Raw genomic sequence first — 72,089 nt, 5'->3', positions numbered from 1 at the left:
CCTGCAGTCATTTTCCAGGGTTACTGTGCTTTGGGGAAAAGGAGATAATCAGAATTTGGGGAGAATACTACAGTGACTCTGAACTGACATGAATTCCTACAAACCCAAACACCACAATGGTACACTAGTCAGTGTAGAAGCTTATGGTGAACAAAAATCAAAGAAGTGTTATCCCAGGTTTACCTCACAGTATGCCCAGTAAGTCCCCAAACACCTAAGCCTACTCTGTAACTATTTCCCTAGTCTGGGAACACATAATGGGAATACACACACTCAGCAACTGGCAGAATCCTACACTGACCCATGGAACGAGGGCTATTATGGCAGGGAAAGACAAATAAAAGTCACCACAACTGCTTCTATCTACAAAAAACAATATTAAACCTAAGGCAATACCAATTTCTAGAAGGACTGAAGAGATTAATAACACAACTAAGACCTTGAAAATTGTATGGGTGGTAATTTCTACCACATCCTCTTTCAGCTCACCTATTTAAGCTGTGCATTAGAAAGATTGATCTTGAGGGGTGCCTGGATGGCTCAGTTGGTTAAGCGTCTGACTTTGGCTCAGGTCACGATCTTGTGCTTCATGAGTTCGAGCCCCATGCCAGGCTCTCCACTGACAGATCAGAGCCTGGAGCCTACTTAGGATTCTGTGTCTCCTTCTCTTTCTGTCCCTCCCCTGCTCACACTCTGTTTCTGTCTCTTAAAAATAAATAAACACTAAAAAAAAAAAAAAAAAGAAAGAAAGAAAAAGAAGAAAAGAAGGAAAGAAAGATGGATCTTGAGAAAAGACAGCAAATTACCATAAACTTAATCAGATAGTGACTCCAATTACAGGTGCTGTTGTTGATATTTTTTAGGTGATGGGGAAAATCAATACATCCCACAGAATCTGTATGTAGGTGTTGACCCAGTAAATGCTTTCTTCTATGTATGTTAGTTTCCTAGGTCTGCCATAATAGAGTACCACAGAACAGCAGAAACTCATTCTCTCACAGTTCTGGAGGCTAGCTAACCAAAATCAAGATGCTCCTTCTGAAGCCTCTCAGGGAGGATCCTTCCCTGACTCTTCTAGCTTCCTGTCATTCCAGGTACTCCAGTCTCTATAGCATGACTCCAATCTCTACCTCCAGCATCACATCGCTATCTTCCTTCTGTGTTCATGTCTTCACAAGGTGTTCTCCTCTTTGTGTGTGTCTTGAGTCCAAATATTCCTTTCCTTATAAGGACACCAATCATGTGAGATCAGAGCCTATCATAATGACTTCATTGTAATTTAAAGACATCTGAAACAACCCTATTTCCAAATTAAGTCACATTCACAGGGACTGGTGGTTATTCAACATATATATTTTTAAGGGGCACAATTCGATCAATAACAAAGTACATTTAGGACTCCCATGCCCTATGATTAAATTACTGTAATTAATGTTAATGGAATTAGAACTAATTAATGGAAAACTACAGACAGTACGGCAAATGGCCCAGATTTGTCAGGAATGAAGGTTTGGGTCACCCCATGAGGTAGGGAACTATGACAAGCTAACATGCTTGTTAAGAACAAAAGGAATAAACAAACTTGGAGAAAAGCAAGAAGATACGTATCATAGCTGTGACCATGTGCACAATTACAGTATAGGAATGATAATGTTATGAATATTTTTATTTTGATAAACATATACTTATGTACATATTGGCCAATTCTTTTCTTTCGCACTGTCTTCCAATTCCTACCATCTGAGTTGTGTTAATAATAGTTAACTTTGTATCTCAGTATTTAAATTAGAGTATATTAATAGGGGGATGTCACCCAGCTAGAAGTAGAATAAAACTCATCCACAGGTAGAAAAAGGGACTTTATCTTTTAGGGAAAGGGTTAGCCTGTTTTTAGTTGTATAAAGGATAGTTGTATTATATTAGGTGAAAGCATAATTTTCATATTGCCTTGTTAGGAAATTAAATATGTTAAAAGTGATACATGTGGATAAGAAATGTAAGGGTCAATTGTCATAAATTTGTATCAAGTCAACTCAGCTAAATTGGATCGATGTTTCCCAGAAGTTCTGGGTTAGCACTGGCCACAGGACACATTTTGTGTGAGATCTGAAAGGCAAAAGTAAAGCTGAAGCCATATTCTTCTTACACTCAGAAAGTTGGTGCAGGGTACCAGGAACTACTGCAGCTCACACACACTGCCACCCATCTGCTGGCTCACCTTGATAGCGCAGGAACTCCAACCCCTGTCGGATCTCTCCCTTCAGCTTATCAATTCCTGGGCCAGATGTGCTGAGCTCTGTGACAGTACATGCCAGTTTCCCCTGCCCATCACCACCCATCATCAAAGTTGGAGGCTTAGAAGTGGCAAAAAAGGGTCAATAAGGGTTCTTGTCCATTCTCATGGCTTCTTGGTCATCTGTGTCAGTTTCTCCTTGCTTTTCCCATTTCATGAACACCTTTCCTTCCCAATTGCCTGCTTGTTGACGTCAGGCTCCAGCACCAGACAAAGAAGATACAATCTCTCATTAGTCTTCTAGCCAATTCCCACAATCGTAGGGAGTCAAATCCCCATAAAAGTATCTTATTATATATCCTAGTGGTTTCCATTCTCTGACTGAACCCTGGCTGATACAATGCTGCCATAGACCTTAAAAGGCACTGACATGTTGAATCAGCCATAGGTCCAGCTAGAAGCTGTCAACTGTGTCAAACCAGTAAGATGTCATAGGCTGTTTAGTACCTAGTGTTGAGATGGTTATGGTTCACAACTGTATAGGACCCACTTATTAATGTTTTTCCCTGTATCTTTTTTTAATTATGTTCCCAGTTCAAAACTGTGTTTGTTAAATACCAAATAATTTGTTTCCATTTTTATGACTGAGAAATAATCAAAGCTGCTCATCAGCCTGAGAAAGCCAACATTCCTACCCTGTACTGATATCACTCCAGCCAGAGGCAGTGAAACTTGACATGTTGATGAGCTCTCCAAAGGAAGGAAAGTTGTCACATCTTCAAGTTTCCCTCAGAAATGTCTATGGAAGAGAGGAAGTGAAAATAGGTGAAGCATGAAAACCTTCTCAGAGATCCTCATCAGTGGGGGCGTAACAGTCAGTTAGCAGACCCAAGGGTGCAAGGAAAAGGAGGAAAGAATGGGTAGAAGTGGAGGCGGAGGTGGGTAACAGATGAACTTGCCTCCATGGGGAGAATGGGACATTTCAGTAACATTCTGCCTGAGTCTGTACCAGAAGAAAAGGCTGTCCCTTCTGAAATATCATGAAAATACAACTGTACACAGGTCAACAGAGAAGAAGGTCTTCAAAGTCCTGTCAACCCCAATTTATCACATTATGTCAGCAAAGCTTGGATGATGTTACAGAAAACCCAGCGAAGACAGTCACCCCAGCTTTGCTGTTGACAGGCCTCTACAATGGGAAGTGAACAAAAAAGAGTTTATCCCATGAGTTACCTCCTAATAATAGTAACAAATATGACAATAACAATGGAAGCGCTTGGTGTGAGTCAGAAGACCTATGCTCCTGAGTGAATGTCATCACCATTCTTGGCTTATTTTGCGTCCTTGACAGAGATGCTCAATGTCCACCAAAGCCCAGTGTAGACCTGCCTCTGGAAAGCAGCTACCTAGCCAGGGACTGCATTTTCCAGACCCCTTTGTGATTAGTTCTCAAAGTGATGAATGGATCTAACTGGATCACTTTGAATCTAAAATGAACAAGGAAAAATGAGCCTTTTCCAAGCTGTCTTCTCCTATATCCTGGCAGGGAGTTGGCCCCCAAGGCAACATTGGAAATCACAAGTCCAGAGGTTCCATCAGCCCATATCCCTGAATGCCCATTTAGGGCAGAGCCCAGTCCCCACCAATAGGACTCTACATGAATGAAAAGTAACATTTTATTATGTTTGAGCAGTGAGATAATGAGGTTTCTCTGTCAAGGCAGCTAGAACAAACTGATACAGCCTCTAAGCTATGGGTTTATGATCAGTTACCAGTTTACAAATACTTCCTTAAAAGAGATTTTTGTACTTAGTTTGTCCTGAAGAATAACTACCCTGTGAAATAGATCAGTTAGATATTTCTTACACTTTGCATATGAAAACCTGGAACTCAGAATACTGAAGTGATTCCCCAAAGTCACTGATGAGCAGGAGGGCCAGGATGTAGAAGCAGGAGACCTGGATTGGATTTGAGCTCCAGAAGCAGTGTACAGGGGAGAAGAGGGCACAATCATGCACATCAGCGAACTCTGAGTGAGATCGTGACTCTACCTGGGACCGCCCTTGTGACTTTGAGCAATTCTTTGAGAATCTACTTCCTTAATAATAAAGAAGGAATAAAAGGTAATATGAATCTTGCAAAACTGTTATAAAGTGAGATATTCACATGGGTAACATAGTAACCAACTAACAGGCAATAGTAATAGTTCATACTCACAGACCACTTATCATGTGCCAAGCACTGCTCTATCACTTTACATCCACTGACTCATTTATTCATTCAACACCCCTCCAAGTGATATACCATTACATCATCCTTACTTTAAAGATGACGACATTCACAAAAGTTAAGTAAAAAATCTCCACAGGATTACATATTTTTGCCTAGATTCCCCCAGAAAGGAAAACCAGAGGGAAAGGAAGTGAGGAGAGAAAAACAGAGGGTGTAATTATCACCAAGCTGGTTATGACTAAATGCAGCTGACTGCTTGACCCCATCAGACAGTCCCACAAGAAGCTTTATAAGATGCGACTCATGACCATGCATCTGGCGGCAGGAGGATACATATGCATAACTGTTGGGTAGAGTCCAGGGAAGCCCCAGGGCTAAAGACAAGGAGAATCCAAAGTGAATATAAGGTGAGGCATTGTCAGTGTTGACTGGATGAGGTCAATGGCATCTGTGCACAGTGGACGTTGGAATAAGAGGTAGATGAATTTAGAAAAGCCTGAAGTGGTGCATGGTTGGCTATACTACAGATCTAGGAAGTGGTGGGGCTAGTTGAAATCCACTCTGTGTGAAAGACATGGTTACCACTCCTCATTCGCCATGGGGTAGGAGTGGGAGGGGCATGAATTATAACTTAGTTGTTTTTTCAGTGGAATAGGTTGACACAGATTGATACACATGTTCTCTTCCAGCCCATTATTAATTCCTGTGTTTAAGGACTGGCTCACCCAAGTCAGAGATACAGGTGTTAACCATACACAGCGAAACCAAAACCTTCTGCTCAGGACAGCCATCATGTGGAACCTCCAGGTCCAGTGTCAGTGTGAGGCTTCCTTGAGGAACCATAGCTGGCTCAATGACTGGAGATGTCAATGCGCCCAATTGCACCACCATGGAAGAATAATTCTGCTGCCCCACACTGGCCCATGGCCTTAGAGGAGCTTCAGGCCACACTTGTGTCTCCAAATCTGGCAAGGAAAAAAACAAAAAAAAACCCTACATACTTTTGTTCTTTAATTATAAAGGCAAAAGTAATAACTTGTCCATTAAAAACAAATAAGTGAAAGAGTAACTTATGCTTATTGTGGAAAATTTGGAGGGATGAATACACTGAGAAGTTTAAGAGGAAAACAATTGTCACCTAAGGTCTTTTTTTTTATTATTTTTTAAATGCTTATTTCTTTTTGAGAGAGAGAGAGGGACAGAGCATGAGCAGGGAAGGGGCAGAGAGAGAGGGAGATACAGAATCCGAAGCAGGCTCCAGGCTCTGAGCTGTCAGCACAAAGCCTGACGCGGGGCTTGAATTCATGAACCATGAGATCATGACCTGAGCCAAAGTCGGACACTCAACCGACTGAGCCACCCAGGTACCCCACCTAAGTTCTTTTTTTTTTCCTCCTCAAGACAACCATCGTTTACATTTTGGTGTATTCCTTTTGGTGTATTCCTTTTGGTGGTCATATAAATATAAACTGTATTTTTAAATAAAATTGAATCAGATGTTATAAGTGTTTTATTACTCTGCTTTGTTCTCTTAACATTTTATGGTAAATATTTTATTGCCATTAAATACTCTTTAAAAACACCATGTTTATAGCTGAATAATATTTTAGACATTCAGGGTGTTTATAATTTTTAACTATTATATATAGAACTATGATGAACGTCCTTGCACACAAGTCTTTGATCACATTTCTGGTTATTTTCCTTAGGAGATACTTAAAAGTGGGATTGTTGTGATGAAGGACATAAATATATTTACAAAAAGTCTCACTGCCAAATTGTTTCCAAAAATTTTGTACCAATTTATAGTCCTATCAGCAACATGTTAACACAAAAGCACAGCATAAACAAGTCAGTATTTTTTCATGTTTTTTTTTCCAGATTAATAGGAGGAAATGGTATCTCATTATTTTGATTCATATTTCTTTGATTAATGGTTCTATTGACCAATTCTTAGGTTTGTTGACCATTTGGATTTCTTCTACAAATTGCTTGTTCATTTTCTTTGGTCATTTTTCGGTTGGGTATTTGCATCTTTTTATTGACTTGATAAAGCTGTTTATTCTTTGCCATATTCATTGCAAATACTTCTGTCATTTTCTTCATTTCACTTTTAATTTTTATTATAGAGGGATTTTTTTGAATATGGACAGTTTTGGGTTTTTATTTGTCTTATGTAGTTAAATCTAACAACCATTTTCTTTGTGATTTATCCCATGCATATAAAGCTCTGCCATTCCAACACCAGTTGCGATGTTTTCCTTTATTTTCTTTTAGGTAATTAAGAAGATTCATAAAATATATAAAATCACAACATATAAGAATTGGAAACACTGTCAGTGTCCTTCATTTTATAAATGAGAAAATTTGAGCCTAGGAGGTAAAGTAACTCAAATACCAGAGCACACAATAGGTGGCAAAGACTTTATTTTTGATTAAAGTGTAATTAACATGCAACTAAATCCATAAATTTAAAGTATTCAATTTGATAAGTTTTGACAGTTGTATGTACTCTTGTAACCACCCAAATCAAGATACAGAATCTTTCTACCTCCATCAGCAACCACGATCTGATTATCTTTTACTACAGATCATACTTGCCTATATTTGGATTTTATTAAAATGGAATCATAGAGTAAGTACTTTTTAGTAGCTCTCTTTGTTCACTCAGCATAAATTATTTGAGATTCAACCATAATGTTGAGTCTATAAGTAGTTCATTCTTTTTTATTGCTGAGTATGAATATAATACAGTATGTTAATCCATTCTCCTGTTTGTGGGCATTTGGTCTGTTTCCAGTTTGGGACTATTATGAAAAAGGCTGATATGAATATTCTTGTAGAAGGACTTGTTTAGACATATGATTTCATTTCACTTGGGAATAGAATTGCTGGGTCATTAGAGGGATGCATGTTTAAAGCTAGGGTTTGCAATCTGACTCTGAAATGCCCTGAGCCATTGGACCACATGGTCCATTGCAGATCCAAGCATTAGGAGGTCAAGTTCAACTTCTAGCTCTTTCATTTCCTCGCTGTGAAAACTTGGGCAAGTTACTTCACCTCTCAGGGTTTGTTTCCTCATCTGCACAAAACCCTCAGGGTGCTGTGAAAATTAAATGAGTTAAAACAAATTAAGTACTTAGGATAGGGGCGCGGCACATGGTTAGTTTTTATTACTGTTATCTTAAAGAATGTGTCTACATTTAGTCTGTCAGATACTAGCTTAGAAAATGGTTCTCTTGAAACCAGCTTGGAAAGTCCTCCCTGTGAAGGTGGGGCCACACTGTAAAGATTATTTATAGAAGAAGACAGTCCCTTCCTACAAATTCAGCTGGAGCTGCCACCAAAATGCCTATGTCCAGACCAGCTAGCTTTGAGCATCCCTGCTGGGTGTGAGGCTCCCACCCTCCATTTCTTGCACCTGCCCTTGTTGGGTTCAGTAAACACAGTTCTCCTGCTCAATGTCCAGCCCCAACCAGGCCCTGAGGACTCACAGCTCTTAAATCCTCTTTAACATCTGAGCAGGATCCCACACCCAGCTCTACCTCTCCTTCTTGGGCTCCAACCATATTGCCCAAGACTCCATTAGCTTTGGCTCATTACTGATGTCCCAGCCTATTGCCAGTATGGTGGTAAGTCTTCAGGAGCAACACATTAGTGGTCTGAGGTAGTAGTGTTGGAAATGAACTGAGGAACACCTTTCCTATCTTGAGTACTTCCTAATTCCTTCTAGAACATCTTCTAATTCTGCCTTTCCTCCATGCCAGTACCTCCCACCGAATGGTAAGCTCCTAAGGGCAGAATCTAGACTATTTCATGCACAATGGCATATTGAGTGCCCAGCAGAGATCCTGGCACATAGTTAGCAAGGCACCCAATAAATATGTTGATGTATTGGGGAAAAACATATTTTTCACACAAGTATTCAATGCCTCTCTTCTCCTCTTACCTGCTGAGAAGATTTCTACCTTCCCTCATAGTTCAACTTCTGGGCTTTTATTGTAAAGATCAGAAAAGAGTCGAACAGGAAAGCAGAGCCCAGAGAGGTTTCTTAGAGTTTTTCAAAAAATAGAAGCAAATTATTTATCCATCAATAAGAGCATTTATCAATAAATTATGGCCACACATATAATACATAGTTTAAATGCACAGTCTAATGTATACTAATCCATAGACTTCATTCATGTACTTATCAACATGGATAATAGTAAAAAGTTCAGTTTCTAAAATTTGGAGAATGATATATACATACATGATATGTTTGAGGCCATTTAAATAAAACTTTAAAATACAAAATTATGCTATTATTGTTATGATGGATGGCTATGGATATGTACTATGTAGAAATAGTCCAAAAACATATATAGAGAAGAGTATTAGAGTGGTATACACCCAACTAGCTTAAGGTCACCTAATTTGGAACCAAACTATATGGTATAGAAAAATGCAATTTATCTGTAAAGAATAACTGAAAGTTTTGGAGCTGCAACTGCCATGATCAGAGCTGCAGTTTAAGACGTGACTCTTAACAAGGGAAGGAGGGAAAGATTTAATCACTCAGCATCCATCAAGACACTGTTACAGGCACTTGGAATATATATTAGTGAAATTCCCGCTGTCACTTGCATCCTTGTTGTTTTCTAGGCCTGAGGTACAAAAGCCTATCTCATGGCCATCCACATGACAGCTAATGAGGGACTGGAGGTGGAGGGAGACAATGAAAGGGCAAGATGGGAAGTGAGAAGTCACCGGGAAGAATGCATAGCCAGGTTCAGTGTGCAAGGTCCTGGGAGAAGATGGGTGTGTCAAGCATGGAAGGGTGACACGAAGGATGGGGTGTCCCTGAGAGAAGCAGGGAACACAGGACAAGAAAGAATGGGCTCCTGCTCTAGGCCTATCCCTGAGGCAGAGTCAGGTTCTGCAGAGATGGATGGCATGTTGCCTGCTCCCAGGGAACTCAGAGATTAGTTGTGACAACCATTCATTCAGCAAATACTCTCTGATCAAGTGTGCTGAAATCTACCCTACGTAACTTGTCATCCTAGTAACCTGGCAAGAACTTGATCTACAGCCCCTGAAGGCTACAGTTCTGGGGGCTTTGTGCAGAGATAAGAGAAACCTGGCTCTGGCCAGGAGTGAACATGAGAGAGTTACAACGTGCACTTGCCTCTCAACCAACTCAAGTACCTGCACCTCACCTCCCTAAACACTGTTAATTCCCAACATCCCAGTCTCTGGCTGGCTCAGCCCCCAGAAGCAGTGGGCCGTGACCATAAACTTTCCAAACTCAAAACATCCACTCAGGGAAGATAATTTCTGGTTCCAGGAAGACTGTCCAGAAAGGGCTGTTAGAAAGGCGCACCCAGGACACTGACTGCTCCAGTGGGCCAAGCATCAGTCACTTGCATGGTGACCTTATGCAATGGCTTAATCTGTCTGGGCTTCAGTTTCTTCATTGTCATGAAGACTTGCTTAGATGTCCTGGGGCCACTCCAGCTAACACAAATGTTGTCAGTTTCCCAGGGCTGCCACAGCAAAGTACCACAAACTGGGCAGCTTAAAACAAGAGAAACTGATTGTCTGGAAGTTCTGGAGCCTGGAAGTCCAAGATCAAGGTGTCACAGAGTTGGTTCCCTCTGAAAATATAGGGAAAATCTGTTCCAGGCCTCTCCCTGGCTTCTGGAGTTTGGCTGGCAATCTTTGAGTTTCCTTGACTTGTATACACATCGCCCCAATCTCTGTCTCCATGTTCCATGATGTTCTCCCCATGTGCATGTCGGTCTTTTCACGTGGTTTTTATAGGACACCAGTAATATTGAGTTAGGGGCCCGCCCTACTTCAGTATGACCTCATCACACTGGCATTGTACTGACCCCATTTCCAAATAAGGTCACTTTCTGGGGTACTGGAAGTGAGGAGTTCAACATAAATTTTTCAGAGACACAATTCAACCCTTAACAACAATCCTGAATGTCTGATTCTTCCTCCCATGGGCCTCTAAGGTGACCATGAAACTGTCATTCAGATCAGAAATTCTGAGAATGAAAAGGATACTAAAACAATTATGACAGACAATGGTGTAACGGGACTGACCAGGCAGCCTGGGTCATATGGTCCCCAAAGGGCTTGTAAGATCCAACAGAGGTACCTGACAAAAGGCTGAGAAGCAGGGCTCTGGATGCTGTTTCTGCCTCCTACTGGGTCACTCTGTGCCCAGGATGAAAATCCAATCCTATCTCAAAATGAGAAATGGACAGAGAGGGAGAGTGGGAAAAGAAATGAAGAGGTACCTGGGGAGTACAGAGAGGCTGGGAGAGGCTGGTGCTGGGAATGTTGGTACATGTGGATGACTGCAAAATGTTATCCCAGTTTCAAAGAGGAGCTCTTTACTGAGATCCGAAAATGGACGCAAGCCCAGGTCAGAACTGTAGCATACATGTGGAGCCACGTGATGTATGTAACACACACCCTCAAAGAGTTTCCAATCCATCCATCCTGGGTGACACTGTTTCACATGAATAGTTAAAGGGAATCTCCATGCTGTGTGAGATGCTATCTATGCTCGGTACTTGTTAGTGCAGCCACGGTTCCAAAAAGGAGTCAGTACAGTCCTCTAAAAAAATTGGAGATTTAGAGGAATGGGAAGGTCACTTGAGAGCAGCAGAGGAAAGGCCAAAAGGTATAAGGGACAGTGGCTAGAACCGCCTAAAAATGGCTTCAAAAAATGAATTGAGAAGTGTCCCTCCTCCTCTATTTTCCAGATGTGTGTAAGATTCATATAATTTCTTCCCTAAAGATTTGATAGAATTCTCCGGCAAAGCCACCTGGGCCTGGAGCAGTCATTGTGGGAAGGTTTTAAATGATGAATTCAATTTCTTTCATTACTTTGAGTCTACTTAGGTTTTATTCTCTTCTGAGTCAATTTTGGGTATTGGTGATTTTTATTGCACTGTCCCTTCCATCTAGGATGTCAAAGTTGTTGGCATAAAGTTTTAAAAATAATATCCTTTTATGATGAGTTCAATGCATGTGGCATCTTAGTCTTCTCTTGCATTCTAGATATTGGTAATTTCTGTCTTCTTTCTTTTTTCCTTGCCAATCCGGCTGGAGGTCTATCCATTTTATTCCGTGCAGAGATCCAGGTTGGAGTTCATTCATATTTCACTTTTTTTGTTCTTTCTTTTTCATCAGCTTAGGTTCTTTGCTTTGTTATTTCCTTTTGCTACTTATTTGGGGGCTAATTTGCTCCTCTTTTTCTACATTCTTTTTTTTATTTATTTATTTTCCTCTCTCCTGTCAGGAGCAATCACTTTTGTTTAGTTTAAAGGGTAAGGAAAAGAGATGGAGGCAAAGGGTTGGTGAGATGTATTTCTTGGAAGAGGATTGGTAGCTTGTTAAAGTAGATATGGATGTTCTCTGTCCTTCTCCCCATCTCAAGCAAAGGAACACTGGTTGGGACCAGAGCAGAGGTGGGTAGGAAAGTTCTTAGGGGAGAATAAAAAGTGTCCCCTGGAGCTGCAGGCCCATGATCATGTGTCTGACTCTCAACAGAAGACCTCTGAAGGTAGAAGGTGGGTAGTTATAAGGAAAGGCAGCATTATGAGAAGCTGCACTGGGAGTGGCTTTCTAGGGCCTAACAGGGGCCAGACTGTTGGGTTTTTCCACTGGGCCAGAAATGGTGGCTGGGCTGAATCCATCTAAAGAGTATACTCATGAAAACTCCCTCCAGGGCTCTGACAGACAGCTGTGGGTTGTATTTCTAGAAGTAGGAACTAAAGGGGTTATCATTTAAAGGATAAGGTGCTCCATGGGTAGGAAGAAAGGATTTCCAATAATTCATGAAAAGTCCCCATGAGAGAAAGATCCTAGCACTGAACACGAGTCAAAATAGAGGGCATCTATTCCAGACAACTACACATTTGCCAAAGATAATAACTTCACCCATACTTGTCCTCCTTAATCCCACCTGCCACTCCCCAATAACCAAGAAAACCGGTGGGGGAGGAGACAGGACAAGATGAAGAAGAGACTACCTATCCTTTCTTCGTGGCAAATGTGGGGGGATGGAGGAGGAGGAGTTTCACTTGAATAGGAACTTTAAGCTTTGTAGATGAGTCTGGATTATTTGGTACACGAGAATAAGACTGATCCTTAGTACCAGCAAGGGGACCAGAAAGCTATGGTGTCTACATGAGTTCTCAGGATATGGATCCAATTGAACAGGTAGGAAAGGCAATAGTTGGGAAATATAGCATTGTTGCATTATTTCAGGCCAAGTCCAGCTCATTCAGTAAACCAGTTACGAATCCTACATATGTGAAAATAGGTTATAGGAAAAGATATGGGACTCCACAGGTCAGAGACAAAGATCAGGCTGTGGCCAGGTCTCTCCTAAGTCCATATCAGTGGTCTTGCAGTGTCAGGACTTGGGGCCAGATCCTCCTCGTTACCTGTGAGTGCGAACCCGCTGGGACGGGGCCCAAAATATCAGCCCCTGCTCTCACAGACACCTTAAACTCGTGTCCCTGCCCCACTATGTGGGACTCCAACAGCACAATGCAGACAGGACATATGCTCTCTGTGCTCCACTGAGAGTGAGGAAAGATTAGTTTCAGACAACAGGCCTCAGAAAAGAGCGTGAGGTGGGAACATGTGTTACCAAGGAAAAATGGAACATTTTTTAAGAAGAATGGCAGGGAGATGCTAAGGTGGGTGCTACTCAAACTATGTCATGAAAGACTAGCTGTTTCTTCTTTCTAGGCTGTCATGGAACTACATTGATCCTGACAAATTATCAGGAAAAATTGAATAAAAACAAAGCATGCAAGATACAAGCTCAAAGTTTGCATTGGATTCGACAGACACAAAGCTACTCCAATCGATTGCAGTTTCTGCACTCATTTCATTGCGTGTAAGTGGCAGCCAGGCCACGGATGGTGCTGCGTGGCACCAGCTGGGCTCAGTTAAATGGGAGCCATTGTGCTTCTATGTGGGTCAGTCCTTAAAACTTGCAGGATTTTAATAGACCCAGGCCAACAGACCTTCAGTCTCTCCCTGCTGGTCTCTCAGGCTCCCTGGGCCAACTTCTGATGGGGTGAATCTCCAAGCATCAACCTTCTGGGTCCTCCAGCATCAGCTCCATGCCTTAATTCTCTCTCTCAAACATCATGCTACTCCCTCGGCCTGACATACCCTCTTCCTGACTTGGCACGTCCAGCCCTCACTACTCTGTGGGGCCCAGCTTCAGGGCCACCTGCCCCAGTTTTCAGATCCTCCTGGATAGCATTGCCCTGAGGTTTCTCAAGGGGGCTGAGCCATACTTGTCTCAAGCATAGTTTGTGTCCTGCCAGCACTGTGGTGATTTATGTTCCTATGTTACCTTCCCTAAGAGACTGTAAGATACCTGGGGACAGGACTCATTTCTGCTTTACCTTTGCAAACTTCCTAATAGCCAGGACGGTGGCTACCTAATAAAGTTGGGCTTTTGTCAATGGTTGAAAACAAGACAACCTTCTCCCTGACTCCGGATGGAGCTGGCTGGGCACAGATAAATAGCCGTTTGTCTGCTCTTCCTACCTCGAGTGCCAGGAAGTTCCAGGCCCTGATGGACCCCAGCCAGAGAACTCCCAACAGCACTGAGGAAAATGGCTGGTTGCTAAGTGGACCCTTTTGAAGGGCTCAGTGCCTCTCTAAGCTCTTCAGAAAATGAGGACACCAGCTGTCCCCTGTCTCAGTCAAGCAGGCGCTTCTTTTCATCTCTCCTAGGCCTCTTATTGCCCAGCGGGGTGTCAGAGCCCAATGGCAGTTGTCCCAAGATGGGGAAGCAGACTTGACAGATGGAAGATAGGTTAGCGTTGTGTGAAGGGAAACCACTTTTGTTTAGACTCCCGTGTGCACGACAGGCACAAGGCTTGATTACAGGGTGATGGGCTGTGGAAGGAATGTGCCGCCCAGCTGGAAAACAATCATGGGCTGTTTTTGTTCCTGCATCCAAGGGTGCACCGGGACGGATGGCAGCATGCAAGCTCAACGTGCCACATTTCATACCTGCAGGAACCAAACCCACGTCCCTCCAGCTCCTTGGGGAGGCTGTGGTGCCTGCAATTCCCCCACATTGGCCCTGCCATAAATCAGGCGTGGCTACCCCCAAGTCACAGGCAGTCTGGACAAGGCAACTGAGAGATGTGAGGAGCAGGGACAGCCTCCAGACTGACTTAGTCTGAGCGAAGGAGGCTGCCCAAACTTCTATGGCAGGGACAGGTTCCCTGCCAGGGTCCCTGAGCTAGGCCCTGCTGTGCCACCTCTCCAACAAGAGTGTCTGTGTGGAGAATCATTATCTGGCTGTGAAAGAGAGCTGAGGAAGAGAGAAAGAAGGGGGTAGCTAGGAAAGCAGGTAGGGAGGTTGCAGGGGGCTAGGGCTGGGAGGAACCAGAGGGGAAGATATGAAGAAAGATTTTCTTTAAAAAAAAAATGGAAAAGAGAAAAGACAGAAAAGGAGAGCAGGGGAAAAAAGGAAAATAAGGAAATCTTAAAAGCTAGGGAGAAGAGATGGTAAATAAACGTTAGTGGTACAGTTTGGGGGAGCCTAGTAGACTGGTATAAATGTTTCTTGAATGCATTTCCCCTCCAAGGTGGAGTCCTTGATCCCGCCAGCAAGGAGCAGGGCTCCCCAGGGAAAGCTGTGAGTCTCTCCATGAAGCCCGGAGAAGTCCCTTCCTCTTGCTCCTTGGCAGCCCAAGTCCTGGGAGGCCCTTCAAGGTGAGTTTAGGGCTCCACCCCAGCGCAGCACAGAGACCAGAAAACCGTTTCATTTCACGGAAGATGTCTGCTGAGGTGGCTGGAAAAGCCCGTGCGTGTATGTGTGTGTGCGCATGTGGGTGTACGTGCGTGTGCATGTGCATATGTGTGTATATGTGTATGTATGTGTATGTGCATATATGGGTGTATGGGTATTGCGTGTATGTGTTCATGTGCCTGTATGTGTGTGTGCGTGTGCGTGTCTGCATGTGTGTGCGCGTGTGAATGTGTGTGTGTGTTGAGGGACTAATGAGGAACTCTCCTGCCAGGGTTGGAAAATTTTGCCACTGCAAGAGTTCTGATCACTTTTGATTTGGGTGTAGCTGTTTTCCTCTTGTAATCCCCAGTGTGGTGAGCAGAGGAGGTGGAAAAAACACTCCGCGACGTTTTTTTTTCCATTAGGAGGCCACTAAACCGCGTAAGTAATTCCAAAATAAGGGTCTGCTGCATATATAGCTGCCAATTTATATATCCCTGGACTTTGGAGAGTTTCTTTTGTCCCAGAATGCCCAAGAGAAAAGGGACAATATTTTTTAAAATTATTTTTGTGATAAATACACATCACAGAGTTTGCCATACTTACCATTTTCTTAAGTGTACAGTTCAACTGTGTTAAGTATAATCACATTGTTGTGCAACCAGTCTACAGAACTTCTTTCATTTTACAAGCTTGAAACTCTGTACCTATTAATCGAGACCCCAGCCCTGGCCCCCCACCCCAGCCCTTGGCAACCACCAGTCTACTTTCTGTCCCTACAAAGCTGACTGCTCTGGGCACCTCATAGAAGTGGAATCTTCCAGTATTTGTCTTCGTGTGACTGGCTTATTTGACTTCGCATAACATCTTCCAGGTTCATTCATGATGCAGCATGTGTTAGAATTTCTGTCCTTTTTAAGACAGAATAATATTCCACTGTGTGTATATTACAACATTTTATTTATCCACTTATCTACATTTCAGCCATTACAAATAATGTTGCTATGAACACAAGTGTACAAACATCTCTTCAAGACCCTGACTTCAGTGCTTTTCAGTATATACCCAGAGGTGGAATTTCTTGATCATATTGGTAACGCTGTATTTTTTTAAGTTTATTTATTTATTTTGAAAGAGAGAGAGAGAATGAGTGTGCAAGGGGCAGAGAGAGAGAGGGGGACAGAAGATCTGAAGTGTGTTCTGTGCTGTCAGCACAGAGCCCAATGCAGGGCTCGAACTCACAAACTGTGAGATCATGACCTGAGCTGAAGTTGGACACTTAACCGATTGAGCCACCCAGGTACCCCAGTAACTCTCTTTCTAATTTTTGAGGAATTACCATATTATTTCCCATAGTGGCCATACTATTTTACATCCCCATGAACAGTGCACAAGGGTTCCAATTTCTCCACATCCTTGCCAACACTTGTTGTTTTCTGGGATTTAAAAAAAAATTATTTTAGAGAAGGAGAGAGTGTGAATGGGGGAGATAGGCGAGGGGGGCAGAGAGAGAGAGAGAGAGAGAGAGAGAGAGAAAGACAGAATCCCAAACAGGCTCCACACTCAGCATAGAGCTCGATGCAGGGCTCTATACCACAACCCAGGGATCATGACCTGAGCTGAAATCAAGAGTCGGATGCTCAACTGACGAGCCACCCAGGTGCCCCTCTTGAGTTTTTTTGATAGAAGTCATCCTAATGTGTGTGAGATGGTATCTCTTTGTGATTTTGATTTGCATTTTCCTGATGATTAGTGATATTGAGCATCTTATCATGAGCTTATTGGCCATTTGTATGTATTCTTTGGAGAAATGTCTATTCAGGTCCTTTGTCCAGTTTTTATTCAGGTTGGGTTTTTTTTGTCTGTCTGTTTTTGACTTGTAGGGATTCTTTATAAATTCTGGATATTATATTATCACATATATGATTTACAAATTCTTCCATTCCATGGGTTGCCTTTGCCTTTTCACAGTTGACTGTGTCCTTTGATGCACAGAATTTTTAAATTTGGAAGTCATCCAATTTAATCTCTTTTTTTTCTTTTCTTGCCTGGAAGGAACCGTATTTTAAGCCAACTTCAATATTACAGCTCTTCTCAAGATGCTGTTAAGTAAAAGAACAAGATAGAACCCCGTCCCAGTGAATGCAAGTGTATGCGCCCTAGTAGCTCAGGCCAGCCCCAAGGGAGCAGGCATGGACCAGGTTAGGAGCTAACTTTTCCTTTCTGTTTCTTTTCGTGTCAGAGTTTGTAAATGAGCCTATCAGAAATTCTTTCTTTGGGGCGCCTGAGTGGCTCAGTCAAGCATTGACTTCAGCTCAGGTCATGAACTCACAGCTCATGAATTCGAGCTTCTTATCGGGTGAGCTCGAGCCTTGCTCTGGGCTCTGCACTCTTCCTCCCTCTCTCTCTGCACCTCGTGGGATTTTCTGTCTCTGCCCATCACTCACTCGCGTTCTCTCTCTCAAATATAAATAAATAAATAAATAAATAAATAAATAAATAAATAAATTTTTTTTTAAAAAAAGAAAGTCTTACTTTGCACACCTATGCTAATTTTAGGGTTTTGTTTTTGGCTTGTGTTGTTTTTTTGCTGCTGGTTGGGTCCTACAGCAAGGAATCTTGAACTGTCCACAAAAGATCCAAAATGAACCCCTTATTTAGGAGAAAAGGTCCCAGGTTTTCTGGCCAGCTCAGATCTTCACTATTTGCAGCAGAAGGGAGTAATCCTAAAAAGTCAATAAATGGTCCCAAAGGAAGTGAGCCAACTGCAGACATTTAACTGTTCAGAAAGATAAGGAGTGGAAAGCATCTTATAAGAGGGTGCTCAGCACTCAGGGTCCTGCCTCTATGCTTTATGAGCCCTAATTCAGATCCAGTGTCAGTTCTTGGGTCCTCTGCCAAAGAAATACTGGAAAACCAGCTTTTCCCTAATTTCATTGATTATGTCAGCAACTGATGGACACCATCTGTGAACCCAGACCAACCTTCACACATTCAAATCTGCTGGCATGAGTTCACCATTCTTCTCTCATAATGGGGGCGGGTGGAGCCAGTTTATTGAAGACACTTTCAATCCAATAGTGCCAACAGGGGACAAGAAAAGACTTCGTGTGCAGAGACAGCAAAGCTGTTGGAATGCTGCCAAGCTCTTCACCCCTTTAGCATAAAGTTCCTTTCTCCTGGAATGCCCAGCATAGGCCACAATCTGCAACGCTGCGATAATCCAGTTGTCTGCATCCATCCCTCTTCCTTCTTAACCATCCAGTCCAAATGACTTGAGTGCAAGCCTCAACACAGTGCTGAGGGCAAGGGCAGTGATGAAGGGCAACACAGAACTGAATTACACATGTATAATACTAGTATAATGCATTGTAATATATAACATGGATTCTAGTAGACTTCAGTATTAATATTAGACTTCATGGTGCCTACAGACAGGTCGAAGCGATTAAAAGATATCCCTGAGGGGTGCCTGGGTGGCTCAGTCGGTTAAGCACCCAACTCTGGATTTCAGCCCAGGTCATGATCTCACGGTTTGTGAGTTTGAGCCATGCAACCGGCTCTGCACTGATGGTGCGAAGCCTGCTTATGATTCTCTCTCTCTCTCTCTCTCTCTCTCTCTCCCTCTCTCTCTGCCCTTTCAGTGCTGTCTCTCTCTCTATCTCTCTCAAAATAAATAAACTTAAAAAAAACATACTTCATAAAAAAAAAGAAAAAAGATGTCCCCAAAACCAGAGTTATCAGCATGAAATGGACTTGGTATCACACAGTTGAACATTCCACAGGACAGCAAGTACGGTGAGTATCACAGAGGAGGGGTTTGTGAGGAAAGGAAATCCCAGTGGCCTCATATTGAAGCCACACACCCCACAGACACCTACAGAAAAGCAAGCACACATATCCCAAAACCATCACCCATGAGCTCTGACCCTAACAGACACCCACACCCACACACAGATGCCCATCCGTACATATCCACACCTCGAAAAGAGATGTGCTCTTCACACACAAGTTCAAGGGTAAATTATTTTTCAGTTCCTCATGAAAGAACTGGGAAATGGACAAATGCCCAGGGCTCCTTAGCGAGGTTTGGTGACCCAAGACAGCACTCACGATTGAACTTATATGTCATCACCCCTTGGCTCCATTCCAAACAGGTTTCGTGTGCACCCCAAAAGAAAATGCACCGTAAGTTCCTGGAAGCATCGGGTTTTTTGAAAGAGTGAATTAGTGTTCATGGGAGGGGGTTGCTGAAACTTCAGATGAAGAGAAATGGCAAGCATGGACTGTTTATTCCAGAATTCCAAATGTTCTCCATGGACATGCATTTATTTTTGTAAACAGATAATGGTCTTTTAATGTAGTCTGGCTCATTTTCAGCACAGGTCAAGTTCAAATACTTTGTGCTGCCTGGACAGTAACTGGGCCTTGAGGAGATCCAGGTGGTTCTGACCAGATGAGAAGCACGTGACTTGTCCAGTAGAGGACCCACTCAGTTCCAGAGGTCTGTGTTGCTGGACTCCCAGCCACGTTTCATCCCGAGTGGAAGGCTGCATCCTGGTTCAAAGACGTAACCTTTGATTTCTTCCTCCCACCTACCATGTTCACAAAAAGTCCTAAGGGGCGAGGGGGAAGCTGGCTTGGACTAAAAGCCCTAGAAGTTTGTTTGAACATCACAGCCCCTTTGTAAATCAACATTTGAATGAGTTAAGTACACGTGAGTGAGTCTGAAACACAAGGGTCACATTCCCTCTAAAATACTTGGGGTGCAAAATGCACTCCAAATTTAGCCTAATCCCAAATTAGGAGGCAGACCTTGTCAAGTCTCCCTTGCCCTGAAGTTTGGCCCAGCAACCAGGAACCCCAGCTGGAAAGGACAGAGCTGGAGTTCCCGGGCCTGAATTCCTGTGGTTGGCTTGTGACAGCCGCCTGACGGCCTTCCCCGGGAGGGGGGGGGGATCCTGCACCCGGACTCCATAATCTGTACCAACAATACCAAAGGCACTGTGATGGGTCTTCCCCAGCAGGCAGAATGTGAGGCAAGCGATAATAAGAACAATGAAAGGGTCTGACATGGAAATTTCAGTAGGAAACAAGCAATTACATGAGAACAAACATTCCCAACGCCACTCACAATCATCGGAACACATAACAGTGATTATAAAAATGATAGCAACAAATTCAGACCCAGAGCAGTTTGTGCTTTAGAAAAGAGAGTCCTCCTGGGGCGGAGCTGTGACCTTCCCTGGCACATGTGGACAGTGTGTGTGTGTGTGTGTGTGTGTGTGTGTGTGTATGCTTTTTAGAACACATGAATTTCATTTGACTTGATTTAAAGCTGGATCTCTTTCCCCTGCAGTTGAAACCACTTCTCTTGAGCAAACACATTTCCATCCACCAGGCAGGGAGGAAATTGTGAGTCAGAAAAGAGGCCAGGATTTTCTCTGGACCTGCTCTATGTTCAGTCTGAGGATTGCTGGAAAATGTTCAGACTTGGAGAAAAGAACGTTCCCCCACTGTAGAGCTGTGCTCTCCAATCCAGTACTAGAGGTAGGATCACAGTGAGGAGGGTCTAGGATAGAAGTATCTTGCTAGGATCCAAACGGATTAGGCCACATCAGCTGTCCTTTTTCAATCACGATTCATGGTGCCAAGGATCCAGTGTCTAAGGTTTTAAGGTATGTTCTTTCCTTCCATTTAATGGAAAGCAATGCAAGTCTATAGGTTCTGGCACATATCTAAACTGTCCTGGCTTAGCCTCCATTGTGGGATGCCTCTATCACCCATACCTGGCCTCCATATCATAAATAGTCATTGGTCCTGGCATTGCAAAGATAAGGCATCCAAACATAAGGAGGCAGCTTGAGAGAATTACCAGAATATGCTAATGGTTTACTCGTGGTGGCAGTTGGCAAGTTGGGGGCAGACCTAGGAAGGCTTCATGCTGACATTAATTGCAGTTTATGGCTGGTGCTTATTTTTCTTTCTAGCCAACTACAAGCTGCCTCCTCATCCCCTCCCACCCCTGGGGGGGGGGGGCCTTGGGGCCTCCTCCAGGCCTGGCCCAGGTCAGGCCCTGATTTACCGTGCTGGAAGGCTATACCACAGAAGTCACCAAGTCACCTGCCAAGCATAGCAGCCAAATTTCGATTCCCGGTAGCCTCGGCTGCCAGCCTTGGGAGGGAGCGCTGACCCCAGAGGAATCCAGTTAATTCTGTGCAACCCACCCTGGCTGTTGTGGGCCACGTTGTGAAATAGGCACTTGGGTTTTGGCATGTGTCGCCTTTATTCCTTCAGATTATAGGCTTAATCTTCTAGGGAAAGAGGCACAACTACTCAGATCTAAACTCTCCAGAGAACTAGATAGCAAAACTGGAAACTAAGGTCCTTACCCCAGCCCCCACCCCCTACTCACTCATTCCTGGTACAAATAGTGACAGTGGATACTGGTGTGAGTTATCAAAATGTGCAAGAAATGAGTTTATGTACAAAGCACTTCAACAGGGGCTTTTCTTTGTACTTCCCTTTTTTGAAAGGAAATCTAAGTTCTGGGTTTTGATTGCTTTATTTATCTTTAAGCCCTGACATCTAAGGAATCTCAAAGACGCTCTGGCCAGGGATCCCACCTGGCTAGCTAATGAACAGGCTTCCTGGGCGTACATGGTTCTAGGGCCCAGGACTCAGGTACTCTGGGGAAGGGGTTGATGTAAAACTGGGTCTCTTTCCCTGTAGTTGAAATTTTGCTAGGATCCAAACTGACTGGGACCCACCCATAATCCTTTTTTTTTTTTTCATCAAGATTCACAACACCATCAATCCAGTTTTCTAAGTAAGAATTTTTCCTTGGAGCTCACATTGCCCATGGCAGAGCTTAGCTGAAATCCTGAGGACGGGACCATGAGAATTCCAAAGCCTTCACCCCAGCCCCCATCCACCACTTCTGGCACTCAGGTGATGGGAAGGTCATCCTAATTAAAACCACGTGGTTGGGTTTCAGCTGTGGAAAATTGCTGGATCCTTTCTCCTTCCTCCCACCTCCTCTTTCTCTCCTTAAACACACACATGCAACTTTCCCTCCCTTTATTTAAGCAAACAATTCTCTCCATGATTAAATACAGCTCCTTCTTATCTAAATAGTCCACAGATGTATAAAGACACAGGAGCTTTCTCCTCCTATTTGAAGCTCGTTCTGGTACCCATCTTCTCCAAACCTACAAAAAAGGCCCTCGCTGACAGAAATTCCTAACGCCTGTTCCTCAGTAAATCAGCCCTGCTCGGCAGGCTGTCCTCAATTTATCAAAGAGGTGGGATTTCCCTTCCAAATACTTCAGTTTTCCCCTCTTCTTGGCCTCTCCCATAACCTGAGCTTGAAACTGCCCAGATGTGAACAAATGGAACATGAAAAGTCCCAATTCTGTTGTCAGATTCTGGTATGACTTCAGCTGTCGAGGTAAATACCGCCAGTTGGTCAACTTCAACGACCTCTGGTGGTCCAGGCCTGGGAACTAAGGGGATTCCCCGGAGGGCAGAGGCTTGGAGTGTTAATAGATTGCTAAGGAAAAAAAAGAAGGGATCTGTGAGTTTCCAGAGTAAGTGGAGTCTGCGCAAGAAGAATCAACTGTCAAGATCTGGGACAAAAGTGAAATCCAGAGTGGGTTGGGAGGGTTAGCCCACAGCTTTGGGTTTCTACCTGGAGCTCTCCCACAGTGTGATTTTCTTTCCAACCTGAAGCAGGGCTGTACACAGGGATCCCAGACATGGCATTATTGCGGCAGGAAGCAAAGACCCTGCTGAGCCCTGCAGCCCTTCTCACCTACCCCTTCCAGCCTCAACCTCAAAGTGTGTTTGGCAGACCAGAAGTCAGCCTCTCATCAGAAGCCCATGGGAAATGCAGGACTCAGGCCCCACCCCCTTGCCCAATCAGAATCTGCATTTTCATACAGTCTCCTGGTGGCTCCTGTGCATATTAAAGTCTGAGAAGCACTACTTGGGAAGCCACATGTAGCCAGCTAAAGGAAATAGGCTCATTCCTGCCCTTGTGTCTCTAACCGACCTCTTTTATTAACTAATACCTAATAAGAATAACTCAGAACTTTAGAAAGGGCTGCAGCAATATGGAGTATGTGGGTGGGGATAAGGGGGAATACCAAAATAATATCCCGCCTGTCATCCCCAGGCAAAAAAAAAATGTCCAAACAAAATATTTTACAAAGTAAGATCCAGCAGATTGCTGGTATGTGGGAAACCTAGAGCACTAGTTCAAAGTTCCAATTCTAGGGCCGTATGGCAAACTTTTGGAATCTGAAAGTTCCAGGTGTGGATGTCAGAAACTGCTTGTTAGCAGGCTCTCCTGGGTGATCTATGCTAAAAAAATTTTTTTCTCAATGAAATTTTGAGGTTTATCTGTCATCGAGGTGTGTTACCTTAACTTTCTCTTACACAGGGAAAGAAATTGGAAACTTCCTTCTGGTTCTTTTCTCTCTGAAGGGCATGGATAAATATGTGGGGCTTGGAATGGGCTAGATTCATGGGGAAATAATAAAACGAACCTATATTTGCATTTCTTATATAGTTCTAGGGATCCGTGCTAAAATTTAAGACTGGTTCTATTTCCTTTGATTACTATTAGAGGATTGGTACAGATTTCTCTTCCTCAGGAGCAAAAGTGAATTGCTGATACTTCTGGACCCACCGTGGGGAGATGGCCTTAGGAGTAAGAGCAACCTGGGGTGCCTGGGTGACTCAGTCAGTTAAGCGTCTGACTCTTGGTTTTGGCTCAGGTCATGATCTCATGGTTTGTAAGTTTGAGCCCCGCTGTCAGCATGGAGCCTGCTTGGGATCTCTCTCTCTCTCTCTCTCTCTCACTCTCTCTCTCTCTCTCTCTCTCTCCTTCTCTGTCTGCCACTCCCCTGTTTGTGCTCTCTCTCAATAAATAAATAAATAAATAAATAAATAAATAAATAAACAAACAAATAAATAAACAAATAAATAAATAACTTAAGAAGTAAGAGCAACCTAACTTGGATAACATTGTGACCCTTCACCTCTTTCTGCCCCTGAGTAGGAGAGCACCTGTACAATTCCCTGAAGAGATGTGGATGTTACAGAGTTGAGGTCAAGGCTGCCAATCTTGGTGCTAGCAGCATGTCTTAGGCACAAGGCTCAAGTAGTCCTGACCCTTGGGTACCCCACACTCCAGGGTGACTCCAGCAGCACAAGCCAAGATGCCTTTGTACATATTTCAGCATCTTTTTGCTGATATGTTAAAAAAAATTCAAAACAGCAGTGGGAAATCATGGGTCACAGTGATGGGGCTTCAGCGGGGTCACAAAGACATGCTACCCAACCTAAAAGAGATTTTCCTTTTCATTAACCACAGGGAATACAAAGGAAAAATGCCAATATTGGCCTTGACCTGGCTAGCATATCACTAGTTCACCAGTCATGTACATTCGTATGGGAAGATCTTTAGATACTAGAGCACAACTTTAATGGAATTTTCCTAAGTCCTCCTACCATGCCTGAGAAATGGTGTCTTTGCGCTTAGGTGTGGTTTTGGGTGACCCAGCAGTATTTGCTCACTTCTGGGTAAAATTGCCAGTTGTCTGAGGTTTGGAAGTGCCCTGTTAATCAGGCAATGACATCAAATGAAGTTGTCACCGTAATTGCTTACAGAATTAAAAGTCACCCTGAGGAATCCCTTGGGCAACAGGCATATAACCTAATATGAAACAGCTTGGGCTCAGTAAGTGCCACACTTGGGGTCCAAAGAGAAGCTGGACAGTAACTGAGATGTCGTTCCCACATGTCTAGCCCGTAGGAGCCCTGGGTTCTGGTTCTAGCAACACCATTGACCTGGGACCCCCAAACTCCTTATGAAACCCCAGCTATCTTCCCCTATCACCTTCTCCATCTGTATATTAAACAGTTGGACATGGTTCCCTCTAAGATCTCGTGTGGGTCTAAGACCCCAGATCCCAGAGAGTTTTCAAATTTTAGTTGGTAATTTTAACCAGAATTAGCTGAAGGGAAAAGGCATCTGAAACCAAAAACATGGAAAAGAACAGCAGCATTGAAAACACAGTCTTTGTAGAACAAGTATTTAACCTTTTCTCTGGTCTGAAACACACACAGCTGGGAGAAACGCTTCTGGAAGTTATTCACAGGAGCAGATGATCACTGTGGGATGGGGGTGAAGGTATCAGGCAGTGCTGCCCAGGTGCTCCTCCAGCCCACCCAGGCCCAGTTATCATTTGCAAGTTGTAAAACCAGGACAAGAAAACATCACTGAAGAAACTCAAGCAGGGGGATGTATGTGCAGTGGAAGAGAGTGAGTGGTCTATCACTGGGGACGGTGGGGGGAAAGACACAACTCACATTATCATTGATTAACTGAGTGATTTTAGTCAAGTGAATATTGATACATGGCAGGAAAAGCATGAAAGTAAAATGAACACATACGGGAATTACTATTAACATAAGTGATAACATCAAAACATCTGGTAAAATGCAGTTAAAACAACAACACAAATGAAATGGAATGTAAAACATTTTCACAGTATTCAAAGCTTTTGTAAAAGATTTAGACTCTGTGTGAGGGGACTAGGGGAAACGGGAATTTCACCTGTGCCCTATGTATCCGCTGGTGACAGATCGGAATGGCCACTACATTATTCTGTGGGAGTTACCCAAAGGTGCACTTCAGAGACAGCTGTGGAGTTGCAACAGAGCAACAATTTAATTGGAGTCTGATGAGAAATATACATTCTAGCTCTGAGCATGGGGGTCTGTAATCAACACATCCAAGTGAAAACTGGAGCTCTGACAGGATTCTGCCTCTAAAAGCCCTTGGTGCTAATGCACCAGGACCAGGAGCCAAGTGTCACATGGGATATTCTAAAGGTGAAGTGTTCTTGGGGTTCTCACTTTCTATCTTCTGAGAGAACTAGTTATCTTTGAAGACTAAACTGAGCTCTGCCATGACTTCACAGGATCCTACCCAGCAGGATTACTTCTCACCTTTACAAATATGACCTTTGAACTAGCAATAGTTATAAATCACATACAGACCTCCTCTTTTAAAAACCGATGACCAAGCCAATAGTCTATACACTGGTTCTGTTCTACCAATGGTTTGTTGTTTCTCAACAAAGGTTTGTGATAAGAAGGCAGTTTTGAGCCCACAGCCTCCTTTTGCATCCTCAAATTGCTGGTGTGTTGTAGACAAAGAGTGTGTATCTCAAATCCACAGTCAAATTCAAAAGTCCTGGGACCATATGGTTGGGGTAAAACGTGCAGCTGCAGTTCACATTTCCAATTTATTTTGAACTCATTCTGAAAATGTCACTTCCTGTCTGAGGATTCCCATGTAGACAGCTGCGCAGCACGGCCACCTAATCTTCTGTACTGTTTCTGCTGTAACAGCTAATACCCCACACAAAACCCTTCCCAAGGCCCAGCTTTGGGCAGAAGCCTGTTGCATGATGCTCTGTCAAAATGAGCAGATACGTATAAGCAATGAACTCATGAGTTAATCAACCAAAACTAAAGCCCAGATCCATGCACTCATGAAATTGTTCTGAATTTCAGTTAACAATAGTAAAGTAGAATATTTCTAATTAACTAATGTATATACACATTTAAAAGAAAATCATCCAAAATTACAGGCAAATCACTTAAGATCCCCAACACTTTATGATTAAAGGTCAGAGAGAATCAAAAAACAAAAGTGTTAAAATAATAAGATCACTAATGGTGAGAGGTTAATTATATCAGGATCACCCTCAGGTAGGTAATGAGTTGGTATGCTAATTTTCAGACTGGAGTCTTCAGAAGTTAACAGAATCTTCCACTGTTTCTGTGTCAGTCCAGGGCCATGGGGGTGACACTTCCCAGCCTCACTGCAGCTTCTGGATTGGGTATAAACATTCATCCGGAGGGACAACCACTAGTTCACCATCTTCAGGTGTTACAGAGAATTAAGAATCAGGCTTGAGGAACAAATTCACATTAATTGCTTAGAATGGCTTCCTTACACTGAACAGGAGGAGTAAAGTTGCTTCTGTGAATGAGCTTATGTACATCACTTATTAAACACAAGGGTTTTAAGAAACATCTTCGGGCACTCAGGGAAACCTGTAGAGATGTGTGTTGTCTTTGAAACTCTCTCCTTAGATGGAGACATTTTTGACTTAACTCTCCCTCTGCAGAAATTTTTTAAAAAAAATTTTTTTAAGTACAAGGAGGACAGGCAATCTGGCTGTTCTGAATTTCTTTGATCTATAGGCAGTCAAGTTTAAGGGAATCCACTTCTTCACAGGAAATAAAGGCATGGGAAGCACTGTGAGTTCTGACTGGCACTGTGTTGGGGCCAGGACAACCCAGAACTCCTCAGGAAAGAGGACCACAAGTTGCTCTCAGGCAAATCCACTTCCCACCCCAAATGCCCCGTGAGAGAGCAGCTCTGCTAGAAAGTAGCCTCAAATGCATGGAAAGACCCTCAGCCCAGTACGTCTTTCAAATGTTAATGGTGACTTTTTTTTAAGCATTGGAAAGTAAACACAGTTTTTGTTGTTGTTCTCTAAAAAAAAAAAAAAACAACAAAACAGAAATAAAAACAGAAACAAAAGTGAAATGAGCAAACGGATGAAATCAGAACACTAAGCTCTTCAACCAATTACAATTCACACTGACTCGCAATTTGCTGGGCTGTTCCTAATATTTTTTTCTTTGTTTTCTCTTTATGTTCTTTGAAAACCACTAACCATTGCCTTCTCAGTCTGAAAATCATCATCCCTCTCATGCCGTGGGTTTGGTGCCCACGGTGTTTCCTTTTCCTCACACAAAGGCAGGCACATGCTGCCCTCCACATGTCTGGAGGCTAGATCACGCACCAAGGCTGATGTTCACTGCCACTTCCATGGCACCTGAGACTAGCTGATTCAGATCAAAAGACAATCACGTGGAGAGGCAGAGCAGAGATGACCTCCCTGTGTTTTTACCATTACATACTGTCCTGGTGCTTTTCTTCCCTGCACTTAATTTTCTGGCATTGATCTTCAGTTGTAAGTGTGGTGTGTGTTTGTTTCTGCATAAGGTGGACAGAGACAGAAGTTTCTGGAACTGAAAGCAGCACATCAAAGGCATGGATTAGCTAATAGATCCACAAGCAATTTGTGACCACACAAAGAAAGTTGCAGAACTTAGTTTTTTTGCTGCTGTCTCTCACTTTTTTCCCAATGCTTTTTGGTTGGGGGGTTTGTTTGTTTTTACTGGCAAAATTTTCTTTTTTAGTGGCTGTCTCTGGTTGAAATGGTTTGCACCTACTTTTCCTCAGCAATGTGTTGTTCCACACTGTAGATCCTAAAAGACTTCCTAATCTAAATGGTTTTCCTTACCTGGATATGCGGCTTTAAATACTGGCGGTACTGGGGTCTAGAACGTGGCTATGAAGGGGAAGGAGTGGGAAAGCTGCCAGAGCAAAGCCAGCTGGATTACAATGTCCTCTACCAACCGAAGGGGCAGTGAGCACAGACCTCCAGGCTCTAGGGTTGTATGCTCAGCCCCGCCCCTCACCCCAACCCACAGCTCCCTCCCCACCCACCCAGGGAGAATCACTTAAAGACTGATTGAAAAGTGGGGCATTCATGATTTTTCATTTTCTTCATGAAGTTTTTGAATTCCTTGTTTTTCTTGTCCCACTTGTGGATTGCCGTCAGCAAGTACTGGCTCTTCACCTTCCGGCCCATGATGAGAAAATGGTGGCTCAGGTTGTCTAGCTGGTGGCAGGGGCAGTCAGCCCCATTCTTCAGGTATAGGACAAGCTTCTTCAGTTCCTTCTTCTTGATGGGTCCCAGCTTCAGAGGCTTCTTCTTCTTGGGGACAATCTTTTTGTCGCCATTTTCTTTTTTCACTTCTTTTATTTTCATCCTCAGCGCTAGAGACGGTGCAGGCAAGGTTGGGGAAGAGGAGAGAAGGAGGGAGAAAAAGCATTTTAGAACCCAGCTTTCCATCTGAAACAATAACCCGAACTTATGGCTCAAGGGGGAGATGAAATGAAAGGCAACTGGCAAGTCAACGAAAGAGGCAGTTTTATAGGTAAGAACCAAGGTCTCAGTTAATTTTCATGTTCTGAGTCTGCCCCCTAGTTTTGTGGTGTCTAATGGTAACTCAGTAGTTGCCCTGGGACACCATGAGATTCTCAAGTAAATTTTCAGAACCAAATGATATTTCTCTTTTTTAAAATTCAGTGACTCAAAATATCCTACAGTGCTTTAAGAGAAGAAGGGAATCATATAATTGAATATAATCCACATAATCTAAAGCTATAGACCTCAGGATTCAAAGAAAAATTTTACCCGGAGGTTGTTTTTTTTTTTTTTTTTTTTTAAGAGAAAGCCATTGGTTTAGTTTTTTAACATCCATGGGACCTAAAATTCCTCAAAAGTTGGATCCTATAAACAAGACTGACAAAATCTATGTGTGCACATGCGGCAATAGAGAAATTAAACAGCACATCAAATGGTCATGCTTGAGTGCATCAAATCAGTGTCCAACTTCTGCATCGGAGAAATCATAGTCCCTACCACTGTGCCTCTAGGGAGTTCTGACAGCAGGTACTGCTGATGTTCTGTCAACCACAAAGCAACTACTAACGGGTGCCACTAATGCTTCTTTCCACTGGGTAGACCCACACAGAATCAAACTCTGCTTTGAGCTCTTGACAGATAGAGCAAGTCCTGGTGAAGTCTTGACAGATAAATCCACGTGATGATCTCTGAGTCTAATACAGGACAAGGGCTTCCCTTCCTCAGCACCGCTATCTGCAGGAAAGGAAAGAGCCCATCCACTGTGTCCGCCTTATCTTTTCCTTGTCTCTACAGACCCTGAGTTAACATTATTTTAATGTGAATGTATGGACAGGAAATTTAGTGAAGATAATTAAATTCGCGTGGAGGCATTCTGCACTTGATCTTAGCCAAAAGGCCGAGAAGCGATGCGTGGAGGCATTCTCTAAGATGTAAATGCACTAAAAATATGGTGCCACTGTGACACTCAACTCCCCTCTCAGGTTGGCCAGCCCAGATATTTACCAAAGGAGATGAAAGTCATTTTCTAGATGCTAGTCACCAGATAATTTGTGCATCCTCTGAATTCTTCTAACTTCAAAATTAGCAAGCCTCCTCTTTTTCATGACTTGAAACTCCCACCCAGGCTCCATGAGGAAAGGCTTGAATGTGAACAGAATAACAGTAGTTAACAATTATGAGAGCATATGGCATGCCAGGAAGTGTGCTAAGTATTTTCCATGAATTTCCTCAATTAAACCTAACAACTCCATGAGGAAGGTATAATTATTTTCCCCATTTAATAGATGAGAAAAGTGTGGTGTAGGGGGTTAAGTTAACTTGGCCAAAGTTTCTAATCCTCAATTTAAACCCATGTCTTAAATGTGCACTTTTAATCACCATGCAGTCCATGCTGACTCTATGGCAGCAAAATTCTTCATAATGAACCCCATATTTAGAGGACCGGCGAAACGGATCAAGAAAATAGGGGAGAAGAGCTCAGACTCACTTCCTGGTTTCCCCCACATTTCAAAACGACTTCGTTTACAAAATGGTAAAAGAGTTTCTCCTGGTTTAAAAAGACTGCTGTAGCAAAGGCTTTATTATTCAGTATTTACTTGATTAAAAAACACACCCTTGGCTAACCCAAGAATAAGAAGGAGAGGGGAAAATCCTAGGAACAAACCTTTAATGAATGTGTCAAAGTCAGTAAATTAAACCCACTCCCACTGCTTTCTTTTCTTTACAAAAGGAGTTCCAGATTTTGCAGTCTACTTAACCTCATATAATACCCTAGGCCTGGTATCCCTTAAGAAACGCCTCACTCCCAAGGGCAGCAGAAGGTTCAGGAACTGGGCACTAAGCAGCAGAAGACTCTTGCTGAGGATTAACCTTGACCTTTCAGGCTGGTCCAGGCTTCCCAGCACACGTGGAAGTGAGTTGAGCACAGCTTCCCAATGAGTTCCTTTCTTTAAGCTCTCCCTGACCCAAACCGGCCACTGCCCAGTGCTTCTGATTATGCTTTATTCCTACCCCCACTGCAGACAGGGTGTATGGGGACCAGCAGGCAGGAGTGTGGCAAACAGAAAGCATAGAAACTACCTGTCCAGGGCTTCACCCCAGACATGCCCACACAGGCCTACACTTGGGTTAGTTTGTTGGCTTACAAACTTTGTGCCTGGTGGTTCACTTGGGAAAAGACTTCAACTGTTCTGGTCTGTGGCTTGCTGCAGGAGGAAGGTTCTCAGTGGAGTTCAAGAAGGAACCAGGATGGGGCGCCTGGGTGGCGCAGTCGGTTAAGTGTCCGACTTCAGCCAGGTCACGATCTCGCGGTCCGTGAGTTCGAGCCCCGCGTCAGGCTCTGGGCTGATGGCTCAGAGCCTGGAGCCTGTTTCCGATTCTGTGTCTCCCTCTCTCTCTGCCCCTCCCCCGTTCATGCTCTGTCTCTCTCTGTCCCAAAAAATAAATAAACGTTGAAAAAAAAAATTTTTTTAAAAAGAAGGAACCAGGAGGAGGAGACTCACTGCCCAGGCCTAGGGAAAGTCAAGTTTCCATCTTGGCCTCCCCTCTGCAAAACAGAGAAAACAGGACTGGGGGAAACCACTCATCAAAGAAAGGAATACTACGGGAGGAGAAGGCAGTAAGAACAATTCTGCTCCTTTCACGAGACCCTTTAAATAAGGTGGCCCCAAGGTATTAGGTGAATCCCAAGCTACTTCCCAAAACCTAAGGCTGGCAACCAAGCATTGCTGTAGAAGCTCCGGAATGCATCAACAGCAGATATGAGTGCATGCCCCAGCTGACAGTGTGGGCACCTTCTTTTCTGCAGAGAAGTGAGCCATCATTTTTTGAGTGCCACACTCCACAGATGAGCACAGGGTAGGCTGCTTATGTGCAGCGCCTTATTTCATGCTCACAGCACTCATGCTAAGAAGGCATCATTATTATTTATCACAATCAAGGAGAAGGACTCAGGTCAAGTAATGACAACACGAAGCCACAGTATGTAAGAGAGATAGAATCAGAATTAAAACCCACACTTAACCCCAAAGACCACACTCTTTCCTACTATACCATGACTGGGTTTAAAATGATATTGCTTCAGTGGAAACTATTTCACTCTTTTGATTGTGTTGCTTTTAATCACAACTCAAATCAAAAATTAATGTTCCTTTGCCATGACCGTGTAAAGGAATTTAGTTTACATAGGTGGGGGGACACCGAGGGGAGAGGGGAAATCAAATGATGGAAATGTGTTATGCATTAGACTCTTTATTTCTTGCCATTTGGCTCAGTTTCTTTTTTGAGGTGGGGAGAGTAAGGAAGGAGGAGGCACATATGGCCAGAAATTACTAACATCTTTCCATCTTTTAAGGGTTTATTTTAGGGATGCAGATTACCAACAATGTTTGGATAGGCGATTAGCCGGCCAAGGTTGATTTCCCTGTGCCTTGTGGATATACGCACAGCCCCCCACCATACCACATCCAGGGGCTTCTGACACAGGGGTGGGTGCTGGCCCAGGAGCAGCCTGGAACGGATCACCACTTCCTCTTCCCCTACCCGGCCTCCACTACACAGAGGGTGCCTGAGCCCCAGAGATTCGCCCATAGACTGTGTTCACAGTTTGCAATGCAAATGGTGGTGTGGGCAGGGAGGAGAAGCCAAAGAGGCAGCAGCTGGGGCACTAGACAGAGTACTGGGTCCTGGGTTCTAACTGTGTGACCACAAAATCTGGTTTCTGCTCTCTGAATCTCAGTTTTCCATCTGTAAAGCATACGGTGCTGACTGCTGGCCTTGCAGCACTACCATCCAGAGGGCCCATGTGGGTCAATGCTGGGGGTCTAGCCAACCTCATCTCTAGGATTCCCCATGCTGTGCACAGTCTTCTCTTCCTTCATTGTGTGCCCTTCTCACCCTGGGAAAAAATGCTACAACTACCTCCGGCCCTTGATCTCGGCTACCTGTAACACCTGGACCCCAAACTAAAACAAAACAAATAAACAAAACACCTTAGTGTTTTTTAGCAACAACTTCACATCTTCTGAGAGTAGAATATTACTCCTACCTCTCACCTTGCTGGTTGGTCACTGCCAGCAAGAATTCAGAGACCCAGAAACTTGGAAAACCCCAGGTAAGGTTGCCACTAGGGTTCATCTGGGTCTTTCTGATGAATATTAAAATAAATAATCCCTTAAGTTCAGGTAGACATTTAAATTTCATCCCACTTTTAGTTACCTGAAACCCTATTTTTTGCTCCCAAATGATACTTCTTTGGTAGCTTCCCCATGAAGCTTGGCCATATTTCTGAGGCTAAAATGAGAACAAGAAACTTATTACATCCATTGCAAACCAACACTCTCTTCAAAACCACCTCTCCGTCCTGGCCCTCTAATGCTAATGGTGCCACCATTAGTCCAATTACCTCAACAGGGTGCTGGGGTGTATGGCAACCCTTGGCTGAGAGCCAGCCATTCATACAACCAATAACGTGGAATTGCTGCTGGAGTGCAAGGAGGATTTGATGCAAAAACTGGAAAAGGGGCTGAGTTAGGAACCAGATCCGTGACTCAGCTGATTACAATGAAGGGAAAAAAGAGAAGGAGGGCCCTCAGCGAGCACCATCATTAGGGAGAGAGGACGTGTTATTGTAAAAGTAATCAGAGGCGCAGATGGAAAACCAGGCGGCCAAGTATCTCAGAAGGCACAGGGGGAGGGCATTTCAAATAGAGGACATGCTCCTCCATCCCAAATGCTGCAGTTTAAGCATGAGTGTGAGGTGAGATCACTCAACTTGGTGACTTGGGGTCACTGGTGGCCTATGGAAGGCACAGATCCTGATCTGAAGGGGTGGGCGTGAATTCCAAAGAGCTAAAAACCACTGGGAAGTGAAAAGGAAAGGTATGCCATACTGGCAACCACCATGCTTCTGGAATGTTTGTGAAGAGTTACCACTGGCTACTTCTAGCCAAACATATTAGATTGAGCCCACACAATCATTTCCATTCCATTCTGAAGTCAGTTTAAAATTAAAGTAAAAAAAAAAGTTATAAACACATGCAAGAAAACAAGAACATATCAGCATGCAGTATAATGGAAAGCAAATGGATGGTGAAACCTGGGTTGACAGGGAGAAGAAAAACTGAAGCTTAGCAGCTTACAGATAGGGGTGCCAGTAACAAACAAGCCAGTCCACACCGTAAGACCCAGAAATGCTCATGAATTGGGGCCACTGGGTATTTCTGACCTCAGAAATACAGTTAAAAAAACTGTATTAAGTATAAAAATTGGTTGTCTGTAGAAGGACACTCAGGTCCGCTAGGCTTGGGCCATAAATCTGGTAACAGCCCCTCACCAACTCCAGCAACATCCAAAAGGTTGATTCCAATAGAATGTGTGAACCAGAAGACTCTGGGCTTAGGCATACCAGACACGAGGGAAGGGCAAGGTGGCGAGGCACTGCACTGAGTCCAAAGGAGTAAGTGAAGTCTGCACAATAAATGGTGAGTCCCTCAGGTCTTAGAACCCTGCATTTATATCCTCCAGAGAGGAGTGAAGGGTTTCTATCTAAAGAAACTAGTAGCCCTAAAGAAAAGACCTACAGCGCTCCTACCAACAAAACTCTCAAACGAGGCCCAACAAATCACAGGTCATACATGCACACACAGAGCTTCCAATGTAATGCTTCACTCTTTGAATGGCCAGCCAAAGGTCAGCAAGCATTTAAGCAAAGCCTCTAAGGGCGAACAACAGAGACCAAAACATACAAACTAAACAAGAAAAAGAGAATTCAGAGACAACAGAGACCACTTAGGGGACACAAACCTTTTATGAAGATAATATTAGATAAGACATTGTATTCATAAAAGCAGAACACAAAATTTTTAGAAGAAACATTCAGAAGGGTGCCTGTGTGGCTCAGTCGGTTGGGCATCTGACTTCGGCTCCAGTCATGATCTCAAAGTTTGTGAGTTCAAGCCTCACATCGGGCTCTGTGCTGACAGCTCAGAGCCTGGAGCCTGCCTGATTCGGATTCTGTGTCTCCCTCTCTCCGCCCACCCCCTCCCCCCCCAAACTCATGCTCTGTCTCTCTCTATCTCTCAAATGTAAATAAACGTTAAAAAAATTTTAAATAAAAGAAAGAAACTAAGAAACATTCAGAGAACAAAAAGAGTATTAGGAAATTTAAAACATAACAATGCTATACAAGTGCTTTAAGACGTGGTTTAAAACAGTTTCCAGGGAAGCCAAACAAAATGACAAAGAGTTGGGAAATAGGAGACAGGAAGATGACACAGAACAAGAGAGAACCAAGAAAACAGATGAGAGAAATACCAAAGAAATCATACACAAAAATTTCCAGAAATAAACATGAGTTCTCAGATTAACAGTTACCCAGCTCAACAAATCATGACATTTAGAAACACCAACATAAAGAGAATGTTTACAGTCCTCTAGAGAAAAAGAGATTATACATCAAATACAAAGGATCCAGCAATCAGAATGGCATTGGATTTATCAACAGCAACCCTAGAAGCTGGAGGATAATGGATCAATGCCTTTAGAATTCCCCAATTCAACACTGAGCCAAGCTATCAATCAGTGTATGTGTGCAGAATAAAGACATCTTCAGAAGTTCGATCGTTAGAACAAAGTTGTCTTCCAGAGATCTTTTCTTGGGAAAGTACTCCATGATGCATTCTACAAAAGTGCAGAACAAGACACAGGATTCAGAAAACCAAAGATCTAACATCTGATAAAAGCAATGGAAGTCTTAAAATGATTTTTCCAGAATGACCATGTGGCAGGCCTGAAGCTCAATCAGTCCACACTGAAACAGGAGGAAAGAGGGCTCAGGCAAATTACCTGCAGAAAAGTTCGAGGCTGAATTCATACTATAAACATTAAGAACTGGGAAAATAAAATGAGACAATTGCTATCTCAAAGGAAAAAAAAAAGGTACAAAAGAAAGGAAATACAAATGCAGTATAGTACATGGCTCAGCTGCGGATCATATTTATTTATTGTAATAAATTAATCATTGAGTATTAATTTAACTGAAAATGTGATATAATTCTACCATAAAAAATGGGGAGAAGTGGAGATATAAGACAGATAAATCTTTATCTTCAATAATAATACAATATCAATAATTATTCAATAATACAAAATCAAAAAATAATGTCTAAAAATTAAAGTTCAGAAATGATGTCTGAAAAATAAAATTAAAATTCAGAAATAAAAGTAAGACACATAAATCTTTGTCTTCAATTAAAAAAGATCAGTAATAACTAAAAATTAAAATAAAAAATTATTTACTGACCCCATTTTGCTAAATATCACAAGTAGCTAAATTAGTTGGAAAATATTCCCTTTGGGCTGTAAGAATTAGTGGTGGGAAAGGCATCAGGCAGAGGTTTTGTTAGAAACATTTCAATACCATGACTTTTTAAATTGCATTTATTTTGACTCAAAAAAACTTAAGCTTTAAAAAGGCTTATAGTCTAGTAAAGAACTTAAAAGTATATAAACTCTAAATCAATCCCAAAACTGTGAGATCTTAAAAGAAATGCAAAGATTACATTTCTAGGTCCTCTACTCTCCATTCAACCGAGGGAGCTTGGCATTAGTTAGGGCTTCTCAAGGGCTTTGTTTGAATAAGAGCTCTGCTCCTTGCCGCTCCACCCAGAGCTCTCTGCTGTATTCCACAGTTCCTCTGAACAGGAAGTAAGAAAGCAAAGGGGGTGCATGGGGTCCTGGCAGATTCTAGGGGCAGTTGGGCAATGACAAATCATCCTGGGGCAGGTAACAGACCACACACCCTGACTCCTTAGTAACTCGCTTTTTGTCCTCGGTTACTTTCTCCTGTGGAGAGGGCTGAAGATCCCAGTAGATGGTTTGAGGAGCAGGGGGTAATACTGGAAAACTGTTTACAACATGACCTGTTACCAGCCTCTTGAATCGGGAAGGCCCACAGATGGGCACCCCATGTAGCAGCCCGGTGGGCTTGGCTTACACCCCTCCTCTAAATGGAAAAGCCTGTTCAGACAGCAAGACTTCACTAAGCAGTAATGACAGAAAGGACCTGATTTCTACTTCCCAGCCCCATTTTCACAAATATCTCAGGTGGACGACCCCAAGGCAGCAAGTGCAATAGTGCAGATGAGATTTGTTAACGGCACTGGGTAAGGGATTGGCTGTGAGAAACCACAGCCTCCTTCCAACATGCAGTAGAGGGTCTGGGCACCAGGGCAAGCTGACCCAATGAGTCCTACTGACAAAGACCCTGCAATGGAGGCTTAACAGACCTCTCTGTTTCCTGCAGGAGCCGGTGTTTGGCATCATTAATTCATTTAGCAAAGAAAGAGGCTTGCACTTGGTCACAACAACTCAGACTCTGTCCCCTGACCACAAACCACACACTGAACACTTACATGCATTTCCTAACTATAGGACATACATTACCAAACACAACGATTGAAAGCAGCTTTCTTTTTCTCTCATTACAAGAAAACAACAGATGTAGAAAATGCTCCTGAGTGACTTATTTGAGGCAAATTATTTACTTGAATTTGTCCTGGTTTTTGGACCCCAAACGTCTTGGGGAGGTTGGGAGTGGAGGCAGCAGGCAGGAGAGAAGAGTCTGCAGCTTTCGGGACCCTCCTCATCACCCACACAAAAACACACACACAGCACACCAGCACCCATGTCAGCTATCCGGAATCCCTCTGCCTAATTGCTTGATTTCATGGATTGTGTTAAATCCCCACTGATTTAAGCTAATGGTACAAAATGAAAACCCCACTTTGAGAGCAAAGAGTTGCCTGGTGGGGTTTTATTTGGGGAGACGTGTGCACTGGCAGCTGTGGCAGCAGGGACAAGGGCCTCAGAGTGGGACAAAGAGGGGCTTTGGCCCTTCTCCTTCCCAGTAAGCCCTGTAGCCCTCCTCCCCATCCCCAGGCAGGGGGCAGAGGAGAATGGGAGAATTGCTTAAATGCAGTCAATCATTAGGATTGATTGAATCTTGGCTCCAAGTCCATGCAAACCTGCCAAGGCAAACAGTTTTTCCTGCCGCGAGGTCACTGGGTTTCCATTCCTCTCCATTCCAGCCTGCCGTGTTTGCCTAAATGGCAAGTTGGAGTGTGGAATGGTCTCTTGGAATAAAAAAGATGGGAGTGGGTCTGAAAAGCCATGAGCTTTTCCCAGCTCTGAGAGATATTTAAGAGAAAGCTCCTCAAACTTTAGTGTCACCAGAATCACAGAGGACTTGTTAAAAATGCAGATTGCTAGGGGCCCCTGGGTGGCTCAGTGGGTTACGTGGCCAACTCTTGGCTTCAGCTCTGGTCACAATCTTGCAGTTTCATGGGTTCGAGCCCCACATTGGGCTCTGCGTTGACAGTGCGGAGCTTGCTTGGAAACTTTGCTCTCTGCTCCTCCCCCACTCATGCTGTCTGTGTCTCTCTCAAAATAAATAAACTTTAAAAAAAGTTTTTTTTTTTAAAAACTCTGCAGATTGCAGAGCCAGTTTCTGATTTAGTAGCAATAGGATGGGGCCCAAGAATCTGTATTCCTGAAAAGTTCCCAAGTGATGTTGATGCTTCTTGTCTGAAAGGATTCAAGGGTAAGGATAGGGTGGGGTCTTTGATTTGTCACCTTGGTTGTTCACAGCAGTGCATTCTGAGGATTCTTTCTTGGCTGGTGTTTGCATATCCTGGAGGCTCGACATACTCTATGCCCTCCAAACTCACGGAAGTTCTGGCTGAGGTCAACAAGTTCAACATGGATATGTCCGAGACCCAGCTGACCTTGAGCAAACTGATCCAGCACCATTTTCAGAATCACCAAGGTCTTTGGGGCCCCGATCTTCAGAGGTGAGTCTTGCAAACACAAAGGCTTTGGTAGCAAGAGACAGCACATCTCAGTGGAAAGGACTCTAGCTTCTGGTTCAGACTCCACCACTAACTTTTTGTATAAACTTGTGTAAATCACTTTACTTCTCTGGGTCTTCATGAGGCCACCTGGACCAATTAACCTCAGTTTCCTTTTAGCACTGGCAATCTTTCTAAGTCATCATACTTCCTTTCTCTGTCTTGAAAGCCAATATAGAAACACCAATCAACCAAGGGAAAGTACCTTATATCTCAACATGGTAACCACTGCCCTCACCTGCTTACATCACCTGGGGACCTCGCTTCAATTGACAGTAGTCCAGGCCCACAGTGAACACATTGGCTTGAGAGTCCAGCCCTCATTGCGAAGTTGTCTAAACTGAAAGATAGCCCCAGGATACAGCAGACGGAATATAGTCCATGATAGTGTAATAGCACTGTATGGTGACAGATGGTAGCTACACTTGTGGTGAGCATAGCATAGCATAACATATAGAGAAGCTGTGTCACTCTGTTGTATGCCCAAAACTAATATAACGCTGTGTGTCTACTATATGCAAATAATTTTTTTTTAAAGATGGCTCAAGATTATCTGACACACTCCAAGCATGGTCGCCGACAGGTCTTCATGCTATCCCATCTCACAGATGGGAGAAGAGACCTAGGGTGTACCCTGACCCCATGGCTGCCCCTGGACACTTGGTTGGGATATCTCTGAAGAAGGTGTGAGTCCAGTGCCTGTGGCAACTGGGGCAGGCCCACCTTAGCTCTTATCCCTTTACTGTTCTCTCAGCTGATCTCTCTAAAGGCAGGAGGTGTACTTGAAGCAAAATTCATGCTTTTTCTACCCATCCTTCTGTCCAAGCTACAGTCCATCTTCTCCCTGAAGCCTCCCCATCCCGGTCCAGCTTTGACCTTCATGGCCCTCCCTGTGTGAACCATGATTCAGCATAGCATGATAATTACCCATGAGTGTGCCTTACCTGCCCGCATCCCCACTATGAATGCGTGCAGCGCAAGGACCACATTCATCTCTGTTCATTGACTAGTGTCATGCCTAACACATCAGAGAGCTCAAGCTAACATTTACTGGATATACGAATGAATAAAGAGACATCAACAGCATACTCACTGCCCTGAAGTTCACAGCCTCACTAGAGAGACTGGAATTATTTGCACAAACCTCTGCTTTAGCACTAATAACAAGAGCCACCGCCAACAGTTATTGAACACTTGTCTGAGCCAGGCACTGGTCTAGGTGATTCTACACACATTAACTCCATGAAGCCTCTAACGACCCTATGAGGTAAATATTCTAATTAGAAGCAGTTTGCTGATTGGGAGGCAGAATGGTTAATGGGTCAATGGCAGAACCAGAATTTAATCCCAGGGAGTCTAGCTCAAATATGAGTGTGTGTGAATAATACCAGAAGGGAAACTAACTCTGCCAGAAGGGGTGGAGGCAAGGTCATTGTTGTGCAACGCCTTCGGCACAGGTGGTGCTCAGAAAAGGTCCCTGTGCACAAGCAGACCTCGAGTGAGGCCTGAGCAGGCAACCACAGCCCTCTGGGTCTATTTCTTCTCTTTAACATGCAGAGAATGTTCTCCAACAAGTTCATCCCGAACACTGTCCCTAAGAAATCCTAACAGAGAGGTGCCTTTGAAACTCTTGAATGGTACCAGTAGAGATATTAATTTGATATAGTGAAACAGTAAGTAAGAGTCTCCACTTTTAAAGGGCCTAGAATGGGGAAAACTGTGAAGTAATTTTCAGAATGGAAAATACCTACAATCAAGAATTAACTGGAAAGAAGTCACTACACACAATTGTGCACATCAATGATGCAGGGGAGAGAAACATCCCAAATGTTAACAGTAGCTGTCTCTGGGTGGTGAGGAGATAGGTGATGTCAAACCTCTTTATATACTTTTCACTATTTTCCAAGTTTCATGCAATAAATATGTATTTTATAATCAGAAAAAAAAAGTTTCTCCAAAAAAGAAGTAAGTCATATCAGGAAAAGATTTGGTCAAATAACATGTTTAAAATCTACAGTTCGTGACTCTGGCTCATCGACAGGTGTTCAGAGGTTACTCTCTGTTCCTTGTAAGAGGTTCTGCTGCCTCAGGAGGGGAAGCAGATTTTCACAGAAATCCCAGGAACCACCAAATTTAATGTCTATTAATCCTGTGTGCATTTGACCAGGATTTCCCAACCAAAAAATTTGTTAATTCCTTGCTATGCCATGAAGTTTCAATGGGTGGTCACCACAGAGATGCCCTGGTCATGGGGTGGAGGACCAACTATGTAAGTGAGCTTCCAAACCAGGACATTTTTGAGACAGAAAGAAGATAATTGATCATTATGCCAGGACAACAGGAATAAACCGGGACCATCCTGGGCAAACTAGAATGTTTGGCCATCCTAGCAAGAAACTAGCCCATATGTAAAGAGTGCATGCATGTTTTAAAGATGTGACTGACAGGATGCCTGCCTGGCTCAGTCAGAAAGGCATGTGACTCTAGATCTTGGAGTCATGAGTTCAAGCCCCACATTGGGTGTAGAGATTACTTGAGTAAATAAAACTTAAAAAATGAAGATGTGACTGGCATGGAGCTGGTGGTGAGGAGTCTGGAACAGGAGGTGACAGATCCCCACCTTCTCCCTCTCTGGACTCCCCAAGCCACCCAGCAGGTGCACAGGTCAGAGAATAAGGCATACTTTATCTAACCCAGGAGCTCCCAACCCTTCCAAAGTGGTGAAAGAGACAGCCCTGGCTGGGGGAAAACAGAGTCCAGTAGATACAGAACCATTCAGTTGGTAAAAACCTTTGACACAGCCATGAGTCCTAAGCCATTCCCTCAGTTTAGGGAGGAGACCAATGCCCAGTCAGTGATTTGAGGCACAAAGCTATTTGAGGTATAATATGCAGAACAGAAGACCCCTGTCCTGAGGTATCTTCCCTTCACTATGGCAAGCTGCTTTTCAGGTCTGAGGTGAGGGAACGTTCTCACTCAGGACTCACTGTATCCCCTTTTCCCTCTCAAGGGCATGCTAGGAATAAAAGGACTCAGAGAGGGAAACACCCCTCTGACCCATCACAGTCTTCTCCAAAGTACCAAGCTAAGAAAGCTCAAAAGACTGAGGCCAGTGTTCGAAATCCTTCATTCTGACCGTCATATGGTTTTGCTCTGAGGCAGAAACAGAAGCCTCATCTCAAGACCTGATCCCACCCCTCCATTGATATTACGTGCACTTACTCATTTACATTTCTGATCCTGCATATCTACCCAACTTTCTGCACTTCAATTTTCTGTTTCTTTTTTTCCCCACCATTCTAGTCTTTGTGTAAACAGCAGGGATACTCTGAAGACCTAGTCGCCCTAGCAACCTGCCCAACGGTGGCCCTTCACAGGTACCAAGGTCCAGTCCGAACCTACACCCCTGGCGCACACCTTCCCCATCCATGGGATCCGGAGCCTAAGAGGAGCCCAGGGTGCCAGGGAAATAAAGGCAGTGAGGATGCGTATGCCTCTCTGCCCCCCAACTAAACTCCCTGCTGTTTCTTCAGGATTGACACTTACATGGCTGTGAAAGCTGTGGTCCCCTGGGGCAGCAGAGAAGGGACAAATAACCCCAGGCCCAAAGGAGACCCACACGAAGTCTGGTGGATAGGCAAAGACTCCGGGCACTGCAGAGACAGAACATAGCAAGTGCATTCCTACCCTTCAGGTGGCAAATGCCTTCTGGGTATTTACCAATTTCTGGGCAAGGTCTTTCAATGTGCCCAAGTACTCTCCACATAGATGCATCCCTTCCTACTGAGAACAATCAAAGTCCCAGGGGTTAGGGGCAATGACTCTGGCTCCAAAGTCCCTTTGGACAGTCCTGTGATCACCCAGTTCCCCCAACAGGTGTGCCCAGTACAGAGAGAGGGTCAGTAGAGTCCCCCTCTCCCCGCTCCCACCAAAAACACACTCACTTTGCCTAGTTCCTTTCTCTGGTTCTCCGTGCACTGCCCAGAGAGCTAGGGGGAGGCCTCTGGGATTGTGCCCCAAGGGCATTCATCTCACTACCCCCAGTCATCCTCCCACACACACACTTACCCCCCCAACTCGCATACAAACATAGAGCGCTTGCAGTCACTTCAGAACACAAAATGTTTAAGTTCATGGCTACCATCCAAAGATTTCAGATAAGTTGGTAAGTGGGAATGCATCTTGTCAACTGTGGGGTGCTATACAAGCACCAATACCAGTTTATATCTTTTGTGGACAGATGTGTACAGAGAGACACCATATAAACAAGAGCCACAGTGCCAATCCATAAAAAGTTGAGGATTTGCTGAGAAACTATTCTTAATATGGCATGCACGCTAGAGCTGATTATGATCAGTAGCCTGAGGGGCTGTGGGCAGTGGTCAGAGGAGCCGACACACCCGGTGGTATGAAGAATTGCATAAAGATGCAGGCTCAAGATCTAGGATCCCTGTGCAAAGCTGCTGACTGTTTTCTCGTGCTCAAGTCTACCCTGATCATGGTTCCTCCAGCAAAAGGCAGATACTGTGCCTACCGTTCAACCAATCTTTATTTTACTGAGCTGCTGGAGCAACTCATTAGAGAGCTTCTGAGCACTCAGTGCTGGGGCACTGCTTCCCAAGCACCTTCTGGGGAGCTGACTGCCCTCCATGTCTGCATCTGATTCTCCCAGGCTGGCTGCATGCAGATGTCCTCTGACCTCAGGTGTAGAACAATGTACCTCGTGGCTCTTGGTTTTCTGTGGCTCCACTCACAAGCATGCCTGTCACGTTAGAAAGTGGGTCTCATGACACCCCTGTCTCCAGCAGCTACACATCAGAGCCACTGGCTATTATGCCAAGCTGCTCCCTGCCTCCCAGTAACTACCAGGAGCCAGGCCGCAGCACGTGGGACGCAGCATCCCTTGGGTTACCATCTCATGCCTAGAATTTCCTCTATCAAGTCAGGCACTCCAGACTGACAATGCTTTCTTCATTGGAAACCCTTTCCAAGATTCACACATCAATAACCCACTGCATGAAGCTGGCTTTGCTTCGTGTGGTTGCGAGTCCATAACACCTCTGACGACCACTCTGTACTGTCATCTACCAAGTTTGCCTCAGGGATCCCTGGTACTGACTGTCAAGTGCCAGGACTGTTCTAAAGGTCCTATAGTTCATCTTCCCAGCAACCTAATGAACGAGGTACTATTATCATCCACCTTTTAAGACAAATGGATTTAGGCATATAATTTCCCAAAAGACACCAGCTAGTAAATGACCTAGAGCCAGGATTCAATCTCAGGAAAGTTGGCTCTAGAACCCTGTAGTGAGTTGAATAGTGTTCCCCCAAAATTCATGTCCAACTGGAACCTTAGAATGTGGTTTTGAAATGTAGTCTTTTGGGATGTGATCAGTTACACATGATTGTAACCTGATACCGGCCCAGGCTGCCCTGTTTGACTTCCAACTCTGCTGTGTGACCTTGGGCAAGTCACTTAAACTTTGGAGCTTCATCTTCCTCCACCTAAAAGGAGGGATAATAATATTTTCCATACATCACAGGGTCACTGGTAGGCTCAATATAAAAATAAGCTTGGGGCACCTGGGTGGCTCAGTTGGTTAAGCGTCCGACTTCGGCTCAGGTCATGATCTTGCAGTCCATGGGTTCAAGCCCCGCGTCGGGCTCTGTGCTGACAGCTCGGAGCCCGGAGCCTGTTTCAGATTCTGTGTCTCCCTCTCTCTCTGACCCTCCCCCGTTCAAGCTCTGTCTCTCTCTGTCTCAAAAATAAATAAACATCAAAAAAAATTTTTTTAAATAAATAAGCTCATGTATGAGAAAGCAAACTGTTCCTGTTACTTTTAAATCTCTACTGTTTGGAACATTTTTATTTTTTTTTTAATTTTTTTTAATGTTTATTTATTTTTGAGACAGAGAGAGGCAGAGCATGAACAGGGGAGGGGCAGAGAGAGAGGGAGACACAGAATCTGAAACAGGCTCCGGGCGCCAAGCTGTCAGCACAGAGCCCGACGTGGGGCTTGAACTCACGGACCATGAGATCATGACCTGAGCCGAAGTCGGACGCTTAACCGACCGAACCACCCAGGCACCCTGGAACATTTTTATTTTATACCAGGTGAATATATTGCCATTTCAAAACTGAATTACATAATCAAAAATAAATTATACATCTAATTTATATATTCTGTAAGTAAGCATGTGTGTATAAATTAATGGCTTATACTTTAGTCATTCATTTGAACTTCTCAATTTTAAGCACCCCTCTGACTTTAGGAGAAGCAGAGTGGTGTAAATATAGTTTTCTACTGTGCTTAGGCCAAATTAACCCAAGCTGTACAATTTTGATTCATTCCCCTACAGTCTTTCAAGAAGCTCTCTGTAACTATGCACGATCTCATTCTTCTTCATCCCACTCCCAAAGACTAAAGACTCCAATGACTCCACAGATAAGAGCCCTGCTAAATTTAAATCCTTGCTTTCTATGATGTGACCTTTGACAACATGGATCCCCTGCCCTGCCCTCCCTCTCTTTCTGTCATTTATATTTCCATATCTTGATTTCTTGAATTCCAGGACACAGCCACATCTTTGCTACAATGAAAAGTATTTCCTGATGTGTTGGAATTAGAGAGCCTCCTGGAGGACTATCACATTTCTCTCCCCCTCTGTGTCCCCTAAAAAGTTTGTGGGTTCTCCACTTGAAATGGAAACAGAATGATCTTGAAGGCCCTCTCCTGGCAATATGTCAAGTCTTCCCGTCAGACAGACCTGGTAGCTGGATGGGAAACTGAGGGAAACCATCCTTAGAAAGACGACATGCAGGCACCAGATGGCTTTTTTTCAGCCATTCTCAAGATTTGCTTAAAGACATTCCAATGGAAGGAATCAGAAAGTCAGATCAAAATCAGTAGCTGAGCTTGTAAAAACTTCTCAGATCAATACAACTTCTAGATGGAGGAAAAAATGCATTCCTCCAATTTTCTTGTATCTATTGATTAGCTCAACTAATGCACAGAGTTGATTAGCACCTGTTTCTTTGCTCCATCCAGCCTATCATTGTACACAGGTGTCCCAGCAGGGCCAGAACACAAGTGGTAACTGTGTTCACCATCCTCCAACCCCACCACCATTACCCGTTCGCAATTAACTTGTTACATGACTGCATGGAGTTTTTTGGAGAAAATAAAACCCTAAGATCCTTAGTGGAACCCATACATAAACAGGCACATCTAGGGGAACTGCCAGGAGCCACATCACTGAGTGAAGATATGACGCCACTAGAGACGTCCAGGAGGAGTGAGCGTGGCTCATTAGCCCTGACTCAGAAGCCGGACCTAAGGTAAGGAGGGAAGTGTGGCTCCAGGTATGGCCGTTGTGTGGATCAGCCACACTGTGGGGAAAACATGCCTTGTAAACACATCAAAGAGCTGCTCCACGAGAAGCTGTGACACCTTAGGGCCCAGGCACCCTTGCTGTAGGGCCTTTGGACATCTGATCTCCAAGAGCTGGGAGCCTTGGCCTGACAGTGGAGCTGGCAATGCCCGGGGATCACCAGCTCAGCCAGCAGCAGCAGGGACAGGTGGCCCGAGCCTGTGGAGACACACTCCAGGAGCCCTGCAATGGCAGCACAGGGAGGAGAGTCCCTGCAGAGCCTACCCCCAAAGTCTTTGGTGGGCAGGTGGAGACCACCAGTAAGTGCAGGCTAGCAGGTTAGCACAGTTTGGATGGAACTGTCACCATCTGTACCGAGAGGCTGCTAGGTCAGGGCACATCGGGTAAAGTCCCTGATGGTCCATCCAGGAAGAAAGTAGAGCATGAGTGTCTCATTGGATAATCCCAGCCCTTCATCCCTGAGGTCAGACACCCTGTCCCAGGTCCCAGGAACTTCATAACAGAGTGCGTGTCCCACGTGCCCCAGGAATTTGTAGTGGCCAAGCCAGTCCCCTCCAGGTCCCCTTCTCTTTCAGCCCAGCAGTCTGTGTTGACCAGTTTTCTATAATGAAGTTCACGGTAAGGCTTCCTATGAGGGGAAAGTTCTGCTCCATGGCCTGTGTGTGTGTTTAAAGAACACTAACTTGGGACATAGAAGAACAAATTCTTAGAGTGGACAGGGACTGAAGAGGCCGTCCAGCCACAATCTCGTCACAGAGTCTGGGAGGAATGAGAACTGTGGTCTCAGCTGTCAGCAGCTGGTCAGGTACTGGAACCAGGGCCACCAACTGCCTGTGGCTCACGTCTCCCATCCCCTAGTTTCCCAACACTTGTCCTTGTCGTTTCTGTCTCTTTGCACCCACCCTCTTTCAGAAAGATGACCCCCAGCCCCTCTGGTTCCAGCGCACGGGACCATGCAGCCTCCCTTCCCACCTCCAAATGCAAGCAACCCTCCTCTCACTATTTCAATGCCAGGATAAAATGCCAAACACTGGAAAACTGAGCTCCATCCGGGCTGAAGAAGTGCAAACCCAGCTCAATATCAGATAAGTCGTTTCCTGCAAGAAATGTGACTGAGCTGAAGGAGGAAAGCCGGGACCAGAGGCCCCTCCCCCAGTGCCCCACACTCTTCGGGGAGAAGCGAGGGGAGCTAGGCCTGGTCCTCGTTCTGGCCCAGGGCTGCCGATCAGATAAAACAGCAGGCTGCAGCCCAACACTCCATCCCTCAACTCAGGAAACTTACTGAGCAATCTCAGGGCCTGTCCAGGTGAGCCCCTGACCTGCCTGCCTGTGAGGAGCATTTGGAGATGAGGCAGGGACTAAGACAGATGGACGGGCTCCTGTGAGTTCCCTTGTCAGAGAGCATGCCATCAGATCACACCCAGAGTGGGTGTCAATGATCCCCCCGACCCCGGCCACTTCCAACGTAGCCGTCCACTGGTGTCCAGTGCCAGAGTTCCTTGGGACATGGGCCCAGCAGGACTGTCTGTGCCACGGGCTCCATAGAAGGAACAGGAAGCTTTTCTAGTGCAAGCTGTGTTTCTCATTCTAAGAGACGTGGAGGGCAAGGAAGAAGCACAGAGAGTTTGCAGCTGGCCCAGACTAGATTCCACTTCACCAACCGACCCCCGAGGAGCATCAGGAAAGGGGGAGAAGGTGGGGATGATGAGCAAAAGAAAAGCGCCGAGTTCTTTGCTAGGCTCGCCTGCTCGCTACTTCAGGTAATCATTCAAAACAAGGAAATCTGCCAGAAGACACATTAAGTCTGTAAGAAAAGAAGGCTCCAGGCAAAGAGCTGTCAGTCACAGAGAAAAATCAACACAATCTATTGATTCTCCTTTCCCAGTGAAGGGGCAGCTTCGTGCTCAACCTTCTCCCTGCCCTCCCCCATCATGCACAGTTACTGTGAAGGCAAAAAAGGATTTTTTAAGAAGTCACCAGGAAAACTGATACCAGGGAGTGGGGGTGGACCAGATGGTTCTGCTGGTATGAAGGCAAGGGCAGAAGAGGGAGGCAGGAGAAGAGGGAGGCCCAGCCCGGGGTCTGCACTTCATTCCCAGTCTGCTGGACCTCCCTTCTGGCAATGGGAGGACCGCTCCCCAAGAGTCATGGCCACCCGAAGGCTCCAAGCCATCTGGGCTTCACCACAGGCACATACATCGGAATGACATCGGGATTGATTCTGCACACCTAGCAGTGTCCTTTTCCTTGCTGAAAAAGGGGGTCTACCCATGACTGAATAGAAACACATTTCCAAGGTGCTTTTTTCCATGTTGCTGGGTGATCTAATGAGCTGGGGCTCCAGTTTCATCCTGCACCCTCCTCAGGAAAATCATCTGACATGAGATGAGGTGAGTTCACCCACCACAGTAAGACACCATTCAGCCTTTGAACAGCTCCTGTGGTTGAGACCCCACTACCTTGTTGATCAAGGTTTTGTTTCCTCAACAAGCCAGGTTCTATCAGAGCTATGCAGAACACATCTTCCATTTGCTGGACCAGACAACCTCAGTTGTCTCTCCTCTACTGTCCTCCTGATACTTGTAGTCAAGAGGTGGACATCTTTAAACACACAGACTCGTCCATTTGAAAGAGGATCTGGGAAGAGAACTACCAGGCCCCTTGGAGAGTGGGAAGCATCCAACCTGACCCCACAACACCTAGGTGCAATGGCCCGGCAGCTCACTTTCCCCCCACTTCACATCCCCTATCTGCAAAAAATATCTGCCATCGCATCCTGGACCAAAGGCGTGCTGAACCCTCAGTCTGAATGCTGGCATCGGTGCAGGGGAACAGCATAGAGACTACCAATAAAAGTCACTCTTTACTGAAGGATAGAGGGTCCTAGATATGCCACATCTGCACCAGGGCCTGGCGTGGCCATTGTCCCCTCTTTGGGGGCCAGGCTGGCATGAAGTTTCAGGCCTAGATTTTCCAAGTGTCCTTTCCTACCCAGTGCTTTGGATTTCAGTCTTCAGTTAAGATTTGCTCCCCAGAAGCCCAAAAATGGGCTACATAAGTCTATACTTTAAATAGCCTCCAAAACATAGGGTGCCTGGGTGGCTCAGTCAGTTAAGCATCCTACTCTTGATTTCAGCTCAGGTTATGATCCCAGGGTCTTGACATCAAGCCCCACATCAGGCTCTGAGCTGCTTGGGATTCCCTCTCTCACTCTCTCTCTCTGCCCCTCCCCCACATGTGCATGCACACTCTGTCTCAAAAATAAATAAACATTTTCAAAAATTTTTAAAAATTAAAACAAACTTCCAAATCTCTAAAACTTCTCTGAGAAAAAATATTACCATTATCATCCTGGTTCAGATTTGATATATCTGCAAATCACATCCATCCTTCATTTTTTTTTCTTTTTTAAGGAAAGCCAAATGTGGCTTTCTGTTATGAGTGCTTTAGGGAAAATATGGCTATGCCGGACATGCTGACAGCCCCTACTTGAACCAAAAGCCTGTCCTGGGGACACCATGCAGAAATGTAAGATGGCACCTGTGACCAGCTGCCACAGAGTAACACAGGCTGGATGTGAATTTGCACTTGTCATTTCCAGGACAGTCAATGCTTCAATACAGTCTCATGGGGTCTACACACCAGTTCGGACAAGTGTGAACAATTATCCCTGTTTGGCAAATGAGAAAATAACAGGACTTTGCCAATGCCTCATGGTAAATTCTGGAGCTGGAATTAGAATGCAGTTCTGAGGTCTAGAAAGCACGTGCACCAGGCTTCCAAGCTGCTTCCCCATCAGGCTCTCCTTCCCTGTGCAGGCGAGGAAGTTCCCATGCCCTCCATTCCTGGGTTTCTGAGGAGACCCCGGGAAGAACAAGAGCCCTGGGAACATGTGCAGGAGAGGGATCTCCATGTGGGACCAGTCCCCTCAGGAGAGGCACTGAGGTCAGGATGCTCAGCGGCCACCCAGGCCCTGCTGGGGATGCTGATCCACAGTGCAACAATGCATTGCCCTTTGCAGTAGGCCTGTAGCCCCAACTCAACTCTGCAGTTAGGGCACCCAACTCACTTTCCCTCTGCTGTGCACTCTTAGATGCAGGCTTTGCTTCTGCAGGTGCCAAAGATGAGGGCCCAGGGCTCCCAGTGAACATTCCTGGAGAGTGGGGAGGCACCAATAAAGACAACCAATCAGGAAACCACGTCAGAGTATTTGAGGGGAAAAATGGTACAATTTCAGAGCTAGAAGAAGCATTAGAGATCATGTCAGGTGATCCTTTGGATTTGCTTAAGGAAACGGGTCCAGAGACTTTAACGAACTGGCACGAGTCACAGAGCTATTTAGTGTCAGTGTTGGAATTAGATCCCAGGACTCTGGAAGTTGTTTTCTATCACATGACAGATTATCTCCTGCACAGTTTTTATTTTTGCTTTTTGGCAGCTGGGGAAGCTAAGTCTCAGAGAGGTTGAGTGGCTTACCTGGGCAGACACAGTAGGTGGTAGAACGTAGAACGAGACCTCGGATTCAGGTCTGTATGACTCTTAAGGGTATGCACGCTCCTGCCAATACACTTTCAAAATTCTTGAGATTGCACCCTGCCCTTTATGACACTCCCTGCCGACCACTGGACTCTGCTAAGGAAGTAGCTCCTGCCCACAGAACCAGCGTTCTAAATGGACTTCTAGCAAACACTAGCACCTCAACAAAACAGGCCTCACTGGCATTTGAGGTAACAAACAAAACACCAAGACTACAGGGGTGTTCCCCAAGCTTACAAAATGGCCCTGGATTTGCACAAAGACGTGCTGTGGAGAAATCCCTCATGGACTGCCCTAAAGCCTTCCTGAAGTGTGGGACATTCTCTGCCTGTTCTCAAAGGCCTCCCTCCAAAGTGCCAGTGGGGAGAGGAAACTAAGTCTCCAGTGGAGACTTAGCACCTGGAGAAGCCAGAGTGGCTGTAAGAGGCCAGCTTCTCTCAGCTGGGCAAGGGGCCGACTGGCATGGCCAAGCCCACCAGATAGACACGCAGTGCACACGCAGACATGCACACAGCTTGTACCCCATGGCCACACACATGCATCTACACCCACGCCTCAGATTTAGCCTTACACATGCAGACATGAGCGTGTGCATGCACGCACACACAAACACACACACACACACACACACACACACACACACCACACACGCCCCATCTGTGGCCTCTCCCCTTGTGCTTTGTTGTAGCTACAGCCCTTCTCGCCTCCCTCTTCTAGAAAGCTCCAGACACCTGAGCTGACCCAGCCCCTCAGGCCCTGGGTAATGCTGTTACCAGTCCAACCATTACGGGGCTGGCTCCAGAAGCACCACATTTGCTGCCCGCCTGGGCCACTAACAAGGTCTGGAGAGAAAAGTCAGGGCAGTTTATGACAGCTCCTAATGATGACTGCTCTTGGTAATGACCAGCTCAGCGGCGACCCGAGCACGAGCTGATTATGGGCTCTGGCTCCTGCTCCGCACTCCCAGAACAAAGGTTTCCCGGGGGCTCTGACCGCAGCACATGGCCCCTTCCCTGGCTGCCCGGGCCACGTGCTGACCTCATCAGGCCGGCCTTCAGGGGCTCCTTCAACTGGGTGGCCCAGAGCTGGCCCAGGTCCTGTGCCCTCTCTTAAGGGAGGTGGTTTGAGGGCCTCTTCTCTCGCCCCTCCTCACCCTTACCCAACAGACCCCCTCTCCAAAGTATCTCACTCTCTGATGCCTAAAGTTCTGCCATTAGCACTTATTGCTTTGGATTACCGAGTACCTTCTCTTTCTGTCTCCTTCCCTACCCAAGATCTTCTTTTAAGATGTAAGTAAATGTAACATTTTAAAATAGGCTCCTGATGCCTCTCTATTGCCAACAAGACAAATGTTCCATTCTTTAGCATGGCATTCAAGGCCCTTCACAAACTGACTCTTGCCTACTTTGTCAATCTCATTTCTAAATGTTTGCCTCCACCTACCTTATAAGCTAATGGCAAAAAGACTCACTGCTCCGCAATATGCAGATAATGTCCTACCTCCATGTCTGGATCTCCGCTAGGCCCTCTACATAGAGTGTTCTTCCTATGCCCATCTCTTCAGCCTGGCAAACTCCTACCAATTCTGTGGAGGACAACAAAAGGTATCTCCTTTCTGGAGCTTTCTCTGACACCTCCCCAGGAAGACCCACTCCCTCCTGTGCTCCCACAGCCCCCTAGCTATTACAGAAACTTCAGCATATCATGACATGGTATTACGTGTATCTTTGTTTCCCTCTGTGTCTCCTCAGAAGGTAAGCCCTCTGAGGGCAGCCACCACATCCTAATCATCCCACACAACCATTCTCAAGTGCACTAACCAGTGCCAAGGCTGACATACAATACTTCCTCAATCCAGGCATTTATTAAACCTCTAACACTAGCATACCATTAGTTCACTGAGGCACCTCAAAGGCAGGAAATACCACATGGAATAGCACAAAAGTGCTGGGTGCCAGACCTGGGAGGCAGAACAGAAGCACCTTTGGGAAGCCCATGGCGAACTTGAAGCTTTGGCCTCAAGATGGCCCCAGGAATGGGGAGGGTGAGGTGCCCCAGTCTCCCATGAGCTCACCTACGGATATACCCCCACCTCCACCTCCAAAACTCACCAGCTCCTATTCAGTCAGATAGAGGCATGATAAAGTAGGCTGTTCTTACCTCATCTGGTGGCTCCTATGCAGGGCTTCTCACTTAGAATCCAGTGTAAAAGGCACCACAGGATAGAAGTGGGCCTACAACAAATCTCCCCTTGCCTGTACTTATCTGCACAGGTATGAGCTCTCTTCTGGCCAGCTACCTTCCTTGCCAAGAGATCACCTCAGAGTTCAGAAAACCTATGGGGAGGAAGAGGTGGTCTCTTTGGCTTTGACTATGGGACTCTCCTCTTCCCAGGCCCTGGGAAGAAATGATACAAACACTTGTGTGTACCCACTGGAATCTCCCTGCGTGTCAATCCCAAAATCAGCATACGCAGTACAAAGCATTAGCAAGGCCATGTACTCACTAGAAGCTCAACCACTGTGTGTTGAATTTAATCTGTGCAAGAGTGCATACCTTCTGCAGATAATTTGATTTGTGAAAGAAACACACACACACACACACACACACACCCCATACACCTGTTTTTAAATGAAGACGGTTAAGAGTAAAGACACTAACCTTGCAGACATCTGAGTTCCTTTGCACCCCTGCATCTTAGAAAAAAGGCGGTAACCCTTTCCATGGGTTCCACCCTCTGGTAGAAGCAGTCACGGCTTACATGGAAGTTAGAGGCTGCCCTCTTCAGCTGCCTCACTTTCCATGTCTCAGCACCTTGCCCACAGCAGACAGCAATACTTAATGACTGATCTCCTTTCCTCCTGTAGCTGACCCCCACCTGGGGGGGGTCCCATGGGCCATGGCCACACTGAATGGGTAACCACCATAACACACCAGCTCATTCTAACTGCAGCTCCCTGAGGAGCAGGCCCAGTGCTGGGGACCCCCCACCTTCCCAGTGGAGTACACAGGCATCCCAAAAGCCAACTCCTCCCATCACACTTCAGCGAAGCCTTTGCGTCTCCAAGTCTCTGGCCAGGGCTGAGTCCTAACACAGGATGCCGACTTAATTGCTAGAGCTGACAAATGATATTCTCTACTTATATTTGTTTACCTGAATTAGGTTCTGTCATTTAAGAATTACTATTTGTCTGGGGTCTCGACTCCTTCCCTGGCCCTTGTCTCCTGACACCAGGAATCCCTGTCTTTACTTTCTCCATTAATCTTGTCTGAAGTTAGAATACTCATCTCCTCTCATAAAGTTCCCTGAATTTCTCCAGCCCCAACAGAAGACCCTCCCTCCTCAAGCCTGAGAGTTGAAACTGCACATGAGAGCATCTGAAGTTACCAGAGAACACGGACAAACAAGCATGGCCAAGGAAGGGCCTGCCTCGTTCACCAGATTCCTGTATTTGTTGAGGACAAAACATCAGGTCCTTGGCCTAAAGGTAAGACTGAAGGAAGCCCCGAAGGACCACAGACAAGTCCCTGGGGCCAGGAGGTAAGCGTGGCGGGCTGGAGCCACTGCCGCACAGGGGGTGCTACCAGAGGGGACTCACTCTCCAGGTGCCAGCTGTCTCTGCATGTGCTGCCACCACGGACACAGAGCTAGAGAGTTCCTTCCACCATAAAGCCATTTCTGAAAACTGAATGGATCTGTTTTGGAAGACACACCAGTGTGAAGTGATTTTCAAAGGGCTCACAAAGACAAGACATCCGAGGTTCTTCCAGAGGGAGATGTCCTGCGAAGCACACTGACGGACACTCTGGCAAGAGAGAGCCTGAGAAAGCCGCATTCGTCATCCTGCCTGAGTGACACCAGTGTAGGGAAGCGGGTTCCTCGTTTTCCCTACTGCCAAAGCACTACTTTGTAATCTCTTTACAACTCACAGACACCCTTTCAGAATTTGTAAATGACTTCCCTTAATTCCTGCCCTGAAGAAATACTCCTTTATTCCCCTAAATAAATTCCCCTAAATGCAAGCCAGTAAGCATCTTCTACCTGCACCCCAATCCCCAGAGAGCTGGCCCCACACACACACCCACCCCTCTCACCCGGAAAGACCAACACCAGTCACTCTCAAGATTTAAACACAAGGGTGGATGCTCTCTCTGCACGTAAGCCCAGACCTCAACCCCAAACGTCCTCACAAATGACACAAACATCACCTCTTCTCCTGGGTCCTTGCTTCCTCTCCCTGACCCACCAAGGAAGTTAGAATAAGACCTCAGTCTCAGGATCTAAGTCACAGGATGTGCCTAGGAACACCTATAAATGCAGTCCTGCAATAAGGACCCTGCCCAAGGCCAGGGTGATCTAGAAGCTCCAGACTCTGGGATCAGGACGGTCAGAGAACCAGCTGTTTATCATTCAGTAGTCCCTCCCTGAAGAGCCACTATAAACAATTACCACAATAGTTTCCTTTGAAAGACCTAGAAGGCTTTATTTCATCTCCTTTCTTTTCACTACCATTAGCTTATTCATTCAACCCTTCACTCAAACATGCCGTGGGCACTTACTACTGCGGCACCTACAGGGCCAGCTCTGCCCTCTCTATTCCAGACGGATCTCTCACCAGCAAGTAAAGCCAGAGGCCCTGGGGACACATCCGCAGCACTTTTTGCCACTACAATTCAAGCTCAGCAGAATTCACAAGGTGATTCTGCCCCCTGCCACCGCATCCTGGCCCCAGCTCCCAAATCATTCAACAGTCCCCCGCCCCCTGCCAATTTGTTACAACAAATGCCTCTTTTCCAAGAAACCTAAGCTGGCTGCTTCAGGTTCACCTCCCTTATAACACATCACAGGCTGTTTGTGTGATGCTGATGGAAGCCATCCTGAGGCTTGCCCTCTCTGAACCAGGAAGCCCCCAGTGCCAGCGCTAAGTGGCACTGCAGTCCAGGGAGGCCCACACATGGGCCCTCCCAGTTCTTGCTCCAGGTCCTCAGGGCCATGGCGGGAGTGACAGTGCCAGTGACAGGCTGGGCCTCTTACACAGCAAAGCTATAGCTCAAATATTTATTGTATGTGTCTGGCTTTCACACGGAATTTGCAACCTGCCAGTTACCAGTGTTTACCTTGGTAGAAATTCACGGGAAATTTTCGTCTGAACAGGCCCAGAGTTTATTTTACTGCCAGATAAACAACTTTCTTTGATAAATCATCCGTGTGACAGTGTTCCTGAAAGACTAAACAAAGATTTCAAACGTAATCTATAGGCCTTTGAGAAGCCTTCCAAAGCTAATGCATGTTTAATTGGCTGCTCGAAGTAGGCTAGGGCAGGGCAAGGGCCTGACATTTCTTTGGCCATTTGTTCTCCTTTAAAAAAAAAAAAAACAGATTGGAGCTCCTGGCTCATTTCTGCAAAACTGGACGGAATTCACCAATATTTAAATGCTCACTCGCTTCTCTGAACACCGCCTGTTTTTTGGCTGGAGTGGGTACATCTCACAAATATCACAAGGCAAAGCAGCATTGGCTGTCCTGGAGATACAGCCTGAGAAAAAGAGAAGTGCGGAGGGCACCACAACACACAAGGGCTTTAAAACCTTTCCTAAATGGAACCCAACAAATTATGAATAGGAAAACTCACACCAGGAATAAGATTTCTAAAAGTCACACACACACACACACACACACACACACACACACACACACACACACAAATAACCTCGGGAGCCGCGTCCTGGAGCTGCAAACAGTCAGCCCTAGCTCCCTGAGTTCTGCTGTCACAAATGTCAGGTACTCCCCCTTTGATGGTGCCTCAAGGCTATCATCAGACTAAAACCCAGATCTAACTTCTGGTATGCACAAGGTTGGTTTTTTTTTGTTTGTTGGTTTGGTTTCATTTGGTTTTGGTTTGCTTTGGTTTGGTTAACTCTAGCACCTTGAAGCTGCATAAAGCTTTTAAAGTTTTTCCAAATGGGCTTCTTAAAAGGCTCCTTCAGTTTAATTCTCTGTTAATCAGAGAATTAACCAGAACGTTCCATTCCATTTCCTAAAACATCTTTTGCCAAACAAGCTGATTTCATCCGTGCCAGAATCCTCCCACCTAGGCTAATTTCCATCCTGAAACAATTCTTTCCAATAAGAAGAGACAATAATTATTATGGATTGAGCAGCAGCCATGTTCCAGGAACTGCACACACCTGATTGACTCAAGTCTCCCTACAACACAGTAACACAGGAATCACCACTCACATTTTGCAGGTGAGGAGACACGCTCAGGGAGGTTAAGAGACTTTCTCGTGGTCGGTCAGTTTATAGGGTTGGGATTTAATCCAAGTCTGTCTGGCCCAAAGCCTGTGCTCTTTCTACTGTACTACCTGCCTCTCCACAAAGTAAGCAATGACTGCTGAGCTCTTTCCACAGTGCAAGCACACATATCAGTCCATTTATATCCACAGGCTCTGAAAGCAGTGAAGGAGCACCCAAGGCCCCCTTCCCAGGGAGTTTCCCCAGCACTCCTGGCAGGACAGGAATGTGACAGGCACAGGAGTACATGAAGGAGGAAGGGTATGAAGTCTGGACTGGCTGCCCAGGTGAGTGCTGGTGGGAACAGAAGCTGTAATGGATGCCAAGCAGAGCGGCCTTGGGCAATCAAATGACTAACTCCTTTCTCTGAGTCTTATTTTTCTCAGTCCGTAAGATGAGCCCCGGACTGGCTGATCTCTGAGATTCCGTCCAGCTCAGCATGTCTTTACAATGGCAAAGGAATACGAACGAGCAATGCAGCACCCAAAGGAATGGGCCACACGTGCAGGCTGTGAATAGCCCCCTTATGTTATCTCATCCCTTCCCCCACCTTTCTTCACCCATGCCCAGAAAAGCTTCAGAGACCAGAGGTGAAGTGAAGGGTCAGTCCTCCTTGCTCCCCTTCTCCATGACAGTTTATACATACATCAAATGATAAGGAGGACATTTTGCTAAGTGAAACAAGCCAGACACAAAAGGACAAATGTTGTGGGATTCCACTTATATGAAGTACCCAGAATGGTCAAATTCATAGAGACACAGGCTGCGGGCCATGAGCGACACTTCCCATGGACTTAAAGCACCGAGTGGGTTTTCCCGCACGTGAAAATGCCTTAACAATCCCTTCCAAGTATTTACAAATCTGTATATGGGATATGTATTTTAGAGATCTTCAATGACAATAAAAAGCAGTTGTTTTCAGCCCGCTGACTCCACCCCGGGGGTAACAGTACCCTTTCCCCATGTCTATTTAATTTTACTTTAAACGAACTAGATTTCTGGATGTGAGTGCTTTTTTTTTTTTTAACATATACACATATACACTCACTCACCTAAAACAGGGCATGTACCTTTCCTTGAAATTAATTAACCTGTTGTACACAGTCACTTGGAAAGGAGTTTTCTCCTTTTACAAAAAAATGAGTCCAGTTTCCATATCCCTGCCATCCTGTCATTCAAATACTCATCTGACAAACTTGCATCCCATGCTGACCGTGGAGAAGAAGACACTTTTCCAGGAACTATTTAAGTACAAACAGGCCTTGTTTTGTTCATTCTAAGACACGGATTATCTTCCCATTTTAACGTGAGGTATATTTCCTTTGTCAGTGGTACAAAATGAATAGCGCATCTCATAATTAATGGGCATCTTACATTAGGTAAAATAAGGTGCAGGACACAGACTCTGCTCTCAAGCAGCTTACAGATGTTGCAATTACTGTGCTGGCAGCCAGCTTTCCTCACCTGCAGGAGGAAACCCAAGGTTTAGTTTGGAAAGGCTGAACTTTTTGCAAGAGATCAAATTACCCTTGGGAGTAAAACACTGTGCCTCCAAACAGCAGCACAGCCAAGACACCTTGAAAGAAGAGTAAGGCAGAGCAAGAACAAATTACTGAAGGTTCAGGAACCTCTGAAAATATTTCTTTTCTAGGAAATACTCCCAAATGCTAACAGTGAGCGCTGATTTATTTTCTTTCATATCTGACTCATTTTGGTGTTACAAAGTATGGTTTTACGCTTTATGAGGAAACACATAAATGGAAAAAAAAAAATCCTTCCAGAAGGCAAGGAAAATTTCTGGGGGCAAAGAAATTTTTTTCCACAGCAAAAAAATACTGGGGTAAAGGACGCTGCCACCTGAACTCTCAAGCTCAAAAAAGTGGAGGAGCCAGTCCAAGAGGAAGGTCTGAACGATCTTGGCAGAAGCACCATGCACATTTCTACCAGAAAAGCTTACGGGTGTTTACAGATACTGGAGAAGCTAGAGAGACTGGCCAGAGGTGGGGACCTAACCTCACAGCAATTATAAATCAGATCCTCACACGCCTGGGATAAGCTAACATGAAGGAAAGATGGCTATGAGTTGTTAACAGCAAGATAACTAGTGTGGCAGCTTGCAAATACTATATTGGCCTGTTTAAGAGAATGGAGCAGCAGCACCCTCTTGTCACATAGCAGGAAAAGCAGAGAGAACAAAAGGCAGAGCAGTGCGTCCTGATTTAAGCGCAGCAGCCAGGCTGGCCACCATGTTGAATTCAGAGACTCTGCACCATCTAACTTTTGGCTTTCCCACATCTGGTACTTGATCCAGGCTGATCCAGCTGCATTCCTGAGTATCAGCACACAGGTGTTTCTACTGATGCTTTTTCCCTGTTGGGGGAAAAAAATGCGCTCTGAACTGAGGGGGTACAGTGCAGAGGTGGAGAGACTAGTGACCAAGCAGACCCGCCAGAGATTTAAAAATGCACTGCCTGGGAAAGAGGTGAAGGGCTGTGCACGCCCAGCTCCACGGAGGCCGCAGGAGTCTGAGGACGCATTGGCAGGAGGGCGAGTGTGTGTGCTGACCCAGAAGGAATGCACCCCCTTCTTCCTAGAGCTCACAGAGAGCCTTCCAACAACCTGATGCCTTCCCACCAGGGATGTCAGGGCCACTTAATGCAAAGTTTGATCCCTGGAGTAGGGAGTAAAACATTCTTTTTCTTCTCTGTTGTGTGTCAGCTTGCATTGCTGAATTTCTTTGTTTCCTAACTGAATCCCATCAGCGTGGCTGACTGCCTCACTTACTTGAAATGAACTGAGCTAAGAAACAAGTTTCTCAACAAGGCTGCATTCTCCAGGATGCTGAGAAGGGCAGAGCTAAGCTCAGCTCCTGCAGAGTGGAAAAAAAAAAAAAAAAAAGATCCTATTTATTGCCTTATAAGAACATTACAAACAAAAACACCCAAAAAGTCTCCTTGCATCCAGTTCAAAGGAGCCTGGCATACACCATACCCACCATGCTGAGGGGTTAAAGGCCTCCGTGGCAAAGCCCAATGGCTGTTCTTCTCCTAAATGAGGAAGGCAGCATGACAGAGAGTAAAAGAACTCCAGGTGGGAAAGTCAGACTCCTTATTTATGAAATAAGTGGATGTGATACGATGACTTATGGGGTCCAGGAAGACCTCAAAAATTCTCTGAACCTGAGAAGAAAATAATCTCAGGGAAAAAGGAACAATCCCAAACAACCAATCATTCAGATCTGCCAAGACCTGATTGGTTATTAAAATAAGATCTACCCCTCCCTCCCATAGGCAGTAAGCAGGTGGCTTGCTGACTCAGCAGGCAGCTACTACAGTGGGGAAAAGGATATCCATCCCCAGGTGAGGAACCTGACACCCTTGAGAGCCCTACCCTACATGGCAAGGTCAACCTTCCACATTCAAATTCCTCCTCAAAGCTTGCCTCTTTGGCCCACTTCTAGAGAATGTCTCTAGTTTGACTGGTTGCCACAAAGCCCCTAATCACCAGAATTGTGGTGAGCAAGTGGGAATGGAGGGAGGAGACCTGACGACAAGTTTAAGCTGGTAAGTTCTAGACAAAGACTCTGGGCATGAAGACATGGGTTCTCTTCCGACACCTCCTTAACATTAACTTGGCCTTGAGTTCCCACGGCCCCCTCCACAGTTGGTGAGTTATGTCATGACTCCATGATTCTCTAGAGAATCACTGATTAGTGCTTGGTCAGTGTTTAAGAAAAACATGTTTAATTAAATTCTAATTTATTCTAAGTTAAGTATTTTTGCACATGGTATCTAGCACAGTGTTTTGTACTCAAGAAATGTTGAATGGAGGAATACATGAATCAATGAATAATCAGATACATTGAATTTGAGTTCCTGAACAGGAAGGCATAGTCAGTCAATCACCTGCACACACAGAGTTCCAGAGTTTGCCATTACTTGTCCCTCAGGAGGTGAGCCCAACAGAAGTCATATGAGCACAAAACATCATCTGATATATTACCTTTCAGAGTTTACTCTAATACGGTGTCCTGGATTTGCTGGACTATCAGGGGGCCAACTCCTAAAAGTGAGTGTGCTGATATATAATATCTGAAGAGGACCCATGAAATCAAAATGTGGCCCCTTAGGTCTCCCTTGTAAGGATTCCTTGGGATCACAGCCATATCTCAACAGATTCTTTCTGCCCCAGCCATGCAGCAAAAGGCTTCCCGTCTGGGTTTACGAGAGAGTTTTCCTTTATGTCCACATGCATCTTTGGGAAGGAATCTCAGCTCCATTTGTGGAAGAAAAACTTGTTGTTAATGCAGTATGGGGCTGTGCACCCACAGACTCTACAGCAGGAGACGTACCAAGCTAGACTGGGCTTTCACCACCCTCTGATGAAGCAAGGGGGTGAGCATCAAGGAGCAAATATAACTATCAGTCGGTGGAAGGGTAACCAGGGTCTGCACACATCACTGCAGGCACACTCTACAATTTCATCTGGCTACATTTAAAATGGCAAAAACAGGGGCACCTGGGTGGCTCAGTCGGTTAAGCACCCAACTCTGATTTCAGCTTTGGTCATGATCTCACGGTTCCTGAGATAGAGCCCTGAGTCGGGCTCCACGCTGTTAGCACAGAACCTGCTTAGGATTCTCTCTCCCTCTCTCTCTGCCCCTCCCCTGCTCACTCATGCACACATGCACTCTTGCTCTCTCTCTCTCACACAAAGCATATTAATAAATAAACTTTAAAAAATAAATAAATAAATAGGCAATAAGAAGAAAGGATGTGATTCAAAGACAGGAGGGAAAATGCACACCAGCTTAATCTTCTTAGAGGTCCTGCGGTCCTCCAAGAACAAAGGAGGCAGAGACACCTAGTGCAGAAATAAAGCACGCAAGACATTTTCATCCTCAAGAAGCTCTCTGCGGCAAAGGATCTGAATTCTCCCACCTGGGGTCTTCAGTCATGATGACAATCCTGAGAATGTATGCGTCACTTATATGATTTCCTTCAACTTGCATGTGTAGGCCCTATTTGTGTGACTCAGGCCCAGCACTTTGCCAGAACAAGTCCCTTTCATACACTTTATTATGTTTAGTTAATGAAAACATGGAGTTGGCAGCCCCAAATGGACAAAGACTCACATTACCTACCGTTCTGTTTCTCCTGCTAAGGAACGTTGAGAAATGCACTTTCAGTGCCAGGCTGAACCTTCCTTCAGCAAAGTGGGCCTGGCCTGAGCCAAGCCACTTTTCACCATCTATATAAAATAGAAGGAGTCGGCCCTCCAAATGGATGCGGTTGACAGCTACCTTTCCCAGAGAAGATAGTCTCGGGGTGTCAGGTCTCCTATGAGGCAGACTACAAGGAACCATCCCTGAAAGGCCCCCTGAGATCTGTTCCCCAGGCCACATACAGCACTTCCCCCTGGGGCTGCAGGTGCTGATCTGGAAGTCCCTTTTAACGCACAGTGACTTAAGAAGAAGGGAAGACAATTCCCACTACTGGAGGAATGTCAACTGTCTGTGTCAGGAAGGAGTTGATCATGGCCCTCAGCATTGGACAACACCCTCCCTGGGTGGACACTCCCTCCCTGGGAGGACACCCCGTGTAGTCATTTCAGAGTGTGGGCAGGGTGGTGCTGACACCTAGGGGTGGGTAGAGAAAGAGCCTGTGTGGAGGGAAGACCAAGCTGTGGGCAGGACCTCCTGGGTGCACCTCCTGGAGGCATCCAAGGAGTGGTGTTGTCACCTAACTCCTCTCCGTCTGCCCACAAGTCTACCTCCCTCCACTCCCAGAGAAGGTCCCCAAAAGTTGTCCAGTGATCCCTCACACAGAAGGGCCAAAGCTAAGTTTGACTTTAATAAAAACTAGCCAGCCCTCCACCCTGTCTAGATTCCCATGGGCCCGAGAACAGCAACCATTCGGGGAGAATGGACGGAGAGAATATAAAGGTCCAAAAAGATGTGTCACCGGGCTCTCTGTTCACCAGGGACGCAGATCAGGAAGAACCAGGCAATGCCAAACCTCCTAGAGGCAGCCAGGGATGCTTTCTTACCAAACTCGCTCGCACAGAGATGTTCAATTATGGCTTCAGATTTCAACTCGTTGTCACACGGAGGACACACGGTTGTGCCTAGGAAAGGAAAAGAAGAGAAAGAGGAGCTGTGAGTTCCAGGGGTAGGGGTGTCTGGAAGGAGCTACCCCTGGGGAAGAGGTCAGCCCCAGGGCCAGGCTGAAAGTAGTTAAAGGTCTCCTGGAATTTCTGAAGGGCAACTAGAGAATAAGAGAAGAGTCCTGAAGCCCTGGACCTAAAGCCAAACAGACATAGCTTCTTGAAAACCTGTTGAATATGGTACAACCATTTAACCCAAACTTATCCAGGGCTAGGCAGGGTGGGTCTCTGAACTCCGGTTTGATGAGGTGTGGTGGTCCCTGGGAAACACATCTATTCCAGTTGTTTCCGGTTCTTTCTCCCCTCTCCCTTAAACATCCCTCTCTGAATCCTGCCCCCTTCCCATTCCCAAACTCCAAATAGGACAGCAGATCAATCTGAACCCCTTTCTAGGAGCCAAGAAGGAAACTCAGCCAGACTCACAAACTCCAGCCGCAGGCCCTGAACACCCCTTCCAAAAAGGCTATTGCAGTGCAAGTTCCTGCCTGCCAGGTGAGGGCTGGGGATGGGGGGGGCAGTGGGGGCTGGGGACCGGGGTAGCAAGAGCTGCCAAATGGGAGAGCCGGGGGGGGGGCAGATGGGGGACCCTCTGAAGGCGTTTTCACAATACGGTGAAGGGCTTTGAAGAGGAGGTGTGTGTGTGGCAGGCATGAGGGCCACTGCCAGGCATTAGGCACAGGGAGAGGAGACTTCTGAGGCTAGGGCCGGAGGTCTCCCACCCAAAATACTGCTGGAGGGGATCCCTTGAAAGTAAAGTGCCTCTGTGGGAGGACAGGCAGAAAGTAGGCAGTGGAATCCCCAGAAGGGCGAGGCAGCTGCTCACCATCACCCCCACCCCCACCATCACCTATCAAACTCTAGGAGTGGAACCCACCATCTAGGAAAGCATTTTACACATTCTAAAGGCACTACACCTTGGCCAACCACCGGAGGCCAAGCCCGGCTGGAGCTGAGGAGCCCAGGAAAGCCACCCCAAGGCAAAATGGTAAGAGGTGAGGCCCTTGGTCCTCTTCCTCCCCATCCTCTCCTCTCCTGTGGCTTCTGTGGCTTCTGTGGCTTCCGTGGCAGCATCTCCTGCCTGGGAGTTCCCCTGCGGCTCAGTGAAATGGGCAAAGCTTCCCCCAATACTGACGCTGTGGAAGTTGCTGCCAAGCCCTGCCAGGCCAGGGCTGCCCCCTGGATATACCTAGTGCACAGCCGGTCACCCCCACTTCCAAGCAGGGTCCCCTCATGGCCCAGCAGAGGCCACACCCCTCCACCTTCACTCTGTACCCAGGGCCGGACACCATCCACGTCCTCGGGGCAACAAGAATCACAGCTACACTCCAAGCAGAAGACTATGACTGTCTTTGCGCCCAGAATTTGGAAATTTGCTTTTCAGTCAGAACTTGCAATGGGGTTCTGGAGGTGGTGTTTCTGACAAAAGGAAAAACTTAGCCAGAATTTTGCATTATGGTTCTTGCTTCCATGGGGAAAAAAACAGGGAAAGGAGGTCCTACATGTTACCTATACTAGGAGTGTGAACTGTGCTTTGGGGTTTTCTTTGTTTTATTATTATCTTTTTTAAGTGGAAGTTATCATACTGAAAGTGTCTATGAATATGGTGTTCACCGAACAAGCAGCTGTGAGAATATAAAACACCATTGCCCTGGCACACCCCCATCATCTCCTCTGGACCCTCTGAGTTCCCTGATCTGACTGGCAGCTGAGGGCTCCGGAGCCAACAGGGACATTTTCTCAGTCTCATCAATTAATGTTTGACCTTCAGCGCCACTCAAGGTGGAAAGAGCTCTTGGGGTGAGCTCTGTGTGCTCTCCACAGGGCTAACCCCCATCTCAACTTTTCTTATGGCACTCTGCAGCAGCCTGATCCAGGAACGGAGGAATGTGTAATGCAATATTAATCTGCGCCCCCTCTGGCGTGTCCTCAGGGCCCTGCAGGCTGTCTCAGTAGGAGAAATCCACCATCCATCTGAGAAGGAGAACTAAATCACTGTTGGAAGGTATACTTAAAATAACGTTTAAAGCAAAGGAACCAAAAACTGAAAGGTTTTGTGGCTCATTAATATTTTAGGGGGAGTAGAGGAGAAAGTCCAACACTGGAATTAAGATTAAGTGATTTTTCAAAAATCAATGCACACACGCACACAGCTTGCTTGCACTCTCTCTCACACACACACCGATACATACACAAACACATGCACACAATTACACACAAACACTCTCTCTCTCTCTCTCTCTCTCTCTCTCTCTCACACACACACACACACACACACACACACACACAGACACACACAGACACACACAGCAGTTCTTCCCTGACCAGCTCCTTGATAACATGGAGAAAGGACCCTAAGAAAGGCTCTCGAGACACAAGGGCACCATGACCTCTGCAATCTGCAACTAAAACAGCCAGGCTGATTTAATGCACAACAGGTCTAAACAACAAAAACTAAAACTAAAACGATGTGCTCCCTCACAGAACTTAAATCAGTGAAACCTAAGCGGGAAGGAGGAACAACAGTTTATCAGCCTGGGAACGTACAGGTCTCATGTTAAGTGCAAGATTTAGAAACGACTTTCCTGGAAAGTTTATACAGTTATGTCTCTTCCGATAACAGATGTGGGTGTCGCTGGGGCATCAGCCTTTTGGAGGGAAAAGCATCTTTTCATTCATTTCTCATTGTCAAGTTTATCTTTAATAACACATGGCTGCAAAAGCCTGCCCAATATCCCAAAACATGACCAATTATGTGAACAGAAACCAGCCTAGAGCATGCAGAGATACGCATTGCTTTGAAAATTTGGTTTTAATTTCAGAGAATCAGAAGAATAAAAGTCACGCATGTGTATTTATTCTCACCCAAAAGTACCGGTTCCATTCTGGAGCCACTAGCCATGTGGCAGTTTGGTCTGTGTCAACCTACCCTTACACACACACACACACACACACACACACACACACAGCCCTCCCAGACCCACCTCAGCTGACAGTGGCCAGGCATCCTGGGGTGGGGGGGGAAGTCTTGTGGGACTCCCTCCGCCCAAGGGCTGCAGCACTGGAGAGGAGTGGGTGCTCTCTCCGGGCAGGGCCTCTCACCATAAACACTGAGGGGAGAACCAGTCCCCAAGCCCCACACCTGACTGGTCCTCCACAGTCTGTCTCCGTTGGGCAGCTGGCCTTGGGAGGGTGACTGCCTAGGCACTACGGGGACAGAGCGGAGGGGAGAGGAGCATGGGACCGAGGCCCCTGAGGAGATAGCAGACAAGTGAAAAGAGCAGTCAAGGAGTCAAAGGCAAGACAACAATTATTCGGTATTCCTCTACTTCCACCACAGCCTTTTGAGGGGTTCTGTTAGGAGGATTCTTCCCCCTTTATAAGCAGTCCCCATCTTCCCCTCTGAAGGTGCTCCCCCAATGGGCCCCCACCTCACGTGCCTGGGCTGTCCCAGAAACAGACAACCGGGAGTGGAGCAGAGGCTGCTGGGGCAGAGCTGGGCTAATCTCCTGGCCTGTGAGGAAGGGGAGAAGGAAAATCCTCCCGGCTGCAGGGGATGGCTCCACACCGCAGAACACAAAGTGCTTTGTTTGCTCTAGGTAATTGCTCAGCTCTTGCTCCCAAAGGGCTCGCACTTCCCCGAAGGTTAACCCTGTGCAGACACCCAGGAGGTGGGGAGCAGAGGTGCCCTGGCCACTGCAGCCAGACAGCCAGGTTTCCCACCCAGCAGGGGTCCATGCCACCCAATGCCCATCACTTTGGACCGATCTCCTCCCTCCCTAGAAGAAGCAGGAGCATTCAAGTTTGGGGCCCCCTGTCCCCATGCTACCCCCTCGCTCTGGAAGAGTAAGCCCTTCGGAGGACACTTCTCTCTCAGGCATCCTTGGAGATGAGCTAAGCCAGCAAGCAGGCGGTCCCCCACCCTAAACCCCTCCTCAGCAAACCCGCAAGACATGTGCCCTGGTGCTGAGGGCACCTAGGGGCCCCTATCCCAGTCTATATGCACATCTTTAAGCCTCAACTCTGCTTCTGAAGAATTCGCTCCTATAAAAGGCCACTGCACTGCATTTTTTGCTTGTTTATTTTGATTTTTTTTTTTTTTTTTTTTTTTTTTTTTGCCTCTCCGGGATTTTTTTCCCTCCCACTCAAAAGCTGCCCTTTAAGTGGGAGGGGTTCTGAGAGGAAGCTCAGGCCCCTCCAGGGACTGTTAGGAAAGTCTTCAATTTGCGGAGCCCCACTCCCCAAGGAGAGATGAACAATGAGCTAATTACATTTTTATCTTTCTAATTACCTGAGGATTTGTGTAAATGGGAGAAGCAGGGGGTATGCAAGAATGGGAGGACCAGCTTTCCAGCCCCAACCCTCCCTAAGCAGACCACCTGAAAAGGGTGGAGAAACAGAAATCCTCAGCTTCTAAACTTTTTTTTTTTTTTTTTTTTCTCAGCCAGTTCTCAGCCCTCCCGGAGTTCCTAGGCCCAGTGACTAGCTCAGGAAAGCTGGAGGGAAGCGAGAGGTGTTTGGTTTTGGGGGTTTTTAATCCTCGTCGAACCTATGAAAGTAAACGAAGCTGCGCCTTAGCATTTTCTCGGCCTTTCTGGGCTTCCTACACTGTGGGTTTGGGTGTTTTCCTCCTGGGGCATCCCGTCTCGGGTGTGAAAAACTTCGATGGGGACTCGGTTCCCTCCCAGAGAGAGAAGGGCTCTCCTTTCCTGTGGAGCATAAGGCTTTGTCTCAGGTGTGGAGGCAGCGACCCTGGATCCCAGGAAGCGACGCCCGGGACACCGCACGGAGCTTGCTTGGGGCTCAGGCGCGGCCACCGCTGCCGGCCAAGCCCGCCGTGCACCTGGGCTGGTAGAGGTGCTAAGCGACACCTCGGACTTTTTAAAACTCATTGCACAGCTTGAGAGCAACCTCCAGGGAGCACGTCCGAACTCCAGGGAGGAGCAGCAGGGCAGGGTGGGGGGAGGGGGCGGATCAGCGTGGCAGCGGCATCCTCGCGGCGGGTCCCCGGGTGCCCCGCCGGCCCGGGTCGGGGGACTCGCGCGCGTGGGAGGGGGCGGCCTGACCTTGGGGCTTGGAGGCTTCGGTGGCATTGGGCGGGGTCATGGCGATGCAGACGTCGCCCTCGGGGAACTTGTCACACTTGAGCATCTCAGGCCAGTAGAAGCCGAAGAACTGCATGACGGGCTCGCACGAGTCGCGCACGGCTTCGCAGAGCCAGCGGCACGGGTAAATGGGCCGGTCGAGGCAGACGGGCGCGAAGAGCGAGCAGAGGAAGACCTGCGTGCCGATGTGGCAGTTCTTGTTGAGCAGGGGCACCCAGCTGCTGGCCTGCTGCTTCACCTCGGCCATGGTCTCGTGCTCCAGCAGGTTGGGCAGCACCATCTTCTTGTAGCCCACGTTGTGGCACAGCCGCAGGTCCACCGGGATGTCCACGCACTGCGGCGGCTTGGTGTAGAAGCGCCCGCTCTGGTAGGAGCCGATGTCCGACTGGAAGCTCACGTAGTCGTACTCGCTGGCGGAGCCCGCGGCCAGGAGCCCGGCGGCCAGCGCCAGCAGCACGCCCGGGGCGGCCCAGCGGCGGCCCCCAGCGCCGCGCCCGCTGCCCATGCTGGCTCGGCGCACTGGCTCCCGCGACGTCGGGGCTGCCTCGGCCGCCTCCCCGCGCGCGTCCCGCCGCAAACTTCCAGGGACCTCCAGGGACAAAAGGCGCCGGCCCCAGCGCTGCCCGGCTCGGCGGCCGCGCGCTCCTGCCCGGTCCTCGGCGGGTGGCGGCCCTCGGCCTGCGGCGGGCGCCGCGGCGGGAGCTCGCGCGGGGAAGGGGAGCGCGCGCAGCGGGCCGAGTGCTGCTGCCCCGGCTCCCGGACGCGCGGCGGGCTGGCGGGCGGGCGGGCGGGCGGCCGCGCGGCACTTACTCGGGAGGCTGCAGGATTCGAGTGCCCGGTGCTCCTGTTGCAAAGCCCTCGGAGACTCCCTGCGCAGCCAATCAGCTCCCGGCTGCTGCGAGCCGCACTCATTTAGCACGTCAGTCACCGGCGCAATTAACCAATCGCTTCACTTGCAAGAGGGTTCCGTTTACTAGAACTAAACCCAGGTCAACACCCCTTAAAAAACAAAACCAAAAATAAATAAATAAATAGCGGAAGAAGTGGGGGAAGGAGAGGAGAAAATGGAAGGAACGGACAGGAAAAGAAAGAGGGGCTAGATAAAAGTGTGGGGTGGATAAAGAGGACAGTCAACGCTGGTCAACTTGAGTAGGCTTGATGAAAAGCCAGGAACCTTAACAGTACTTGCAAACCCGTGACATACTGAAGAACCCCCCCCCTTTTTTTAATACAATTTTTCCTAATTTCAAGCAGCAGCCCACCAGACAAGCAGCCCACCTCCCCGGTTTTGTCCTCTGTAGTTGCAGTACAAAGACAGACCATTTCAGACAAACCCGGGCTCAGGAAGGCTGAACCAAGAGAGGTCTGCTTTTAAATCCCCAGCCGTCCAGGTGTCCAGGCTCGGTTCGTGCAAACCCAAAGGGGAAGGTTTAAACCTTCCAGCCGCTTGCCGGTTTAAAAATGCAGCACCCTTCCAGGTGGGACAACCGGCCGGTGGCCAACCTCAGACAACACCGGAGGCAGTAGGTAACTGTCCCAATGTTGCTCAGGGTGGGAGGAAATATTTCTCACAGAGGTGTTAGCTTTAGGAGGACAGAAGAAGAAAGGAAAGGAGAAAAGAAAAGACATACTCAAGTCCCAGCCTGACAGCAAGTCTTGTGTGTGCCCACAAATACACATTGACATGTTTGTGGTGTAGAAAGCCAAAACATTAAAAACACATGTGCACTTATCAGTGTGGCTTGTGTAAATATCAAGTCCATCACTCAGGCTCACATGCTACATTCAGAGCTGGCCCAGGAACCTCGGGTCAAAACCCAGGGTCCCCATTAAGGCAGAAGGCAAAAAGAGTGTATCAGTAGATATACAGCAGGCCCTCTCTAAAGGCAACCCCTCCCCCAAGGAAACAGAAGTCTCCCTGCCCTCGGAGTCTCTGGGAATTTTTTTGTATATTTCTAACATTACCCTGAGAGGAAGGGTCAATCTCCAGAAAGCTGAGAGTGTGACCATGACTGACCCCTGGAGACAGGTGACAACCGCAAACATCTCGTGAAGTTTGCTAGGTCTCTACACTGCCTGCATCTTGAAGTGTGGGTGGAGGGAAGCCAAGGATGCCGAAAACCCACATCTGAGCAGTGTGACACTACTGCATGTGGCAAATGGGCCACAGATCTCAGAGCTCAAGGCAGGCACTGTAGGTGGTGTTGTCTTGCTGGGCCAGCTTGTTTGTAAAGCTCTGGGGAAGCTTGCTTTGGACGCTGCAGACCTAATTTCTTGATGGACGGATTCCAAGTACAACTACCAGAGTTCATGAAGAAGTAAGGCTCTGTTCTTAAAGCAGTCGTGGCCATCCAGCGATTGTGATTCAGCCGTCCACATTGGAAGCAGCTGCACGGTCATCCTCTCTGTCATTTCTCAGCTCATGAAAGGTGCAGCAAAGAAAGACAGGCAGAATGGAGGGAAAGAGATGAGAGAGATAGAGCAAGACTTTGGATGGCCAAGGGTTAATCCCCAAACAATTGGTGATGCTCAGCCCAAGAAGCCGGGGAAGACATTCCTCACAGAGAATAGACTGCAGGAGACTGGGCAACTGTTTCTCAATTCAAGGGGCATTTAGAGAAAAATGCTGTTTGGTAGGGGGTCCTTTTCTTTCCTACAGCCAGGCCCTCAGTTCCAAACCAAATGTGTCTGTTTACTCACGCACTGGAAAGAGTTGTGTTTGTAGATAACATCCTCTCATCTCTGAATCCACGCTTAGCTGACCTCTCACTCATGTTTGCAGTTTCCCCAAATGGTGGGAACTTATGTCTTTCCACCATTAAAATTCTGGAAAGTAGCCCGGGTGATAGCTACTTTCAGTAGTAGACCTCCACCAGTCTCAGAGGGTCTCAAGGAGAAAATCTCACAGTCCACTGATGAGAGGACCTAGGCTGCACCTAGTTGTTCCTTGTGGACTTTGATCACCCCAACCCCCAACCCTCCACCCCATCTTACTGCTTGGGAGAGAGGCCTCTTGGGCTGTGCCAAGGACACAGTCATCTTGAGGACTGACAGGGAGTGTTGGTATGACTAAGAACCCAGAATCCTAAACCCAGTACATTTCTGGCTCCTCCAAAGACCCAGCTGGAAAGGAAGGACTCAGTCTCAGTACCACTGACGGACCAGAACCTGCACCTGAGATTTTGGAGAGTGACTGCCCACTGCCAATCAGTTCACATATCGTATAATAGCACCAGGCAGAACAACCTGAAAACTGTACTTTAGAGGTGCATACAGGTTTTTGTCCTTATTCACACTATCAAAACTTGGAGCTTCAAAGTCCAGTCTCCCTTTTCCTAATAGCAAGCATTTGTGTATGTAGAGGA

At 46.1% G+C, this 72,089-nt stretch overlaps 1 protein-coding gene across 1 annotated transcript; it reads right to left on the bottom strand.

The window, feature by feature from the left end:
- Window positions 1-25,623: 25,623 nt before the first annotated feature.
- On the bottom strand, window positions 25,624-69,487 carry SFRP1 (secreted frizzled related protein 1). Its single transcript, XM_025921925.2, has 3 exons — window positions 68,686-69,487; window positions 63,506-63,583; window positions 25,624-29,175 (listed from the first exon to the last, which is right to left on the bottom strand). Exons 1-3 carry the CDS (start codon window positions 69,227-69,229, stop codon window positions 28,853-28,855), a joined length of 945 nt encoding a protein of 314 aa, XP_025777710.2. The 5' UTR covers window positions 69,230-69,487; the 3' UTR covers window positions 25,624-28,852.
- Between the last annotated feature and the right edge of the window lie 2,602 nt (window positions 69,488-72,089).

Source organism: Puma concolor, chromosome B1, assembly GCF_028749965.1.
Source record: "Puma concolor isolate L17-30 chromosome B1, mPumCon1.1.hap2, whole genome shotgun sequence".
Lineage (NCBI taxonomy): Eukaryota > Metazoa > Chordata > Mammalia > Carnivora > Felidae > Puma > Puma concolor.
Note: the sequence above shows the minus strand (reverse complement) of the source record. Positions and strands in the feature narration are given on the sequence as shown.

What these genes read in the sequence shown, in the direction of transcription:
- SFRP1 (XM_025921925.2), bottom strand. Translation starts at nt 69,229, where the DNA reads ATGGGCAGCGGGCGCGGCGCTGGGGGCCGCCGCTGGGCCGCCCCGGGC. An exon ending in CGAAGCCTCCAAGCCCCAAG is followed by an intron (nt 63,584 to 68,685) that starts GTCAGGCCGCCC and finishes TTCCTTTCCTAG; the next exon opens with GCACAACCGTGTGTCCTCCG. An exon ending in TCTCTGTGCGAGCGAGTTTG is followed by an intron (nt 29,176 to 63,505) that starts GTAAGAAAGCAT and finishes CACCGTCTCTAG; the next exon opens with CGCTGAGGATGAAAATAAAA.